The sequence below is a fragment of the Scyliorhinus canicula genome, chromosome 6 (assembly GCF_902713615.1).
Source record: "Scyliorhinus canicula chromosome 6, sScyCan1.1, whole genome shotgun sequence".
Taxonomy (NCBI): Eukaryota; Metazoa; Chordata; class Chondrichthyes; order Carcharhiniformes; family Scyliorhinidae; genus Scyliorhinus; species Scyliorhinus canicula.
Window position 1 is genome coordinate 59961207 of NC_052151.1, and position 72089 is coordinate 60033295.

The 72089-nt window shown below is 47.4% G+C and overlaps 1 protein-coding gene across 1 annotated transcript; it reads right to left on the minus strand.

Moving 5' to 3' along the window:
- Window positions 1-3961: 3961 nt before the first annotated feature.
- On the minus strand, window positions 3962-45675 carry cnr1 (cannabinoid receptor 1). Its single transcript, XM_038799335.1, is given in 8 exon segments — window positions 3962-8008; window positions 8010-8119; window positions 8122-8373; window positions 8376-8747; window positions 8750-8803; window positions 8806-8925; window positions 8928-9379; window positions 45446-45675. Coding segments are annotated over 7 exon segments (1404 nt in total). The 5' UTR covers window positions 9319-9379; window positions 45446-45675; the 3' UTR covers window positions 3962-7903.
- Between the last annotated feature and the right edge of the window lie 26414 nt (window positions 45676-72089).

The following is a 72089-nucleotide window of genomic DNA, read 5'->3' on the forward strand; positions in this document are numbered from 1 at the left end:
TATCTCTCTAGACACCTCACATCCTCATCTGAACAGCCAACACTCACACTCACTCTTCATGCGCCCATGAAGTGAGCTGCTGTGAGCCCCCAGAGGTACTTGTGTTCAGATATATCTTGTTCAGCTATGTGAAGGGAATTGAATCCTTTGCCTGTTTACACTGTGTTGGGACTCTCGTGTCCTTTCACTGAATTCTATGGCGTCCAGCCCCCCTGTCCTGTGGAATGCCATACGGTTGAAGAAAAGGCTGTTGGGTCGCTCCTGCACCTGCTCCTGCCCATGCACTTGCTGTTCCACATGTCCCCCAGCGGAGAATTGAAGCGGCTGCTGTGCTGATGTTAAATTAGCAGCTCGGAAGCTCAGTCGAATGTGAGAGAAGTGCCAGCCAGGTGGCAACCACCTGTCAAGCAGCAAAAGCTCCTCTCTTTGAGAGGAGCACGGTGAGCAGCAGCCCTTCACCCGTAAGAAACCCACGCAGACACGGGGAGAAAGGGCAGACTCCGCACAGAGAGTGACCCAAGCCGAAAATCGAACCTGGGATCCTGGAGCTGTGAAGCCACATGTGATGCCATGCTGCCCAAGGCATGCGACGTTGATGAGCTATTTCAGCATTGTGCCGGGGGAGACCAGGATTGAAGACAGTTCTGGAAAGATGGACATGGATTTGGACTGGTACTCTTCAGTTTCACAGGTCAAAGCCTTACAAATCTGTCAGTTTCATTGGTTGACTCTGGTGAGTTGTTGACAGCTTGCTGCATTGGTGCTTGTGCTGTTAAAGCCAGAATGCAAGGTAACACAGGAACTTAATTGCCTGTTTGCATCATCTCATTCATTTCCCAACAACTAAAAGAGACTTCCTCGCTCACCTTCAGATCCTGACCCAATGTCACTTTAGGGGATTTAACTCCCTACATGCAACCAAACCCTCTCCCATTCACCTGGGAAAACTCCCCCCATGGGCTGAATGGCCTTTTTCTGTTCTGTAAGCTCTTATCTTGTGACCATATGCTCCTTCTGAGCTTCTGCTTTAGTCATTCACTACCAGATCTGGCTGGACCACCTTTCAGCTCCTGCTCTTGCCTACTAAAACCGTTCACTATTCCAGGTTCATTCTGGAATCCAAAGATAACCCTTGGCTGTTTTTCTCTACTGCAACCATCTTCTGAAACTTAAATAATTCACCCCTATCTTTATTCTCACTTGCAACAATATGTGTAAGGAACTCATGGATCTTTTGTCATAAAGAGTAAGACTATGTAAAGCAGCTGCCTCTGTCACTTCCCTTCATTCTACTAAGACCTACCTGGAGACTCCAGTTCCTTTCCAAATGTCCTTAAATGTGCTGTTGCCTCCCAAATCCATGCGCATCTTTCCAGAACTGTTTTCAATCCGGTCTACCCCAGCACAATACTGAATAGCTCTTATCAACACATCAAAGTCACAAATGACCCGGGCAGCATGGTAGCACATGGTCGCTTCACAGCTCCAGGATCCCAAGTTTGATTCCCGGCTTGGGTCACTGTCTGTGCGGAGTCTGTACATTCTCCCTGTGTCTGTGTGGGTTTCTTCCCACAGTCCAAGATGTCGAAGTTAGGTGCATTGGCCATGCTAAATTTCCCTTAGTGTCCAAAAAAAGGTTAGGTGGGGTTGCTGGGTAACGGGGATAGGGTGGAGGTGTGAGCTTAAGTAGGGTACTCTTTTCTAAGGGCCGGTGCAGACTCGATGGGCCGAATGGCCTCCTTCTGCACTGTAAATTCAATGATTCTATGATATCCTGTGAGACAGTGCCAAAGGGAACCTAGCCCTTCTCTGCCTCCTTGACAATCTTCAGACTTTACCACAGCTGGCCATACCATTTTCCTCCAGCACCTCTTCACTCTTGTCCAGCTAAGTGGGGCTGCTTTCACCTGTTTCTGTTCATCTCTATCTAACCATAGCCAAAGAGTCACCTGAAATATCTCTAGCCCTTCAACATTAGGTCCGGTGTCCCCCTCGGATCTATCCTTGACCTCCTCTTGTTTCTCACCTGCATGCCTCTCCTCAGAAATGTCCGAAATCCGAAGCAATCCGAAAGTACAGCAGTAGTTTTCACATATAAGTCACACTGACGTCACCCACCTCACCACCATCTCTTTCCGCCCCCTGCACTATGACAAGATTATCAGACTGCTTGCCCCACATCCAATGCTGGATGACTCAAAATTTCCTTCAATTAAATACTGGAAAGGCTGAAGTCAATGATGTCTTTTGTCCCCAGCCCCAACTCAACTCAATGGCTACTGACTCCACTCATCTCCCTGGCAACTGTCGAAGACGAAACCAGATAGTTCACCACCTTGGTCTCATAAGTGATCAGAGATGATCTTGTGACTACAAACCACATCATCACTAAGAGTGTTTATTTAATTGCCGAAATGACTTTAGCTGCTGTGGCAACCTCATCCACCCCTTTGCTATCTCTGACTTTGACTATTCCAATGCATTCCTTTGGAAACTCACATTCCACCCTTTGTAAACTTGAGGCCAAACAAATTTGATTGCCCATGTTCTAACTTACACCAAGTCCCATTCACCTATTAATCCTCTGCTCACTTGCTTCTGATATTTTTACTTGTGACTTAAGCATGCTGCACAATTGGGAATTACAAGCACACAATTCATCCAACTTGTCAATAATATCTACATATCACAGTCATAAGTTCCTTCCTGTCCCTCTCAGCTGGGAATTAAGTAGACTACTTTCCTTTTATCATAAAATTTACAGTACAGAAGGAGGCCATTCGGCCCATCGAGTTTGCACCGGCTCCTGGAAAGAGCACCCTACCCAAGCCTACATCTCCACCCTATCCCCATAACCAGTAACCCCACCCAACACTAAGGGCAATGTTGGACACTGAGGACAATTAGCATGGCCAATCCACCTATCCTGCACATCTCCTCTGCACCCTTTTCAATGCTTCCACATCCTTCCTATACTGCGGCGACCAGAACTGCATGCAATACTCCAATTGCGGCCGCACCAGAGTTTTGTACAGCTGCAACATGACCTCATGGCTCCGAAACTCAATCCCTCTACCAATAAAAGCTAAGACACCGTACACCTTCTTCACAACCCTATCAACCTGGTGGCAACTTTCAGGGATCTATATACATGGACACTGAGATCTCTCTGCTCATCCACACTACCAAGAATCTTACCATTAGCCTAGTACTCTGTATTCTTGTTACTCCTTCCAAAATGAATCACCTCACATTTTTCTGCATTAAACTCCATTTGTCACTTCTCAGCCCAGCTCTGCAGCTTATCTCTGTCCCTCTGTAACCTGCAACATCCTTCCGCACTGTCCACAACTCCACCGACTTTAGTGTCATCTGCAAATTTACTCACATCCATCTATACCCTCCCCCAGGTCATTTATAAAAATGACAAACAGCAATGGCCCCATTGGTGTAGTACACCACTAGTAATTGAACTCCAGGCTGAACATTTCCCATCAACCACCACCCTCTGTCTTCTTACAGCTAGCCAATTTCTGATCCAAGCGCTACATCACTCTCAATCCTATGCATCTGTGTTTCTGCAATAGCCTACCATGGGGAACCTTATCAAACGCTTTACAGAAATCCATATACACCACATCAACTGCTTTACCCTCGTCCACCTGTTTGGTCACCTTCTCAAAGAACTCAATAAGGTTTGTGAGGCACGACCTATCCTTCACAAAACCATGTGACTATCTCTAATCAAATTATTCCTTTCCAGATGATTATAAATCCTATCTCTTAAAATCCTTTCCAAGACTTTGCCCACAACAGAAGTAAGGCTCACTGGTCTATAGATACCAACGTTGTCTCTACTCCCCTTCTTGAACAAGGGAACAACATTTGCTATCCTCCAGTTTTCTGGCACTATTCCTGTAGACAATGACAACATAAAGATCAAAGCCAAAGGCTCGGCAATCATAGAATCATAGAATTTACTCCTCCCTAGCTTCCAGAGAATCCTAGGATAAATCCCATCCGGCCCAGGGGACGTATCTATTTTCACACTTTCCAGAATTGCTAATTGGCACCATGAACTAATTGTGTTATAGTTTGCAGTTGTGAGGGACCTTCCAAAGTCAAAACAAAGGCTGATCTTGATCTTTGTAAAGCAACAGCTGTTGGGATCCAACACTAAAGTTTCAGATGAATATGTAGCCTACCTTAATAAAACACTAAAGTTTCAGATGAGTATGGAGCCTACCTTAATAAAGTCCCCCTTTGGCTTGTGTAAACCAATTCACATGGCAACATCATTCCATGAGTATCAACATCATTTTTCAGCTATGAGTTCCTTGAGATCCTGTGTATGGTGTCAAAAAGACACATTAGCCTGGAACTTATTTTGTATATTAACATATGAATTTTTGACGCATTTGTATGCATTCATCATTAACAGAAGCAATGAGCCATGTGAGATAAATTTACTAATGCTGGAGTAAAGATATTGGGCAGAAAAGTATCATACAAACGAGGCAAATTATAATCTGTTAATATGTCCAAATGATAATCTCCAGTGTACTTACTATTATGAAACTGGTCGATGTGTCCCATTCATCCTTCAACAGAATGGAACAATTCAATAAGCCCAATAATCATTTGTGTGTCATCATTAGGAATGAGAGTGGAGAATGGAAAGAATCAACTTTGTTGGCCACTTGTGTGTACCAAGTCACAGTGTAGCAACCGCTGACACATTGGGGCTAAATTGAATAGCACTGAAAATGGGTGCGTGGATTCCATTGTGTGATTAACACCCACCCATTGAGTGCAATGCAGGCTGAACCTCAACTGCGCACTGCCCGATCTTTTAACACAATCTCTGCTTCAGCCAGGCTAACTGCTCTGTTCATTAGTTAAATATGTCAGCAAGGGGGCCAATACTGTGAGTGACCTCACATCGTTTAAAAGTTAGCTTAAAGCTATCCTGCGATTCTGAAGGGAGAGGTACATTTGGTAGGAACAGGTGCTGAGAGTCACGATTGACCAGAATCTGACCTGGAAAGAAATGGATAATGGAGGAGAAATGGACATAGTGAGCTCCAAGGGTTTTCAGAAGCTGCACTGGAAGTCACATGCTCTGAAGTCGATGGGAGAACATAGTCAGGGAGGTCACCAACCTACAATATTATCAATCAAAACACATACCCAACAATTCTATGTTCTTGCTCATTCTCACACACTTAGCACTGGCGCAAACCACACACCACAGCTTGCACACTGTCAGCTATTCAACCATAGCAGCCCGCATCAGGCAAACCACTCACTGACAGAGCTATCCAGGCAGCAGAAACATAGCTGAAGCACCCAGTGACCTGCTCAATCACACTGCATATGGCAGCGGGGCTTTCTTTAGATGCAATGCTGCAAATATGTGCATGGGTCATTCACCAGAGTCATCAGACATCAAGTCAGTGGATCGCTCTTCTCTGTTTAGTAGCCACTGTTTGATTTGCTATTATGGTTCAAACGCAGCTGGCACAGCAGATTTCTGCAAAATGATAGCATCATGACTGCTACCAGGGTATGGACATCGATCTACATGATTTATTGTCTATTGTCACACACAAGGGTGTGGAATCCCTTCTCAGTACCAGTATAGGGCAAGAGTTTTCCTTGCGATGCTGACAAGTGATGTGTCTGCAGTCAATGGCATACTGCACCATGGGGAACCCTGAAATCATATGAAGATATGTTCTCACCTTGTCAGTTTCTCTTGGGAAAGATAGAATAAATAGTAGTTTAACTCTCATTGCGCAGAGTCTCAGGGACTCCTTTGTGTAATAGTGAATTACAAACTGGGAGGGTGTTCAAATGTTTACAATCCCAGCCTGGAAGGAGGCAGGCATTTAAAAGTTCATTACCATAGTTAAATTCACAGACACTCGACAATTGTCCCTGCTAACAAAGATTGCAACATGCGGTTAGATTTCAATAAGGACATTCTTACTGAAGCACAGATATCACACACCCTGTTCCTTGCTAAGCTTAATGAGAATTGCTCATTTCTTCTCCTCCTCCTTCTTCCAGCAGCTTGCCTTGCTCTGTATGGCTTCCCCTCATTCTCCAAGTCATGCTGTATTCCAAGGGAATGTCTATGAGTGCACACAGTTGGTTTGTGCAGAAGCCTTGAAGTCAGCAACGTCATGCTGCACCTGTCACACTACTCCCCAGAGACTGTTCCAAAATGAAACAATCTATAGAAAGCACCAAATACTTATAGAATCATAGCAACAACCAAAGAGATTAACCAGCATCTAACCTGTAAGTAGTTGACAAATCCATTTAAATAGTGCTGGTGGTTGTGGTGGGGATGGGATGGGTCTTTCCTGCTGTTGAACATATGTTTAGATGTTGTAGGGTTTTGACCTGACAGCTAGCTGGGTCAAAATTTCATAATACCTTTGCTGGCATCAAGTCAGCATTGCACGATGTTTAGCTCTGATATCTTCCTGCTCTCCATACTTCTGTGATGTTTGGCTGCTTGCATCATGTAGCTTAATTCGTCCCACAGGTGTGCACAGGTGTGTGGACATCGTTTTGGAGCGTAAGAGCACTCAGGTTACCCAAAAAACAAGCACCAAAAGAGCCCAATTTCTCAGCCCATCTGTCCAATATTATTTTGAAAACTACAGCTTTAGGGAGTTTTGAAAAATGATCTGTGCTTCTGAATTCAAAACCACCCGAGTAATTATTCCAACAATCAGGGTTGGATAGAAAAGTCAAATTTAACCATCAGTAGGATATTTTGGTGTTATTAAAATATTCCATAATTGCACCTTTATTTACTTTCAAATTGCTCTTGCTGATTGTTGCCAGACAGAAATCTTTATCCCCAGTGCCAAGGCATCTAAATGCAGATTACAAATCAACCTGCACAACCAGCAAGAAGTGAACTGGTTTACTAAATGGCCCAATGACACTGCTAGTTCACAGATCATTTTTTTTTTTAATGAGTAGCTTAATCCAATATTTAAAAGCTAACGGAGCTGGCAATTAAGGTTATGTCAAGTTTAGTGTAAAGCTTATATACACCCACAACAAGCACCGTTACGTATTAAAAGGAATCGATCAGGTCGATATCTGCCACATGACGAAGAAAGAATAAAAAGTTAAGCTTAGCTGCTGGTAGACAATCAATAAGTTATTTCATTATAATAGCAGATCATTAATTTGTAAGTTCAAATATAATCCAACAGGGGATGCACCATTGATCATATCAATGATGAGTCAATTAATCAGTTGGCTCTTATGATCAGCATGCACAATAGCCCACTATGTGGTTATGTGTTCTCATATGTTGCTTTGTTCTGACCAGTTGCAATTAGGAAGCTATAGCCGTGGCCAAAATTTGGTCCAGTCCTATCTAAATATGAGCAAACCAGCCAAATACATCACCAGGACTAGGGCGGACAAACAGCAACACAGAGGTGGCATCAATCATGAAGTATAAAGTGGGTTCCCTTGAACGTCCTAGAAGTACCTGCATCATTATTGTACATGTGACAGACATTAACTTCTTGGACATTCTTAAAAGGGCATCCTCATTTCCAGATGGCTTACGGATGGTCCTTGAGAATGTTATTTTAGTGATATCTGTGGTATTCCCATACATATTCTGTTTCACTCTTACAGTGCAAACCAAGTTATTAATCAAAAGCTTGGTTCTAGTTTGACGTGCATGAGCCAGTTGGATGGGTGCAGTTTCTAAGTTGGCTTTGCTGTATATCCAAAGCTAGTGCGAGTGATGTCATGGCAAAATGTTAGAAGTGCTGCCTAAGTTCTTTTGAAATGATCTTTAGAGGAATGCGATTTAACCATTAAAGAATTATTGTCAGTGCGAATCATCAGATTCTTATACTCAGACTGCCTCAGCTGATGTCTCTGTGGAGACTGAGATGGCCACTTGAGCTACTTTTACAGTGCTTTTGATGCAGGTCCTGGCAGCTGTTTGCATGGTGCCAGGGGTGGTTCCCCTGTTTCTGTTGGCAGTCCGACTCCAGGCTGTTTTCCAGCGGCTGAGCTGATGCCCCCTTGCAGGAGCAGAACATGCTACGGAAAGCATGCCTCAGATCTTGCTCCTCAAAGCGTAGATAATAGGATTAACTGTTGAATTGAGTAAGCACAGCATACTGCAAAAGGCAAAGATCGTCTTTACGAGCTTGTTCATTTTCCCAAAGACGTCGCACACCATGATGGCTAGGAGAGGTCCCCAGCAGATGATGAGGACCACAAGAATAAGGACAAGCGTCTTGGCCAGCCGGATGTCCATGCGTGTTTGATCGAGACGCACGGTTTGCACTTTGCCGCCCTCAGTCACCTGTACAATATACTCTTCTGGGTGCCGCGTTGGATCATGCGGACAGCGTGAACATGTGCTTTCCATAAAATGTACACATAGGCATAAATGATGAAAAGCAGCAAAATGCTTGTCACACCAATCCAGAACATTAGATAAGTCTCGTCAATGAGAGGAAAGATGTCCGAGCAGACAGAGTTCAGTTTTTTACAGTTCCAGCCCAACAGAGGCAGCACGGCAATTATAAATTGATATGGTCCACATAACCGTGAAAGCGACCATGCTTTTGGCCGTGTGACAATCCTCTTATAGGCAAGGGGTTTGTGTATAGAGATGTATCTATCAATGGCTGTGAGGAAGAGGCTGCCCCTGAAGCTGTGAAGGAGGCGTGTAACACCACCTAATTGAACAGGAAGACATTGGGGCTGTCTTTCCTCTGGAATACGTGGAAGTCCACAAACTATACACAAAGATCACACTGCCCAGGAGGTCGGCCACTGCCAGGCTGCCTATAAAGTGGTAAGATGGTTTGTATCTGAGACTGCGAGATCGAATTATAACACATAGAATCAATACATTCTCTGTACTGTGAATGTCCCCAAAGTCAAAGCCAATACAGCGACAGCCATCTGTTGACTTGGAGTTAAAATCATAAGCATTCCATGTCCATGAAATTTTCTCCAACGTATTGTCGACTCATCATTCATAATTGATTGGTTGTACAGGTAATTAGTAGCATTCATTGAATCATAAAGGTTAGCATTGGATAAAAGCTCCTCCCCCGCTGTCATTTTTTCCAGATAAGCATTGCCTTTTCCCAGGGACGAGTGCAGATTCTGAGTGACATAACCAAGTTTTGTCATGTTGAGATCTACTTTAGTGTCATCATACTGCACTTCATTGGATGCAATATAAAGGAGATCAGTCGTGATTGTTCGGAAAGTCGTATCCGAAAGAGCTTCTAGTAGAGACTTCATAGCTTTCAACGTGGGAAACGTGTGGGCCGTTTCTTTCCAACAGGCTATAGGTGGGAAAAATCTAGGACAAAGAAAAATAGAAATTACTGAACAAATATGTAAACATATTAGCATAACCTTTTAAATGATTGACATTGATTGCTATTGGACTTTGTAAAATAATACATTCTTTTACTTGGCTCTATTAAGTTTTTTTTTAGATCTGCTGTACATGTCTGTTAAAACAACAGAGAGGTGCTTCATTTGAAAATATCAAGCATTTGTTTGCCACTATGGCAGCATATAATGCACACCACTATGCCTGGCCTGAATGGAAATGATTGAGTAATTCTCCTGTCAATCACACCAGGGGCTGGTGCTGCTGTAAGTGACTAGAATTGATATGATGCATACCATTTATATGTAACGATCTTTCTTCCACTTATGTAATTATTTTCCACTCACTTGCTGGAGAAATCACCCTGTTTTTATGAGATATAATCCCCCTAATTCAGTTATGAGTTCTGTTTGCTGTAGTTTGTAGCTACTGTAAATAGCCACTGTAAACTTTTTGCTGTGGTGTGCACCAAATAGACTATGCTTTGTAAGTAGACTTTGCTCTAAAATAGACTCTTTGTTGTAAATTCCAACCCATCTCAAACTCATTGACGGACACAATGGGTTCAATCGACACTCTGCACCAACAGACAGTATGTGGTCATTTAAAGTCCAAACTAAGTAAGCATATCTAACCTTAGTGCATAAAATTGAAGTGATACCCATTAATGTAGAGGCATGGGTGTATATGTATTCGACTGCTTGCAATAGGCAGACCGTATCTGAAAAACTCTCTAACATAATGTCTAATGTTAGATGTGATTCCATGATTGGGCAACACTTCCTGAACAGCCCTGGGTGTGCTAAGAAGTACACTAACAACCAATTTAGAAATATTAGCCCAAGTTTGCAATGTGCCTCACTTACACTTGCTAGAATGTACATATGTTCATACACATGGACCTATCTCTTCGGCAAAAAAGGGAACATGCCGAGGCATGGAGACCTTTTCAAGAGAAATGGAGGCATGGGGTGGGCAAAAGTGTTCTGGCGTATTCTCCGTGATAACAATTGGGGCAAGGAAGGATTTCTTCGTCTGAGGCCCTTCCCACCCCAGTGTAAAATGCTACCTGGTGAAGGTGGGCGGGAATCCAGATGAAAGACGACCATTCAATTGCAACCCCCCCCCCCCACACCTGCCCCCCCCCCCCCCCCCGCCCCTTGCCAAAGCACCCACCAGATTCCTTTTTTAGCAATGTGTATTATTATCATTGTTCAGTTGGTAGCATTCTTGTCTCAGCAGCAACAGGTTGTGGATTAAAGTTCCACTCCAGGATCTGAGTGCTGCAATCTAGGCTGGCACTCCATGCAGTACTGAGGGAGTGCTGCATTGTAAGAGAGACCTTCTTTGGATGAAGACATTAAACCAATGAGCCATTTGTACTCTCAGGTGGATCTAAAAGATCCTATGCAATTAGTTTGAAGAGCAGCAGCAGGTTATCCCCATGTCCTGACCAATATTTGTCTCTTAGCATCACAAAAACACATCATTTGTTCATTATCACATTGTTCTTTGTGTTACTTTGCTGCATGCAAATGTTGCTGCATTGCCTACATTACAGCTGAGAATACATTCCAGGCTCATTTCATTGGTTGTAAAGCACTTTGGGATGTCCTGACGTTGTAAAAGCCACTGGGATCCACAAGCTCACTTAGAAATCGTGGCACCCTTTCAAAACGGCAGCCCGAGCTCTGAATTCAGCTCCTCAGTGCTAAAACTATTTCTGAGCGGGATTCTCAGTCGGCGGGATCCTCCGCTTCGTGGCAGCGCACTCATGCCCACGGATTTCCCGACAGAGTGAGGGTTCTCACAATGTGAAGCCCATTGGTCGGCTGCCAGGAAGGAGGATACCGTTGTCGGCGGGGGTGTGCTGCACCGGAAAACGGCTGTGGCAGGACGGAGAATCCCGCCCTCTACGTGTGGGCTAAATAAGTGAGAAACTCACCAGGGCCCAAAAAAGTGCCATTGAATGGAGGTGGGGAACTTGCCGACAGAGCCGGCGGGAAACTCCCTGAAAAACCCGCCACAAATTAACTTCACAATATTTTGGGAGAATCGCGCCCTGGTCAGTTCACCATTCAGAAGGTTTTTGAGAATATGGCTGTCATCTATCATGTGAATGTGGCAGAGCCAGTGTAGACATCATTGGCTTAGCAATGTGTGTATGCTGAAGGAATTAGCACACTCTAGGACCTCTGAGTTGGTGACTTTGTCTTGCCAAGAGACGCCAAGGATATTCCTGAGAAGTGAAGGTGGAAACTGTTCAGCCTCTTCGCCAGCCTAGCATCTGTTGTTCAGGTGTCTCCACTGTTGAGGAGTGTGTTGGTAATATAAGCTTGGCAGGCCCATAGACTGATGTTCTCAGTCATTTTCTGCTTTTCCCCAATCTCTTACTCAACTTGGACATAACAGCTGCAGCTTTTGCGATGTGTTTGTTGATTTCAGCATCAAGTGACAGATTGCTGGCGATGGTGAAGCAATCAACAACCTCCAGCATCACATTGTCAATGCCGATAGATGATGGTATGGAAACATCCTGGACTGTGGCATTTGGCTTCCTGGTGCTAATGGTCAAACCAAATTCTTTACAGGCATGAGAAAGTCTGTCTATTTGCCATTACATATGTTCTTGAGTATGGAATGTTCGTGTGGCATTGTCAGCAGAGAGTAACTCCCTGATAAGCACTTGTGCACCTTTGCCTTTCATCTCAGATGAGCAAGCTAGAACTGCTGTCAGTTCTAGTATGCATGTACCTTCTGTAGATGACCTGGAGGCAAATGACAGCAGCAGAGAGAATATGTCAAAGGGTGTCAGTTTGCTCCAATTTCAGATCTCAAGGAGTTCCAATGTTGTCCTCATCATGGTACACCTTACCCAGTGTGCTAACATGGAAAGAGGAGATCACACTGAGCAGCTTTGGCAAGCAACTATTTTTTTCCCCAGCTGCTTAAAGTGACCACATCCTCTCACATGGTGAATGTCTTGATGAGATTATGGCAATATATAGGCCAGGACTTTCTTGAGATGGTGGCACAGTGATATTGTAATCCAGAGATCCGAGGTAATGCTCTGGGGACCTGGGTTTGAATCCCACCACAACAGATGGTGAAATTGAATTCAATTACAAAATCTAGAATTAAAAGTCTAATGATGACTGAAACCATTGTCGATTGTCGCAAAAACCCATCTGGTTCAATAATGTTCTTTAGGAAAGGAATGATGTGTTGGGTACTCTGGATCTGTGGAGACTGCGTTTTCCTCAGCAGTACCACAGACAGGCTACCAACATTTGAAATAGTACAACACTATTTTATTAAGCTAGGAACTGTTGAACATACTTTCACTGTGGGTCGACACTATGTTAGATTAACTGAAGACCTATGCCTACCCTGACCAGCCTAAACTGTTAGCACATGGTGAAGATCTGTGCTACAAGCTGCGAGCTCTGTCCTTCTCAGAGGCTACATCCCGAATGAGCGGGAAAACTAGTGTCCTCTGGCTTTATAGTGAGCGCGCCCTATCTGTTGATTGGCTGCTGTGCTGTGTGTGTTGATTGGTCTTGCAGTGCGTCAGTCAGTGTGTGTCTGCACCATTATATACTGATGTGTATATTACGACAAGGAAGTCTGCCATCTTTACCTGGCCTGGCCTACACATGACTCCAAACCCATACCATTGTGGTTGACTCAAATGTTCTCTGAAATAGCCGAGTAAGTCACGCAGCTCAAGAGCAGTCAGGGATAGGCACTAAATGCTGGCCCAGCCGGCGACGCCCATATCCCTGAACGAATAAAAGTCAGTGATGAAATTCCCTGCCTTTATTTTCAATTGAGCCATTTTCTTTGCTGATGTGTCTGTTGCCATTTTGATACCTTCATGCATGCCTCTCATACTCTCCGTGTCGAAGGACATCTAGTTATTCTGGCAAGTTGTAACCAAGTTGCTGCCTAACGGTATATTGGCGTTTACTTTGGCAGCTTAGATCATTCCACTTCTTCAGGCTCGGATCTCACTCGTAATTTATGAGGGCGGATCGCTTGGCTTTCATGTTAATTTCCATCACAGTGATGTTAGCTTTAAACCTGTCAGCATTTTCCTGCTCTTGCTTCCCAAGTGTTGAGTGTGGTATTGTAGATAGTTTCTTTTAGTGTGTTCCATTTGCTTCCGCACTCTATGTGGGAATGATGGAGCGAACACCGTTAATCAATGGGTTAATCAACTTAATCAAGTTGAGAAACTATTTTTTCATCTGGGCAGGCAGTACGGCTGACGTTGATAAGAGGACAGCTTTGAATGAGAAAGCTTTGAGGGTTGAACCCTAACACTGGTGAAAACATGGTCAGTGTCATAATATACACACAGTATATGATGGTGCATAGACAGACACTGACTGACACACTGAATGACCAATCAACACACAGAACACAGCAGCCAATCACCAGACAGGACACGGCCACTATAAAGCCAGAGGGCACTAGTTTTCCCGCTCTCTTGGGATGCAGCCTCTGAGACAGCCAGAGCCTGTGATCAGCAACACGAACATCTAGCATGTGCTAGCAGGATAGTCTGGTCAGGTTAGCCTCAGGTCTCCAGTCAACTTAATATAGTGTCAACTCACAGTGCAAGTATGTTTAACAGCTCATAGTTAAATAAAATAGAGTTGTACTTCTCCAAGTGTTGGAAGCCTGTCTCTCTCACTGCTATGGTAAACGCAGCCCTCGCAGACCCAGCATACCCAACACATCATGGTACCAGTGCGTGATGTTAGAGTTTGATGGAGCTATCATGAGATAGTCTGCCTTTGACGAGCGATCAGCCATCTGGTAGAATGGACAGCGTCCGCCCTCCCCCGCCGCTCCGCATCACCAGCAACCTCGGTGCCAACTGGATGATATTTAAGCAGAAGTTTCAGCTGTACCTCGAAGCCACCGACCTTGAAGCCGCCTCAGATGCCAGAAAGATTGCTCTCTTTCTCTCCACGGCCAAGGACCACGCCATCCACATTTTTAACTCCCTCACATTCGCTGAAGGTGAGGACAAGTCCAAGTTCAAAACAGTCCTTCTCAAATTCGACAATCACTGTGACATCGAAGTCAACAAAAGTTTTAAACGCTACGTCTTTCAACAGCGTCTGCAGGGTAAGGATGAACCTTTTCAATCCTTACAATGATTTGCGGTGCGGGGGGTGGGGCGGCTGATTTGCGGTGCGGGGGTGGGCGGCTGATTTGCAGTGAAGGGGTGGGCGGCTGATTTGCAGTGAAGGGGGTGGGCGGCTGATTTGCAGTGAGGGGGGTGGGCGGCTGATGTGCGGTGCGGGGGGTGGGCGGCTGATTTGCAGTGTGGGGGGTGGGTGGGCGGCTGATTTGCAGTGCGGGGGGTGGGCGGCTGATTTGCAGTGCGGGGGGTGGGCGGCTGATTTGCGGTGCAGGGGGTGGGCGGCTGATTTGCAGTGCGGGGGGTGGGCGGCTGATTTGCGGTGCGGGTGGTGGGCGCCTGATTTGCAGTGTGGGGGGTGGGCGGCTGATTTGCGGTGTGGGGGGGTGGGGCGGCTGATTTGCGGTGCGGGTGGTGGGCGGCTGATTTGCAGTGTGGGGGGGGCGGCTGATTTGCGGTGGTGGGGGGTGGGCGGCTGATTTGCGGTGCGGTGGGGTGGGCGGACTGATTTGCGGTGGCGGGGGGTAGGGCGGCTGATTTGCTGTGTGGGGGGTGGCGGCTGATATGCGTGCGGGGGGGTGGGCGGCTGATTTGCGTGCGGAGGGTGGGCGGCTGATTTGCGGTGTGGGGGGTGGGGCGGCTGATGTGCGGTGCGGGGGGGTGGGCGGCTGATTTTGCGGTGTGGGGGGTGGCGGCTGATTTGCGGTGCGGGTGGTGGGCGGCTGAGTTGCAGTGTGGGGTGGGTGGGCGGCTGATTTGCGTGTGGGGGTGGGCGGCTGATTTGCGGTGTGGGGGGGTGGGCGGCTGATTTGGCGGTGGCGGGGGGTAGCGGCTGATTTGCTGTGTGGGGGGGTGGGCGTCTGATATGCGGTGCGGGGGGTGGGGCCTCTGATTGCAGTGTGGGGGTGTGGGTGGGCGGCTGATTTGCAGTGGGGGGGGGTGGGTGGGCGGCTGATTTGCGGTGTGGGGGGTGGGCGGCTGATTTGCGGTGCGGGGGGTAGGCGGCTGATTTGCTGTGTGGGGGGTAGGAGGCTGATTTGCGGTGCGGGGGGGTGGGCGGCTGATATGCGGTGTGGGGGGTGGGCGGCTGATTATTGTGTGGGGGGGGTGGGCGGCTGATTTGCTGTGTGGGGGGGGGTGGGCGGCTGATATGCGGTGCGGGGGGTGGGCAGCTGATTTGCAGTGTGGGGGTGGGCGGCTGATTTGCTGTGTGGGGGGGGTGGGCGGCTGATTTGCAGTGCGGGGGTGGGCGGCTGATTTACGGTGAGGGGGTGGGGCGGCTGATTTAACGGTGAGGGGGGGGGGGCGCTGATTTGCGGTGATGGGGGGTGGGCGGCTGATTTGCGGTGCGGGGGGTGGGCGGCTGATTTGCGGTGCGGGGGGTGGGCGGCTGATTTGCGGTGCGGGGGTGGGCGGCTGATTTGCAGTGAAGGAGGCGGGCGGCTGATTTGCAGTGAGGGGGGTGGGCGGCTGATGTGCGGTGCGGGGGGTGGGCGGCTGATTTGCGGTGCGGGTGGTGGGCGCCTGATTTGCAGTGCGGGGGGTGGGTGGCTGATTTGCGGTGCGGGGGGTGGGCGGCTGATTTGCAGTGCGGGGGGCGGGCGGCTGATTTGCGGTGCGGGGGTGGGCGGCTGATTTGCGGTGAGGGGGGCGGGCGGCTGATTTGCGGTGCGGGGGGTGGGCGGCTGATTTGCGGTGAGGGGGGCGAGCGGCTGATTGCAGTGAGGGGGGTGGGCGGCTGATGTGCGGTGCGGGGGGGTGGGGCGGCTGATTTGCAGTGAGGGGGGGTGGGCGGCTGAGGTGCGGTGCGGGGGGTGGGCAGCTGATTTGCAGTGTGGGGGGTTGGTGGGCGGCTGATTTGCATTGCGGGGGGTGGGCGGCTGATTTGCGGTGCGGGTGGTGGGCGCCTGATTTGCAGTGTGGGGGGTGGGCGGCTGATTTGCGGTGTGGGGGGTGGGCGGCTGATTTGCTGTGTGGGGGGTGGGGGGCTGATGTGTATGGGTGGGGGGTGGGCCTTGATTTGCATGTGGGGGTGTGGGTGGGCGGCTGATTTGCAGTGTGGGGGGGGGTGGGTGGGCGGCTGATTTGCGGTGCGGGGGGTGGGCGGCTGATTTGCGGTGGGGGGGGTGGGCGGCTGATTTGCGGTGCGGGGGGTAGGCGGCTGATTTGCTGTGTGGGGGGTGGGCGGCTGATATGCGGTGTGGGGGGTGGGCGGCTGATTTGCTGTGGGGGGGTGGGCGGCTGTTTGGTGTGGGGGGTGGGCGGCTGATATGCGGTGACGGGGGGGTGGGGGCAGCTGATTTGCAGGTGGGGGTGGGCGGCGCTGATTTGCTGTGTGGGGGGTGGGCGGATGATTTGCAGTGCGGGGGTGGGCGGCTGCTGATTTACGGTGAGGGGGGGGGCGGCTGATTTGCGTGATGGGGGTGGGCGGCTGAATTCCTGAGAGAATCCTATCTATTCCTCGTATGTAAAAAGCTGCATTCCTGGGACACTGATTTGCGCTCCCAGAAGGAACATAAATCAGCAACAATCTCCTCCGATGGGAGAACAGACAGGTGAATTCTCTGCTGGCGGGTTCCCCATTCCGCCAGCAGCGCACCCTCGTCTGCGGAATTCCCGGCAGCATGGGGTCACCACAATGGGAAATCCCATTAGCCGGAGACAGGAACGGAACATCCTGGAACAGATGTTCTACCCTCGCCCGCAACCACATCCCCCCAAACCCCTAAAACTCCATCACCTGCACACCATCAATCCCCACCACCCTCACCCACTAACCATGTCTCTTGTCTTTTGTCTTCCAGGATCACCAGGCCATAAGGGGAGGGGGCCATCTGGCATCCCCCACCCACAGCCACATCACCAAGATTCATCTGATGAGTCGGGACCTGGAGGAAACACCCGGGGACAAGACAGACTTCTCGGCACTTCTGCCACTGGCACCGTCACCACCACAGAGACACACATCACGCCCACCACCACACAGACGTACACCTCGTCCACCACCGCTGACACACACCTCGCCCACCACCGCAGACACACCTCATCCACCACCGCACAGACATACACCTCATCCAACACCGCACAGACATGCACCTCGTCCACCACCGCAGACACACACCTCGTCCACCACCGCCGACACACACCTCATCCACCAACACACAGACATACACCTCATCCACCACCGCACAGACATACACCTCATCCACCACCGCAGACACACACCTCATCCACCACCGCACAGACACACACCTCATCCACCACCGCAGACACACACCTCGTCCACCACCGCACAGACACACACCTCGTCCACCACCGCAGACACACACCTCGTCCACCACCGCACAGACACACACCTCGTCCACCACCGCAGACACACACCTCGTCCACCACCGCACAGACATGCACCTCGTCCACCACCGCAGACACACACCTCATCCACCACCGCACAGACACACACCTCATCCACCACCGCACAGACACACATCTCTTCCACCACCGCACAGACATACACCTCATCCACCACCGCACAGACATACACCTCATCCACCACCGCACAGACATACACCTCGTCCACCACCGCACAGACACACACCTCATCCACCACCGCACAGACACACACCTCGTCCACCACCGCACAGACATACACCTCGTCCACCACCGCACAGACACACACCTCATCCACCACCGCACAGACATATACCTCATCCACCACCGCACAGACATACACCTCGTCCACCACCGCACAGACACACACCTCGTCCACCACCGCACAGACACACACCTCGTCCACCACCGCACAGACACACACCTCATCCACCACCGCAGACACACACCTCGTCCACCACCGCACAGACATACACCTCATCCACCACCGCACAGACACACACCTCATCCACCACCGCAGACACACACCTCGTCCACCACCGCACAGACACACACCTCATCCACCACCGCACAGACATACACCTCATCCACCACCGCACAGACATAAACCTCGTCCACCACCGCACAGACATACACCTCATCCACCACCGCACAGACACACACCTCATCCACCACCGCACAGACATACACCTCATCCACCACCGCACAGACACACACCTCATCCACCACCGCACAGACACACACCTCATCCACCACCGCACAGACATACACCTCGTCCACCACCGCACAGACATACACCTCATCCACCACCGCACAGACATACACCTCGTCCACCACCGCACAGACATACACCTCATCCACCACCGCACAGACACACACCTCATCCACCACCGCACAGACATACACCTCGTCCACCACCGCACAGACATACACCTCATCCACCACCGCACAGACACACACCTCATCCACCACCGCACAGACATACACCTCGTCCACCACCGCACAGACACACACCTCGTCCACCACCGCACAGACATACACCTCGTCCACCACCGCAGACACACACCTCAACCACCACCGCACAGACATACACCTCGCCCACCACCGCACAGACACACACCTCATCCACCACCGCACAGACACACACCTCATCCACCACCGCACAGACATACACCTCGTCCACCACCGCACAGACACACACCTCGTCCACCACCGCACAGACACACACCTCGTCCACCACCGCACAGACATACACCTCGTCCACCACCGCACAGACATACACCTCGCCCACCACCGCACAGACACACACCTCGTCCACCCACTGCAAAGACATACACCTCGTCCACCACGCACCAGACACACACCTCGTCCACCACCGCACAGACATACACCTCGTCCACCACCGCACAGACACACCACCTCGTCCACCACCGCACAGACACACACCTCGTCCACCACCGCACAGACATACACCTCGTCCACCACCGCACAGACACACACCTCGTCCACCACCGCACAGACACACACCTCGTCCACCACCGCACAGACATACACCTCGCCCACCACCGCACAGACATACACCTCGTCCACCACCGCAAAGACATACACCTCATCCACCACCGCACAGACACACACCTCGTCCACCACCGCACAGACATACACCTCGTCCACCACCGCACAGACATACACCTCGTCCACCACCGCACAGACATACACCTCGTCCACCACCGCACAGACATACACCTCGTCCACCACCGCACAGACATACACCTCGTCCACCACCGCACAGACATACACCTCGTCCACCACCGCACAGACATACACCTCGTCCACCACCGCACAGACATACACCTCGTCCACCACCGCACAGACATACACCTCGTCCACCACCGCACAGACACACACCTCGTCCACCACCGCACAGACACACACCTCGTCCACCACCGCACAGACATACACCTCGTCCACCACCGCACAGACACACACCTCATCCACCACCGCACAGACATACACCTCATCCACCACCGCACAGACACACACCTCGTCCACCACCGCACAGACACACACCTCTTCCACCACCGCACAGACACACACCTCGTCCACCACCGCACAGACACACACCTCGTCCACCACCGCACAGACATACACCTCGTCCACCACCGCACAGACATACACCTCGTCAACTGTCATGATATGCAAACATCCAACCAATGAACACTCAGAATAGGTCACAATCAATGGGCAGTCAGGACACTCAGAGGTGGCATCACCACAAGGGGGCATGACATAAACACTATAAAAGGGATGAGGCACTCACACCCTGCCTCTTTCCACAGACAGACATCTAGAAAGTTAGACAGGGTTGATCAGCAGCATCACACTCCAGCACGTGGCTTAGAGCAAGCTGGTACAGTTAGACTGAGTTACTACAGTTAGATTAGCAGAGAGTCGAACTCATTTGAGAACTGTGTTAATAGTTCAATAAACACGTTGAACTACTTTCAGAGTCTGGAGCATCCTTTAGTTAAAACTGCATCAAGTAGCAGCCTCTGTTATCCGAAGCAGCAGAACACAACATGATACCAGGAGTGACTGTTCAATCTGTTTAGTTCAACTCAGCAAGATCCGTGACAACCAGCTACTGAATACAGATACGATGGACAAGATTCAGGCTCCTCATCAGCTCAGCACCACCGTCATTCTTAGTGCCAACTGCCGATCATTCAAGCAGAAATTTCAACTATACGTGGAAGCATCCGACCTCAATGGCGCGACCGATGCTCGGAGGATAGCTCTTCTGCTCACCACTGCGGGTGGCCATGCGATAGAGATCTTCAACTCCTTTCATTTTTCTGAAGGGCAGGAAAAAACGAAGTACTAAACCATCTTGGACAAATTCGACAACCACTGTGAGGTAGACACCAACAAAATCTTTGAGCGCGACATCTTCAAGCAGAGGTTGCAAGGTAAAGACAAATCCTTCAACTCCTATCTAACTAAACTTAGACTGCTATCGCAATCCTGCAACTTTGGTGATATCACTGACTCCATGATCAGAGACCAAATCGTTTTTGGAGTCCACTCTGATCCTCTGTGAGAGCAATTGTTGAAAATCAAGCACATGACCCTGCCAGTCGCGATTGAAACATGTACAGTGCATGAAGACTCTAAAAATCGCTATTCACAGTACAAAACGGCAGAGTGTGAAAAACAAGCCTCCCATGAGGTGGAGAGTGTTCAGGCCATCTCCCGGATGCAGTGCCTCCACATTGACGAAAGCGGCCATTTCGCACGGTCTTCCTGGGGCCCGACACATGCGCAATGCGATCGGGAACATGAAGCGGCTGAAAATCGCACTGCGCAGCTGCAGACGTCAGAGAACCGCACCGCGCATGCGCAACGACGCACTGAGCGTCATGATGACATGTGCGAACTGCAGCACCACCCACTTTTTAAAAAACTGCCCTGCAAGAGGCAAACATTGTTTAAACTGGGAAACCAAACCACTATGCAGCCCTGTGCAGATCTGCACCACCAGTCAGTAGCCAGCCAATTCCGACAGCGGTGCATCAGAAGTGTGTAACACTGAATGCATGACTCTGATCCAGGCAGTGCGATGGATCCAGATGATGAATACCTGGACAACACTTACGAAGTGCGAATATGCCACGCCGGCCACATCACGAGTCCAATCAATCCTGGCCGCAGATTCCGAGGACGAATGGCATGCAGTGATGAAGGTCAACCACTGCCCCGTCCAGTTCAAACTGGACACAGGTGCCTCCGCCAACCTGATTTCGCAGGTGGACTTCAAGAGAATGAAGAAGCCCCTCACAATCCTTCCAGCTGCCTGCAAACTCCTGGACTACAATGGAAATGGAATCAAGGTACTGGGGTCCTGCCATCTGCAGGTGTCCAGCCGACACACACAAGCAAGCTTACGCTTCGAGATTGTTAAACCAGATAGGGCGTCCCTGCTAGGTGCGCACACCTGCAAGCAACTAAACCTCATTCAAACGGTCTACACCACGACGCCGTCCCATACGGATCTTCAGGCAAGCATCGACGGCATCCTAACCCAGTACCCAGATGTATTTAGCGGGATGGGCACGCTGCCGTATGAGTACAAGATTCTATTGCGGCCTGATGCCAAGCCAGTGGTCCACGCACCACGACATGTCCCTGCTCCACTGAGAGAGCGCCTGAAGGCAGAGCTCACGCGTCTACAACAAAAAGGCATCATCTCCAATGTCACTGAACCAACCGACTAGGTCAGCTCGATGTGTGCGTAAAGAAGCCTTCGGGGGACCTACGCATCTGCATTGACCCCAAGTATCTAAACAAAAGCATTATACGGGAACATTAACCCATCCCGAAGAGGGAAGACATCACGAGTGAGATGGCACACGCGCGCTTCTTCACAAAATTGGACACATCCCAAGGATTTTGGCAAATCCAACTTGAAGAATCCAGCAGAAGGCTCTGCACCTGCAACACGCCTTATGGCAGGTTCTGCTACAACCGAATGCCATTTGGCATCATCTCAGCATCAGACATTTTCCATCGCATCATGGAACAGATGATGGAGGGAATAGAAGGGGTTCGTGCCTACGTTGACGATATCATAATCTGGTCCACAACCCCAGAGGAACATGTATCGTGACTCAAGAAGGTATTCCGACGCATACATGAACATGGCCTCAAGCTAAACAGGTCCAAGTGCTGTTCTGGGACATCCACGCTGAAGTTCCTGGGCGATCAGCTTTTGCAACACGGTGTGCGCTCGGACACAGACAAAATTAAAGCCATCGAAGCAATGGGCGTCCCCGAGGACAAGAAGGCAGTACTGCGCTTCCTGGGAATGGTCAATTTCCTTGGCAAGCTCATCCCAAATTTGGCCACACACACCACGGCCCTACGCAACCTGGTGATAAAATCAACCGCCTTTGAGTGGAAAGCGAGCACCGAACAGGCTGGAGCTGACAGCCAAGCTCACCACTGCACCCGTCCTTGCATTCTTTGACCCAGACCGAGAGACCAAGATAGCCACAGATGCGAGTCAGGATGGCATTGGGGCGGTGTTGCTTCAAAGAGACGACACGTCATCCTGGGTACCTGTAGCATACGCGTCACGGGCAATGACACCCACTGAGATCAGATATGCGCAGATTGAGAAGGAGTGTTTAGGTCTTCTCACCGGCATCCTCAAATTCCAAAGTTATGTCTACGGCTTGCCAACATTTACTGTTGAGATGGATCATAGGCCTCTGGTCCACATCACCAAAAAGGACCTGAATGACAGGACGCCTCGTTTACAGAGAATTCTGCTCAAACTCCGGAGGTATGATTTTAATTTGGTGTACACACCTGGCAAGTAGCTCATCTTTGCCGATGCATTGTCCCACTCCGTCAACTCACCCAGTAAACCACTGGAGATCATCCAGTACATTGAATTGCAGGTACAACTGTGTGCAAGCGCTCTCCCGGCAACAGATGAGAAGATCGTTCTCATCGGAGAAGAGACGGCCAAAGACCCCCTGTTGCAGCGAGTCATCCACAACCTCAGCAATGGCTGGCAGAAAGGGCAATGCCCTCAATTCTACAACGTCAAGGACGACCTGACGCTGATCGACGGCATCCTGCTCAAGCTGGACAGGATAGTCACCCCGCTACGCCTCCAGAGCATGTTGCTGTGGCAGATTCATGAGGGACACCTGGGCGTAGAAAAAGTGTAAGATGCAGGAAAGAGCAGATGCAGGGCCCGGCAAGCTGACTACTGGCCCGGCAAGCATCAACCAGGACATCACGGATATGGTCCTAAACTGCAAAACCTATCAGAGGTTCCAACCAGTGCAGAGCAAGGAGACACTCCAAACACATGACCGAGAGACGTCTCCGTGGTCCAAAATTGGCATTGACCTAATCCAAGCGAATGGTCGCGACTATATCTTAATCATCGATTACTTTTCGAACTATCCTGAGGTGCTGAAGCTGCCAGACCTCACCTCACGGACCGTCATCAAAGCCTGTAAAGAGACATTCTCACGGCATGGCATCCCAAACACCGTCATCAGCGACAATGGCCCGTGCTTCCACAGTCGGGAAACATCCACCATCACAGAGACACACACCTCATCCACCATCACGGAGACACACACCTCATCCACCATCACGGAGACACACACACCTCGTCCACCATCGCACAGACACACACCTCATCTACCACTGCACAGACACACACATCGTCCACCATCGCACAGACACACACCTCGACCCCCACCGCACAGACACATACCTAGCCCACCATCGCACAGACACTCACCTTGTCCACCATCATACAGTCACTCAACTGGTCCACCACCACACAGGCACACACATCGTCCACCATCCCACAGACATACACCTTGTTCACCACCGCACAGACACACACCTCGTCCACCATTGCACAGACACACACCTCGTCCACCACCGCACAGACACACATCTCTTCCACCACCGCACAGACATACACCTCGCCCACCACCGCACAGACACACACCTCTTCCACCATCACACAGACACACACCTCGCCCACCATCCCACAGACATACACCTCGTCCACCACCGCACAGACACACATCTCTTCCACCACCGCACAGACACACATCTCTTCCACCACCGCACAGACACACACCTCTTCCACCACCGCACAGACACACACCTCTTCCACCATCATACAGACACACACCTCGTCCGCCACCGCACAGACACACATCTCTTCCACCACCGCACAGACACATACCTCGTCCACCATCGCAGAGACACACACCTCATCCACCATCGCACAGACACACACTCGTCCACCATTGCACAGGCACACACTGATGTGTTGGGTAAGCTGGGTCTATGTGGACTGCATTTGATGCAGTGTAGAGAGAGACAGGCTTCCAAAACTTGAAGAGATGCAACACAATTTTATTGAACAACTAACTATAATACATGCTTAACTGTGGATTGACACTATGCTGACTTAACTGGAGACCTGAGGCTAACCTGACCAGACTATCTTACTACCACACGGTGCTTGTTCTAGCTGCTGCTCACGAGCTCTGTCTGTCTCAAAGGCTGTATCCCGAGAGGGTGGGAAAACTGGTGCCCTCTGGCTTTATAGTGGTTGTGTCCTGCCTGGTGATTGGCTGCTGTGTTCTGTGTGCTCACTGGTCATCCTGTGCGTCAATCACTGCCTGTCTGCACTCCATCATATACATGGATGTATATTATGACACACACCTCGTCCACCATCACAGTGACATGCACCTCGTCCACCACCGCAGCGATACGGATCTCATCCACCACCCCACAGACACACACCTTGTTTTGAGCCGTTTTAAAATAATAACATTTTAAATTCATTTACGGTACGTTGGCATCGCTGGTTAGGCCAGCATTTATTGCCCATCCCTAATTGCCCTTCAGACGGTGGTGGTGAGTTGCCTTCTTGAAGCACTGCAGTCCCTGATGTATAGGTACACCCACTGTGCTGTTAGTGATAGAGTTCCAGGATGTTGCCCCAGCAACAGTGAAGGAATGGCGATATACATTTCCAACTCAGGGTGGTGAGTGACTTGGAGGGGAACCTCAAGGTGGTGGGGTTCCCAGTTATCTGCTGCTCTTGTTCTTCTCGATGATAGTTGTCGTGGGTTTGGAAGGTGTTGTCCAGGCAACCTTGGTGAGTTACTGCAATGCATCTTGTGGATGGTACAAACGGCTGCCACTGTTCGTCTACTGTTCATCAGTGGTGGACGGTTTCAATGTTTGCGGAAACGGTAACAATCAAGTTGGTTGCTTTGGCCTGGATGGTGCTGAGCTTCTTGAATGTTGTTGGAGCTGCACTCATCCAGGCAAGTGGAGAGTATACCATTACATTTTTGACTTGTGCCTTGTCGATGGTGGACAGGCTTTGGGGAGTCAGGAGATGAATTACTCACCGTATGATTCCTAGCCTTTGACCTGCCCTGGTAACCACAGTATTAATATGGCTAGTCCAGTTCAGTTTCTGATCAATGGTAACCCCCAATGGTGATTGTGGGGGAGTCAGCGATGGTAACGCCATTGAATTGTTAGATCCTCTCTTGTAGGAGATGATCATCGTCTGGCACTTGCGTGGCAGGAATGTTACTTGCCACTTGTCAGCCCAAGCCTGGATATTGTCCAGGTCTTGCTGCATTTATTCGAGGAGTCGTGAATGGTGCTGAACATTGTGCTGTCATCTGCAAACATCCCCACTTCTAACCTTATAATGGAAGGGAGGTCATTGACGGAGCAGCTGATGATGGCTGGGCCTAGGACATGACCCTGAAGAACTCCAGCAGTGATGTCCTGGAGTTGAGATGATTGACCTCCAACCACCACAACCATTTTCCTTTCTGCGAGACATGACTCCAACCAGCGGACAGTTTCCCCCCTGATTACCATTGACTCCAAATTAGCTATGGCTCCTTGATGCCATACTTGGTCAAATGCTGCCTTGATGTCAAAGGCAGTCACTCTCACCTCACCTCTGGCAATCAGCTCTTTTGTCCATGTTTGAACCAAGGCTGAGTGGAGCTGAGTGACCCTGGCAGAACCCAAACTGAGCATCGTTGAGCAGATTATTGCTGAGTAAGCGCCGCTTGATAGCACTGTTGATTCCTTCCATCACTTTGCTGATGATGGAGAGTAGACCGATAGGGTGGTAATTGACTGTGTTGAATTTGTCCGATTTCTTGTGTACGGGACCCTGGGCAACTTTCCACATTGCTGGGTAAATGCCAGTGTTGTAACTGTACTGGAACAGCTTGGCTAGGGGTGTGGCAAGTTCTGGAGTAAGTCTTCAGTACTATGGCTGGAATACTGTCAGGGCCCATAGCCTTTGTGGTCCCAAGCGATCGGGAACCCGGCGTGCTGGCTGCGGGCCGTGTCCAGCACCGCCACACCAGGCTGGGATCCGTGCTGCTGGCCGGGGGGGGGGGCTTCTGCTAGGGCTGGGGGGACTGGTGGGGCGTAGCCAGTGGTGGGCTGTGGGATCGCGGTTGGCGGGTTAGGGTTCGCACACGGCCAGTGCAGGTCATCAGCCGTGTGCATGCATGGCCAGGGGTTCCATTCTCAGTCCATTTTCGGTGTGATGCACGGGAATTTCACGCGGCACCAGTGCTAACCCCTCACCGGTACTGGAATCGGTGAGGGCTTCGCACCGATTTTTCTGTCGTGAAAGTCCACACATGCTCTGCTGGAGTCAAGTCTCAGAAATGGATAATCCAGCCCCTCATTTTTCGGCATATCTGGTGTTGCTCCTGGCCATGCTCTCCTGCATTCTTCATTGAAATTGATCCCCTGGCTTGATGATAATGGTGGAGTGGGGGATATGCAAGATGATGAGGTTGCAGATTATGGTTCAATACAATTCTGCTGCTGCTGATGGCCCACAGCACCTCATGGATGCCCAGTCTTGAGTTTCTAGACCTGATTGAAGTCTATCCCATTTAGCACGGTGGTAATGCCATACAACATTATGGAGAGTATCCTCAATGTGAAGACAGGACTTTGTCTCCACAAGGACTTTGCGGTGGTCACTTCTACTGATATTGTCATGGACAGATGCATCAGCAGCAGGCAGGTTGGTGAGGATGAGGTCATGTATTTCTTATAAGAACATAAAAACTAGGAGCAGGAGTAGACCATCTGGCCCCTCGAGCCTGCTTCCCCATTCAATGAGATTATGGCTGATCTTTTGTGGACTCAGCTCCACTTTCCGGCCTGAACACCATAACCCTTAATCCCTTTATTCTTCAAAAAACTATCTATCTTTATCTTTAAAACATTCAATGAAGGAGCCTCAACTGCTTCACTGGGCAAGGAATTCCATAGATTCACAACCCTTTGGGTGAAGAAGTTCCTCCTAAACTCAGTCCTAAATCTACTTCCCCTTATTTTGAGGCTGTGCCCCCTAGTTCTGCTTTCACCCGCCAGTGGAAACAACCTGCCTGCATCTATCCTATCTATTCCCTTCATAATTTTAAATGTTTCTATAAGATCCCCCCTCATCCTTCTAAATTCCAACGAGTACAGTCCCAGTCTACTCAACCTCTCCTCGTAATTGTGCGCCCGTGGGTGCCGCCATCTTGGACCGTGCTTCAGGGCCCCTGCTCGCCTGGCCGTTCGTGGCCCGCTGATGCCTCCGCCACCGCTGATCAGCCCGGGACCTCCCAACATCTTCCGCAGCTTGTCTCCATCACCCTGGATCAGTCTCGGCCCCGCAACCTTGCGATCGCTACGACAACGGTAAAGATCAACGGGCACGAGACGTCCTGCCTCTTTGACTCCGGGAGCACAGAGAGTTTCATCCACCCGGCTACGGTAAGGCGCTGCTCCCTCCCAGTACTCCACGTCACCCAGAAAATCTCCCTGGCCTCCGGATCCCATTCCGTGCAAATCCGGGGGTACTGCGTCGCGATCCTCACCGTTCAGGGCATAGAGTACAGCGACTTCCAGCTCTACATCCTTCCCCACTCTGCGCTGCCCTGTTACTAGGTCTCGATTTTCAATGTCACCTCCAAAGCCTTACTCTGAAAATCGGCGGACCCCTGCCCCTCCTCACCGTTTGTGGCCTCACGACCCTTAAGGTCGAGCCGCCTTCACTGTTTGCAAACCTCACCCCGGACTGTAAGCCCATCGCCACTAGGAGCAGACGGTACAGTGCCCAGGACAGGACCTTCATCAAGTCGGAAGTCCAATGGCTTCTGCGGGAGGGGATCATTGAGGCCAGTAACAGCCCCTGGAGAGCTCAAGTGGTGGTAGTCAAGACTGGGGAGAAGCACAGGATGGTCATCGACTACAGTCAGACCATCAATCGGTACACACAGCTCAATGCGTACCCTCTCCAACGCATATCTGACATGGTCAATCAGATTGCACAGTATCAAGTCTTCTCCACAGTTGACTTGAAGTCCGCGTACCACCAGCTCCCTATCCGCCCAGAGGACCGCCAATACACTGCATTCGAAGCAGATGGCCGCCTCTATCACTTCCTTAGAGTTCCCTTCGGCGTCAATGGGGTCTCGGTCTTCGTGCGAGAGATTGACCAGTACGGGCTGCAGGCCACCTTCCCGTACCGAGATAATGTCACCATCTGCGGCCACGATCAGCAGGACCACGACGCAAACCTCCAAAAATTCCTCCATACCGCCAAACTCCTTAACCTCACTTAAATGCGTTTTCCGCACAAACCGCTTAGCCATCCTTGGCTACGTTGTGGAAAATGGCGTCCTAGGGCCCGACCTCGACCACCTGCCCCCTGTCATGGAATTCCCCCTCCCCCACTGCCCCAAGGCCCTGAAACGATGCCTGGGGTTTCTCTCATATTACGCCCAGTGGGTCCCCAATTATGTGGACAAGGCCCGCCCACTCATCAAGTCCACAGTTTTTCCCCTGACGGCTGAGGCCTGTCTTCAACCACATCAAGGCAGACATCGCCAAAGCCACGATGCGCGCGGTCAACGAGTCCCTCCCCTTCCGGGGGAGAGCGATGCAACGGACATGGCTCTGGCTGCCAGATGGGCAGACCCGTGGCTTTCATTTCCCGCACCCTTTATGCCTTCGAAATTCAGCACTCCTCTGTCGAAAAGTAGGCCCGAGCCATTGTGGAAGCTGTGCGACATTGGAGGCATTACCTGTCCGGCAGGACATTCACTCTCCTCACTGACCAACAGTCGGTTGCCTTTCATGTTTAGCAATACACAGCGGGGCAAGATCAAGAATGACAAAATCATAAGGTGGAGGATCGAGCTCTCCACCTACAACCATGAGATCTTGAATCACCCAGGGAAGCTCAATGAGCCCCAGATGCCCTATCCTGTGGTACATGTGCCAGCGCACAAGTGGACCGACTCCGGGCTCTCCATAATGACCTCTGCCATCCGAGAGTCACCCGGTTCTTCCATTTTATCTAGGCCCGCAACCTGCCCTACTCCATCGAGGAGGTCAGAACGGTGACCAGGGACTGCCCAGTCTGCGCGGAGTGCAAACCGCACTTCTACCGGCCAGATAGAGCACACCTGGTGAAGGCCTCCCGCCCCTTTGAGCGCCTCAGCATGGACTTCAAAGGGCCCCTCCCCTCCACCGACCGCAATGTGTACTTTCTCAATGTTATTGATGAGTACTCCCGGTTCCCTTTCACCATCCCATGCCCCGACATGACTTCTGCCACGGTCATCAAGGCCCTGCACAGCATCTTCACCTTGTTCGGTTTCCCCACCTACATCCACAGCGATCGGGGATCCTCCTTTATGAATGACGAGCTGCGTCAGTTCCTGCTCAGCAAGGGCATCGTCTCGAGCAGGACGACCAGCTACAACCCCCTGGGAAAGGGGCAAGTGGAGAGGGAGAACGGGATGGTCTGGAAGGCCGTCCTGCTGGCCCTTCGGTCTAGGAATCTCCCAGTCTCCCGCTGGCAGGAGGTCCTCCCCGACGCGCTCCACTCCATCCGGTCGCTCCTGTGCACCGCTACTAATGAGACCTCTCACGAACGTGTGTTTGCGTTCCCTCGGACGTCTGCCTCCAGGGTCTCGCTCCCAACATGACCAACAGTTCCTGGGCCCGTCCTCCTCCAAAAGCATGTACATAGCCATAAATCAGATCCCTTGGTTGAGAAAGTCCACCTCCTTCATGCGAACCCACAGTACGCCTACGTGGCACACCCCGACGGGCGTCAGGGCACAGTCTCCCTCTGGGACCTGGCACCCGCTGGGTTCCCACCCACAACCCCCGACCTTGTACTGTTTCTCCCCCTTCCGGTTGCCTCCCTCACCCCTGCACCACCCACCATCCCGCCAGCGAACCTCACCGCAGCCCCCACCCCAGCAGTATCCGTCCCCACTACGGGGTGACGATGGAGAGGACTAGTCGCACACGTTTTGCGGATTCCAGTGGCTGCCCAGGCCCCTTCCCTGCACATCCTGGCTTTCCTCTACATTGGACTAGGCCTGGCGTTCTTCCTCCTCCTCCAGCACATTGCCCCTCTGCTGCCCAATGTTGTGGAGGAAGCAGCAGGCCGCCAAGATGTGGAAGACCCTCCTAGAGTGATATGGGAGGTTGTCACCAGAGCAGACCTGGCACCTGGGCCACATCTTCAAGATGCAGATGCACCACTCGATCACAATCCTGGTCGCGACATGGGCATCGTTGTAGCAGGTCTCCGTGTCGGTCTGAGGCCTCCAGATAGGTGTCATCAGCCATGACCACAGTGGCTAACCCTTGTCGCCCAGGTGCCAACCCTTCACCCGAGGGTGCGCCTCGAATGTATCAGGAACCATCGACTGTGCCAGGATGCCTGGGTATCAGGCGCAGATGTGAATGATGAGCAGCTGGTGGTCACTCACCAGCTGCACGTTCATCGAGTGGACCCCCTTTTGGTTTGTGACGGCCACCCCCTCATGCGGCAGCAATTGTAGTGGGGACATGATTAATAAGGGATTATTGTGATTAATAACAGGATCAAGGGTTATGAGGAGAAAGCAGGAGATTGTAGTTAGAAACATATCAGCCATGATTGAATGGTGGAGCAGACTCAATGGATCGAGTGGCCTAATCCAGCTCCCATATCTTATGGCTTTATGTGTCCCATTGATCATCCCCTGGACCTGGGGCATTCCGCCAAAGGTGCCGATTCCCACTGCCCAGGCAACCTGGTGGGCTCGGTCCATATCCAGGTGGATGTATTGTGACACCTGTGCACGGAGGTCTGTGAGATCCCAGACAGAACCCCACTTGGGGCCTGCAAGTATCCCACCACGTAGAAGTTGAGGCGACAGTCACCTTGACGGTCTCCATTCCAGGTGCGCCATGATGTGGCAGAAATATTGCACGGTCCCCCTGCTCAACCGGAGTCTTCGACGACACGCTCTGTCTGGCAGTTCCTCGAATGACAGGCGTGCCGATACACATGAGGCCGAATGTGGCGCCGCCTCCCCACCACCTCCTCGACCTGTTGGATGGCCAGCTGTCCATCCTCGCCAGCTCCTCTGGGGCAGGCTCCTTTCTGTAGGGTCGACCCCGAATAGTTGCTGCTCGTACAGCTGCAGTGTATCTGCCAGCGCTGCAGCGGACAGGTGGATGCCAACCATTCCTGGTTAGATACTGAAATCCATTCTTTGGGGGGGGGGTGAAAAGCAGACAAGTTAGCATAGCGGTTAACCCCGTGCCCAACAGGTCCAAAGGGCTACACAGTGGCACTCTCCTCCATTGCAGCCCCTGCCCCCGTATGTCCCCCTCCCCTCCCACTCCCACCCTGGCCAGTCTCCCGGACATCGCCCTACGCATCTCTGGGCCCGGCACTTGCCCATGCCTGCAGTACACTCTGTGCCCTTCCGTGGAATCTACTGAGGGCGTCCCCCTTGGGTTGTGGGGCGGGCAGGACCTGTGAGGACCTCAGGAGGCTGCCTTGGGGAGGGGGGGGGGGGTGCCACATATATGGTGAGTGGCGCTCTGCGTATCTACGGGTCCCGTTCGGCGGTCAGTGGAATGCGCTGCAAGATGGCTGCCTTGCAGGCTGCGGCAATGGTAGTCCGTATCTGTCCATCCTTTGAAACGAGCTGAGATTGTGAAAGGCATAATTTAAATATAAGCCTATCTCCCGACATGAACAAAGCATTTATGAGATAATAATGAAGCCAATAAATCATTTCTGATAACTTTACAGATTTCATATGTATCCTTATTCTACTACAGTCCAAAAACCATGCTGGTGCTAATGATAACAAGGCTCATATTTTGAAAGTAATTTGGTTCTCCAAGGTTAATCAGCTAGTAATTATTGAAATAAGTCATAAACCAAAGGCAATAATCTTCTGTCATTTTGAACTTCTATCTCAAATAGTTTAAAAAATAATATTCAACCCATTATACCAGAAAAGCAAAAAAAGCTGAGAGAGACCAGTATTCAATTAAATGTCACTTTAATATATTTCATGTGGTGTCTAGAGATAACATCTGCCAGCTCTGTATCAAGATGCTAAATACTTTGTTTGCTCATATTACTTTCTGGGAAGTATCATTCTTTGTTTTTTTTTTAATTGCTCATCAAAGTGAAGGATGTCACTGTTGAGGAATATACCATGTTTCCATTTTGCACCAGCAGCACAAATCACTCCTGGATCACTAAGGTCGTGGACAACTACAGAGTTTCACACCAGCACATTCTTGTGACCCCGCCAGTGCTACGGTTCTTTGCACGACTGGTTTCAGCTTTGGCTTAAGTGAGCCAAGTAGGTTATCTTACCACAACAGGTGTGACTATACAGGCTCTGACTTGCAAAGGAACCCAAGGCTGAGGTTAACCTCGTGTCAGTAATATTGAGAGTCGAAGGAGTCACACTCAAAATCGTAAGACTGATGCACGCCATGATCCTGTAGTGTAGGGACATCACAATGCTCAATGGCTTCTCACACATTTAATTGGTGCTGCCTATTTTGTTGTGAGGTCACCTGTAGACAGCTCACAAGTATTGGAGCTGTAGAACATAGTTCTATTCATAATCATATAATTATATGAATGTGACTTAGAGATCTAACTGTTATTAGAGGTGGCTGATTGTCAATGTAGTGACAAGTTAGAGTAGTTTTGTTCTGTGTAATTTCACACACTAGAAAAAGGGCGAAGATAATCTAATCTCATTGCGTGGAGAATGAGAAACAGCCAACAAAACAATGTAAACCAATCTTAGTCCCATAAATGCACAGTCAGTGGCTGAGGTAGAAAGGGAAAAAACATAGTTTGTGAGACAATTAGCCAGAAATAATGAAACCGATTGACGCAGTTTTTTTTATCAGTATATGAAAAGGAAGAAAGTAGCTAAAATGTATGCCAGTCCCTTATGAAATGAAATGAAAATCGCTTATTGTCACGAGTAGGCTTCAATGAAGTTACTGTGAAAAGCCCCTAGTCGCCACATTCCGGCGCCTGTCCGGGGAGGCTGGTACGGGAATCGAACCGTGCTGCTGGCCTGCTTGGTCTGCTTTATAAGCCAGTGATTTAGCCGTGTGAGCTAAACCAGCCCCTTAGAAGCAGAGACAGGTGAAAGTTTCTTGGGGAATGAGGAAATGGGAGAGACATTGAACAGATAGCTTGTGTCTGTCTTCACAGGAGAAGAGATGGGTTCTACAGCAGAAACCAATGACAACCTAGGGGCTAAAACGAGTGAGGAAATTAAAGAAATTAGTATCAGCAGCGATTTAAGTATTGGAGAAATTTAAGGGACTAAAATCCGACAGTTCCCCAGGACCTGATGGTTTACATCTCAGGCTTCTAAAAGAGATAGCTGCAGAGATAGTGGGCAGGAATTCTCTCATATTGTCATGGTGGAATCCATTGTGAGTGAGAACAGAGAATTTGGCATTCCGGGCAAAACGCCATTCACTTTCAACGGCATTGGAAAATCCCAGCCACAAACAAGGATGGAAGATTTCGGCCATCGGATGTGCTGGCTGTGATTTTCCAAAATTCATTAGATTCGGGAACAGTCCCATTAGATTGGAAGTTGGCAAATGTTATACTGCTTTTCAAGATGGGAGGGAGAGAGAAAACAGTGAACTATGGGCCAGTTAGCCTAACATCAATTGTTGGGAAAATGCTTAAATCTGTTATTAAGCAATGTACTTAGAAAAGCACATTATGATTAGGACAGGTCAACGGGATTTTACTAAAGGGAAATTCTGTTTGACAATTTCTTTTGAGGATGTAACTCGTAGAGGGGAACTAGTAGATACAGTACACCTGAATTTCCAAAAATCATTCAATAAGGTGCCATACAAGATGTTAATAGGCAAGAGGGCTCATGGTGTTGGTGGTAATACATGAGCATGGAGAGAGGATTGATTAATGGATAGAAAAGAGAGAGTGGAGCAGTTTCAAGTTGGCAAGAAGGGAATAATGGAATGCCATAAGGATCGGTGCTGGGGTCTCAGCTATTTACAATTTATATTAATGACTGAGATGATGACACAGAGAGTAATGTATCTATTTTGCTGATGATACCAAGCCAGGTGGAAAGACACAGAGAGGCTGCAAAGATAGGTTAAGTGAGTGAGCAGAGAATACAGTGTACTAAATCAAACTATTACACTGGCAAAATATGGGTATTAGCAATGTATCAGTGAAGGATTAGGAAAACATGTTGGTGGATTAGCAGAATATTAATGGGCGATATATTTATTTGCAGCATTTATAATATTTATATTGCTTTCTGATTTGTTTTGTATTCTCCCTTTCTTGAAGATCTTCCTCACCAGCACAACATCCCATGATTTTAGATGGTCTCCTGATGATTAGAAAATGAAGAACATAATACCATTATTTAAAAATTGTCAGAGGGCATAAACAGAAATTATACCAGTTGGTTGCATTTCCCTTGTGGCGAAAAATCTTTGAAATGGGTTTTAAGGGATTAAATGTGAAGAACAATGAGAATGAGTATAGAAGAGGATATCATAGTTAAATACGGAATTTATTTGAAGATGATATTATAGCCCCAATATTAGTCTTAGGGTATTGCAGTAATTGTTGTATAGTTATGTTTTCAATAAGTGTTTGACGTGGCTCCAGGTCATAAATTACCATTCAAGGTAAATAGCCGTAGAAAAAAAGGATGCAATAACTAATAAGAAATTGACTCAAGTCCAAGAAATAAAGAACCGTAGTAAATGGAAATTTACAGGTTGGGAAAGGAATACAAATACTAGGATAAAAGCAAATTACTGCGGATGCTGGAATCTGAAACGAAAGGGAAAATGCTGGAAAATCTCAGCAGGTCTGGCAGCATCTGTAGGGAGAGAAAAGAGCTAACATTTCGAGTCTGATGACTCTTTGTCAAAGCTCAACTAGGATACTAGGAATACTTCAGGCATCACTTCTTTGGTAAATTGGAGACAGAGCAATCCATGCAGTTAGATTTAGAAGATTTAGGATCATTTAGCAATCAGGGATTTGATCAGCTTGGCTCAGTTGGTCACATTGTTGCCACTGGATCAGCAGGTTGTGAATTCAAGCCCCAAATTGCGTTTAACCCATAATCACGCCAGATCTTGCAGGATGACATTGAGGAAGTGCTGCATTACAAGTGATGAAATACATTGAAAAGCTTTGAAGAGAGCAAGGAAAATACATTTAATATGACTTAATAAGAATAGTCTCTGCCTCAGGATGAGGGGTCAGCCATTTAAGCTAGAGATATCGGAGGGCTGTGAGTCTTTGAAATTCTCTATTCTGTAGAGCTGCGTGTGGATGGTCCATCATCGAGAATGTTCAAGTCAAAAATCGCTAGGTGTTCGCATTGTCAGGGAATCGGGGAGATGGATGTAGAAGATCAACTGTATCTTATTGAGCTGTCTTGGGTGAATATTCCTGCTCCAAATTCTGATGTTTTTATGAGCTCCTCAATCCCATTCATGTGATAGGCAAAAGAACAGAGGGCAGATACATTCCCTTGGTGGGGGAGGAAGAAACAGCTGGGTCAGTCAGCTTAGGCAACTATCTTGCACCAAGCATTCAATGACAGGGTGATGCTGATGCAGTGTTGGGAGAGAACAACTCCCCTTCTCAACCGCCGTGATATGGAGAGCATGAGCGTGAAAAGAGAAAGATAAAAGCTCCAAAAGACCTCGAATGTCCAAATGACCTAACAGCACGTGGACTTGTGGGAGATGATAAACCCCCAAAATACTTGGAAAACAGTAGAATATGTAAAAGCTCATACACATTTCCTCAATGTTACTGAAGGGTTAAGATGCTAAGCTGCTGTAATAACATCAATAATATAAAAATTAGTGCAATACTACTTATGTGCCTTTGGGAAACTAGCTGCTATAACTGTGTAATCCGCAAAATAATTAGGAAACAGTAACAGCTGCATCCTGCGGAAGCTCAAAATACTAATTGGTGTTCTGGAATATTGTTTTTGTCGCAGTCACTAGAGGTCGCCCTTCATGGGGGGGGCATGGGAACTACTGATTTGACTGCGCAACAAACACAGTATAAGATTATACTGCATTATAGAAAACAAATGCACGCAGCTTTTGCCTGCTATGTGTTTAATTGTCTCTCAGATGTCGTATGGTGTGCAATTGACAATTAGTGGGATGCAATTATCAAAGTACACTCACACCCAGATCCGGAGAGCTGCAGACACTCAAATGTATAATGGTGCTCTTATGATCTGCACATTGCTGGCTGTATAGTTTGATGTTATCATGTAATTGCTGAGAAGATGCTTTCAGCACATTGATATGTGGTTGTTTTTAACTATACATTGCTGGTTGTGTAGCCAAACATTACAGCGTGATTATCTGGAACTAGTTCCATATATGTTATGGCAATCATATAATGCTCGGTTACAATGAGCATAGAATTGGAATCTGATACTATGCGATTACTAAATGGCACCCACAGAGGGAGTTGCAGACACTTAGCTATAATCTCCTCCTGCATTCAATGAAATATCTATGGAAGGTTGTTAAAACTTACATTTGTCTTGGGAGTTTCAACCTAGAAATAAAATCACAGAAGTAAATTTCAAATTGCTTTTAAGGACTAATAGTAAACTGAGACTGAATTACACCTTTAAACTCCCTTTGGTGCCAATGCACCATGCTAATTTGTAACAAAAGCTGCAGTTGTTGAAAAATTGAAATAAAACTGGAAAAAAGCTGTAAATACTTAGCAGGTCACGCAGCATCTGTGCAGTGAGAAAGAGTTAACATTTCAGGTTGATGACCCTTCATCAGCATTAGAGATGCAAAAGGTCTTAAGCAAGTAAAGAGGCAGGAAAAGAGAGGACACGACAACAAGAGAAGGGCTTTAAAATGGTGAAAGACAGGAGTAATTGAATGACAAATAAGGCACCTAAGGAGAGAGTTTCAGACACTTGGGGAGAGCCGCCTCCTGAATTCAAAGATAGAATTATAGAAGTGATTATAAAAGAAATGCTACTTTTTAAACTGCTTTTCAGTTTCCTTCAAATGTGAGTAGAACAGCTACTTATTTCTTATGTAAGCTGAGTAGCATAGATGTACTGAGAATAGTGATGAGTGTTCAGAAGTGTTTAAGTTTACCGTTAGATATTATTTCTAACAATTTTCTGCTGACAAGATACTCAATTGCAAATCTAATAACCGAGCATTCATCATTTTTTTCAGTTGCTCTGCCAAAGTTGAAAATCATATCAAGCTGGGAATGGACATTTACGACGTAGAACGTACACCACAGAAACTGGCCATTTGGCATATACGACTATATATGATCGACATGAGGCTCCTCCCACCCCTCTTCATCTAATGCTATCAACATAACCCTCCATTTCTTTCTTATTTGAAATTATTGAGTATTTCACCTCAACAATGGCCAAAGCTAAAGTATGCACTGTATCTAAAACTGTATCCATGTTATCACCATGATGGAAACTCGCATTTATATAGTATTAACCCTCTGTAATCCACTGGTGATCTTGGCTAGTGTTTAGGTCCAATTCTACGCACCAAACTACGAGAATGTAAACACCTTGTAGAAGATGTAAAGGAGGTTTAGCAGAATTATACCAGGGGTGAGCGACGATAGTTATGTAGAGAGATTAGAGTGGCTGAGATTGTTCTCCTTACAGCAGAGAAGCAAGGAGCTTTCATAAATTTGGTTAGAGTAAATAAGGATAAACTGTTTCCAAGGTCAAGTATTGGTAACCAAAGGTTACAGATGTTTTAGATAATTAACAAAAGAATCAGGGATGAGGTGAGGAGAATTGTTTTAATACACTGAGTTGATAGCGGGAAGAGGTTACTGAGTTGGATGATCAGCTATGATCACACTGAATGGCGGAACAGGCTCAAAGGGCCAAATGGCCTCCTCCTGCTCCTATTTTCTATGTTTCTATGTTATGTTTCTATGATCAGCAATGCACTGCCTGTGGAAGCATAAGCAATAGTAACATGCAAAAGGGAATTGGATATATATATGTGACATTAAAAAAACATGGCTATGGAAAAAGAATAGGGGATGGAACTAATTGGATGGATCCTTTAGAGAGCTGGCAGAAGCTCATTGGGCCAAATGGCCTCCTTCTGTGCTGTACGATTCTATGCTTTTCACATGAAGAGGATATCCTAAAAATCTTTACAGCAAGAAGGAAAGGGACTTCGCAGAGAACAAATATTGGGAAAAGAAAGACTAGTGGCGAGATCAGGATGAGGAACTAAAGGCAAATTCAAAGAGTAGAGTTTTGTGAAGGTTTTTCAAAGCAAACAAGTATCTGGAAAGTAGATGGATCTGAATAGATAAGTGAAGAGGGGAGGAAGTTAATAACTGAAGAAACATTTTCTAACAGTGGAACATGGTCCAGGCAAAGTTCAGGTTAGCAGAACAGAGGCTGCATGGAGGAAGGTAGGGCAGGAGGGATCAAGAAGTAAGGATGGAACAAGGCTATGAAGAATTTTGAATTTGGAGGTCTACACCATAGGCATATGGTGGAGCCTGGAGTGGTCTTGAATGGAGTGTGGCATTATTGGGGGTGAGGACATGGGTTACACATTTTGGAAGAAATTAAGTTTGTGAAGCCAGATGGGAGGATATTGGAAAATCATACCTTTGAGTTGATTGAGACATGGATTGCAGCTTCAAATTTACAAGTATTAGGGGCAAAGTTGCCCCTGTTATGGAGATTGTTTTCAAAACATAGGTTGACCAAGCTTTTGGTCATCTGTCTTTTATCTCCTTATATGATTCAGTGTCAAATGTTATTTGATAATGCTTATGTGATAAGTTGTGGAATGATTTACTATATTAAAGACTTTATAGAGGTGCAGGTTGCTGTTGTGACTATTATGTGATAACAGGATTGGGAAAGTTTTTTAAAAAATAATTTTTATTCAAATTTTTCAACTACAAAACTACAAACAGGTAAGCGGTACATACTCATGCGACTCGGCCAACGTTGTCTACCTCATACGCTGCAGGAAAGGATGTCCCGAAGCGTGGTACATTGGCGAGACCATGCAGACGCTGTGACAACGGGTGATCGGACATCGCGCGACAATCACCAGGCAGGAATGTTCCCTTCCAGTCAGGGAACAGCAGTCAAGGGTATTCAGCCTCTGATCTCCGGGTAAGCGTTCTCCAAGGCAGCCTTCAGGACACGCGACAACGCAGAATCACTGAGCAGAAATTATAGCCAAGTTCCACGCACATGAGTGCGGCCTCAACCGGGATCTTGGATTCATGTCTCATTACATTCATCCCCCACCATCTGGCCTGGGCTTGCGAAATCCTACCAACTGTCCTGGCTTGAGGCAATTCACACCTCTTTAACCTGGGGTTACCCCTATCTCTGGATCTGTAAAGACGTGATTACCTGCAAATGCTCGCATTCAAAGCATTGTCTTGCATCTTTGAATTTGTCTATATATATGTTTCTGGAACATACCTCTTCATTCACCTGAGGAAGGAGCAGTGCTCCGAAAGCTAGTGTTTGAAACAAACCTGTTGGACTTTAAACTGGTGTTGTAAAACTTCTTATTGTGCTCACCCCAGTTCAACGCTGGCATCTCCACTCCATTTAATAAGATCTTGGTCTGTACACCATATTTGTGCCTTGGCTCCCTTATAGTTCACTGTTTCCACCTCCACAGCTCGTTGGAATAGAAAATTGCAAAGATTGATGAATCTTTGCGAGAGGAAATCCTTCCTTTTCTCTGTCTGATGTGAAGTCTTATTCTGAAACAATGCAGCTAGCCTGTCACGCCCCCTCAGAGTTCTGCATGTTTCAATAAGGTTGCCTCTCATTCTTCAAACCTCCAATGAGTATCGGCCCAATCTGCTCATAAGACTACCCAAGAATCAACTTAGTGAATGTTCGTTGCTAGTACACCCCTTTTTAAATAAGGAGACCATAAAATGAACACTGGAACCATACCTACATGTACTACAATGAAAAAGAGAGAGGAATCAAATGCAAGAACGGCTGAGAGTGGGGCAATGCGTTAAAGAGGATATGGGACCATTTATTTCGAAGAATTGGACGTGTGCAGAAAGAGAAGTTGCCGAAGCTGAGGAGGAGGAAGAAAGTGGAGCTGGAAGAAGTAAACACAGAGCTAGGAGTGCTTGATCTCACAGTGGCAGCCATTATCTACCTTAATGGAGCAGGCACTGCCTAGGATTGAATATTATAATACTAAACCGAAAACTAATATGAGCATAATACAGAATCAGAGCATTAGAAATCAAATGAACACTCACTAAATCAACAAGAGCTTATTCTCCACTCTAAATTTTTTAATGGTCACATGTCCTACTCTTCACTGGAAATATGCATGCTAGTTGGATTATTGAGAATACATGCCCTGCACCCAATCCTTCAAAGGTAAAGCAACAAGAAAGCATTCATTTCATGTCAGAACAATCAAAGTACATACATCCTACTACAATATTGAATTTCACCATATCTGCTTATAGGGAAACATGAAATGAAAAAACAAACTTGAATGTATATAGTGAATCCGTAACGCATCCTGTAGTGCATCAAAGGCAATTGCGTACTTTTGGGGTGTCACGGTTCTTGTAATGTAGGCAAATATGCACAGCATGGTCCCATAATGTAAATAACCAAATGTTCTATTTTAATTGGCGGAAGGATAAATGTTGTCCAGGACATTGGGAAAATCGCTTACCTTCCTTCAAAAATTGGCATGAGATCTTATATTTCCATCAGAGGGAAAAGAAAGAACTTCAGTACTGCGCTGAAGTGTCAGCCGAGGGTATATACTCAAGTTTCTGCAATGAGGCTTTGAACCCACAACCTTTTGATTCAAAGGCAAGCATGCTACCAATGAACCAAGACTGACAGCTACTTCAGGAGTCATGTAACTACCCATAAGTGATAACCAGGAGCATTGCTGAAAAAAGAGGCATGTTGTCAAAGCTTTTCATCTTGCACTCATCAGGACAGAACACAAAATCCAAATTTCAAAGGGAGCAACATTTTATACTACATAAGAAAAGTGTAATGATGGGCTGTCAAGTCAATTCTATTTGGGATTGCTCAGCAGGTCATGTCCAATTGTGGAATCACATCTAACATCAGACATCATAATCTGAGCTTGGTGAGGACAGGCTGGTTGAGGAGATGGTGGCATATTGACATATCGCTGGTAATCCAGAAACCCAGGCTAATCCTCTGGGTCACAGGTTCACATTCCACCATCAGCAGTGGAATTGAAAGCTACACTCAGTAATGGCGACCACGAAACTATCATTGCTGTCATTAATAAAATTTGGTTCGCTAATGCCTTTTAGGGAAGGCATCTGCTTGCTAGTCTGGCTGACATCTGACTCCAGGCACACAGCATAGTAGTTGACTCTTATCTGCCCTCTGAAAAGGCCTCGGAAGCCATCAGTTCAAGAGCAATTAGGGATGGGCAACATATGGTGGGCTTTCCAGCAATGTCCATATTCCATGAAAGAATAAAGAGTTCAGTCAGTACCTTGTTCACAATAAGGAGAATACTGACCCCACTCAACCAGCACATGCTTGAAAAACTCAGAATAATGATGTCTTACATTAGATGTTACTCTGTGATTTGGCAACACTTGTTCAACAACTCAAGTGTGTAAAGAATTACACTAACAACCAATTTAAGAATACCAGTGGAGCTCGCAAGCAGGTTCATTTGTAACTTCACTAGATGCTACATTTTTCAGACACAGGGTCCTGCCCTCTGCATTTAAAAGGAATATGTCCAGATTTTGTATCTTTTTTGAATTAACAATAGCATAGAGGGAAGTAGCTCCCTGGTGCATTCTCCATGGCAATGCCTCAATCCATCAGAATCAATATGCCAACCAATCAGCTCCCTTTTCTCACACAGCACAAATTGTTGCTCCCTTTGAAATTTGGCATTCTTGCATCTGTCCTATCCATGCAAGAGAAAAAGCTTTGACAGCACGTCTCTTTGTTTCCAGCAATACACAATGCCTGTACTATCAAGTAGCTATTTGATAACTAGGAATCGCATGCATGAAATCGTCAACTGGATACCATAGGAATAAAACCACTTCCTTCCCAGTTGAGAACCAAAAATCATAATAGCGTTCATCTCCCACCTAACGAGCGAAAAGCATGAACTTTCTCCCTTTTACACTACCAGAAATTATACACTCCTCTCCTGAATTACTGGGTATACAATGTGTCTATGCTACCTTTCAATCATTGTCTGTGCCTCCAAGCATCAGATGATGCATCTAAACTGCCAGTGACCCTTAATAGGTAAAAAAAAATTGATTGTCATGAATAGTACGAAATTGCTATATGTTGGACTGGTGAGATTTCCTTTGTGCACTGTTTCCTGATGCCAACTGATTTAAGAGGAAAGGTAATTTGTTTAATGAATGGATGGGAAGAATTACAGTCTGTTGGAAAGGCAAATTGTTTTTCAGCTGATTACAGCCATATGTGGAAATTAGGATTATTACTCTGCACTAATATATCGTGAGGAATATGTTGCAAACGATGATGTGAAACTTTGATCTTCTGGTGACATTTAATAACGGATTAAATTACCCTTTTGTGAATCCTATTGTTCTAACATAATTCAGTCTTTACCAGAGCACCAATGACCGGCAGCCACACAACTGACGCCAAGTGCAATTTCTGAAGCCAATGATTTTTTTTTTATCTCTTTCAGCCTTCACTCGCCTTCATCTGTCAACTTAGACTGACTGTCTTGCAGCTACTCGCGAGGTGTTTATCGGTATTAGTTGTGAATAACAAGTGTTACAGTGAGCTGCAGATTTAAATGGGCACTGGACTAGGTCTTTACAGGCAGCTCCTCCCCCAGAGTTTTCAGGGGCATTGATATATGATGTAAATCTGGCTCTCCTTAAAATATTAAGAATGATGTTTTCCCATTGAACACATTAAGTACAAAGTCTATTTAAATATATATATATGTGTGCACATGTGTATAAACTGCTAACCAGGTCTGAGTGTTTGTGTGAGTTGTCTTCCAAATTGTTCCTGAAGGATGCCACGATTCTCACTGATGATAAATAGACGATGTAGTGTCTGTGGCAACTCCCAAACTTGCATGCCATGCCAGGGGATAGTCGATACTGCTTAAAATTAATCAGTGATGATCTAGGGCCAGTCCATCAGAGCTCAGTCAGACATGCGACCAGCGGCAAACTGCCCGTCGGCTTTTAAGAGAAGTACAATTAAGTTATTTTTCTTCGAAACACTATTTTATTCATTTTACTTGCCTGGTGTAGATTTTTTTTAAAAGTTGAAATGTCATCCAATCCCTTTTGGTTTTAAGCCTGTTGGGCGGCTCGCCCACTCACTTCAGCGGCTGACTGATCAGTGCCAAAATCAGATCATGTGATGATTGATTGTTTTGCTAACATTAAACATTTGGCTCCAAGGAACCGACATGGAGTGGCGGAGTGCATTAAGTGAAGAACAGTTGCATCCATGCACGGCTATAGCACCTTGCATTTTCGATATTTAACATTTGCATACTATGACTTAAAAAAAAAGAAAACTGAGATATTGCTTGCTACAAAACACACTCTTCCAATGCAGGGAGAGAGTCAGTGAGCTTCTTGATCCCAAATGTAACCTCAGTCCGGGCTGATAGTTCTAAAACGAAATACCCAGAGCACAAAGACACCCTTCCAAAAAAAGTTAACACATTTTGATCATATACGTATTACGGTATTTTCTTCTTTGGCACCCTGAAGTCCCTTCAAACATTTTTAGATTATTCCGACACGGTATGGGGTGCACCCAGGTTTGTATTCTGTATATTTGTTGGCATTAAAGGTCGAATGGTTCTTTTTAGCAAAGGTGCCTATGTCACCTTAATTTTAATCACACACATTGTTTATTCAACCATAGTTATCCATTAAATCGGCCAGTGGGATATGGTGCAAAAAAATACAATGGTTTAATATTGGAGACATGAAAGAGGTGGATGAATTCTTCGCACCTGGCCCCTACGAGGGGAGTCTTCAGACAGGGGGTTGGGGGGGGGGGGGGGGGGGGGAGCGTTCAGTCACAAAGAGAAGTAAGAACGCCGGGGATCCAGGGCAGAAGGTGATGAGCTTCGATATTACAGAGCTTCCCCATTCCTGACTCCTTCTCGGATCGGCTGGGATACTTGGCAAAGTTGAATGGGGCATTAGCATCAGAAATGTCTCTTTATTTTTAAAAAAAGGAAAGAACTCTGGTCCAAGTCTAATCAAGTTGGTCTTCAATTTAATTTTCGATTCCGATCATTAGCAAACATCATGCAACTACAATGCACTCAACTGTACCACGAGAGTGACATTGGTTGAAATACCTTCCTCCTCAGTAAAATACAATTCACAGCGTTTGAAAGCGATATCATTTTGATATATATACACATCTATACGTATAAGTACTCACACCAAATGAACTTACCTTTAATTTTCGAATTGCATTTACAGCTTCGGGATCTCTTTTGTCAAACTGGATTGATTCGTTCTCAGGCACTTTATGCGCTGTCCTTTACCCCCTCCTCTTCAAGGGATTTCTCTAGTGAAAGGAATTGGAGATTGGATTAAAACACTGCTGCCTCCCATACTGTGCCCGGTCGATGTGATTTCCATAGTTTATTCGCTGTGAGCTGGTGTCAGTGTTGGATGATCTCTCTCTCTCTCTCTCTCTGACACACAGACACACACACACTCACTTCTCGTTCCTGTCTCTCCTGAGGACTCACACCGCTCTCCCCACCCCATCCCCCTCTCCCCCCGCCCGACCTGTGCTTTCTTTGGGATTCTCTCTTTCCCTCTCATTCCGCCTCTTTTTCTCTCTCCAAGCACATTTATGAAGCCCTTGTCACCTTATCACGTGTTGACACCCTTGTCAAGGAGACTCTCACAGGCTCCATACGCGCCGGGAGCTATCCGCAGAACTGTGAAACTGGCATGTAAATCAATGTTGCTTTTAGAAATGGGGGGTGGGGAGAGGGGGGGGGGGGGGGGGGGGTTGGTGAAGAGAGTACGAAATACACACACACGTACAAAAAAAACTTAATCTGAAATGTATCCGTCACGTTGGCGCAGGAATGGACCCAGTTGCCCTGTTTGGATAGATCCCCTTTCACAAAGACATCTCCATGACATCCTGGGAACAGCCTATTTTAATTTGGAATGATCTACATCTGTAAAGCGAAAAATGATATGGCCACATGTTTCCAAAATGTTGCTGTCAGTTGGTTTTGGGTTGGGATGTGCTGTCACACACACACACACCCACACGACAGACGGGTGACCTTTCAATGAAGACGTCCCGTAGGAGCCCCGGGAGGAGAGCAATAGAGAGGGGCTCAGGTCCGGAATGTCAGAGGTTACCATTCCACCCCCCACCCCCACACCCCCTCAGGGTGGTCACCAAGTCCCCATGACAGAGTCCTGCAGGGTGCCAGCAATAAATTCCCCCTCACCCCGACTGCTGTTTAACCGTGGCAACAGCGGTATATGTTGTTGGTGTAATAAATGCCCCGTGGGGATGTTGCTGGGTGTTCAAGGGGATGCTAAAGTGTGGGGGAAATCAGACAGCAGCCGAGTCCTGAAAGTGTGACTGAGAGAACTACACGGCTGTCGGGGAGGGGGGGGGGGGGTGCGTGTTATTTATCGTCTGACCCTCTCGGGCCACTACTTCACCCGTTGTTATCTGAGCGCAAAAGCAGCGGCTTTGAAAACAAAACAAACAAGAATGGGAAATCTCACGCTGGCCCCAGCCACGAAGCTCCGGTTATCAATAACATTGTGAGCCCTTGGGTTTGGCCAGACACAACATCTGGAGGCTGTTGCCCTATGTTTGTGAAAGCAGCCCCCACCTCAGCGCCATTGGGGGGGGGGGGGGGAAACAAGAGCCTGCCAATTCCGACCTGGGGGGGGGGGGGGCACAGTCACCTCCCCGCCCCCCCCCCCCTCCTCCTCCCTCCCCTGTGAATTCCGCCTCAAACAGAGTTACACCTGTCAGGTTGTCCATGTGAAAACGGTGTCTCCCTCCACAGCTGCCGTCTGGCTTGTTATGGGGCGGGGGTTCCAGAATTTTCTAGACTTTAATCCCATCCAGGTGGAACCTGGCAAACTTCCCTTTTGGGATAATGGAGGGAATTGTTCATTTTCCCTCACAGATTGTTTTGTATACGGGCACATGTCAATAAGAAGTTTGGTGTTTTGTCTGACGGTTCACCGTGGCTGCCAGGTCGGGCTCCCTCAATAGGTAACTTCCCCGGTGTGGAGAGCGAATGGGACTGAGGGGGGATGCGCCTGGCAGCAAACCTTCCTCATTGATCACAACTCCCCCAAGACCCCCCCCCCCCCCCGATTCTCAACGATGCCTCCTTACAGGCTTGGTGGACATAATGGACGGTAAATTTGCTCATCTGGAAATGAAAGAAAAGACAAGAGAGCAAGCAAGCATCCCCTGAGCGAGTGTTGCACCGGATCCGGCTGTCAGTTCAGCCTCGTCTCATTGTCTCCTGTCAAACATTATCCGCCTGGAGCTGCCTGTTCATGTCGCATTAATGTCACTGCAAAAGTGCGAGTGGCCATGAGAACCAGCCCCGGATAAACGGCAGGCTTTCACAATACCGCTTTTACTCAAATCGCCAAAACAAAAAATAAAATGCGTTAATCCCGCGGAAACCTCTGGTCGATTTCAATCTCAGGAGGCGGATTAGGCACACAAACAGGCAGCGCACGAACTAAAACGTGTTTTCAAAAGAAACAACGGTGTGTGTGGGGGGGGGGGGGGGGGGGGGGTTGGGAGGGGGGGGGGGGATGTCCATTCCCCCTTCAAATCTAAAACACCGAACCTGAAAACACCCGACGCTCAAGGATAACTACTGAATGCACCGGAATGAATTGACTCGGGCATTTGCAGAATTGATCCAACCTGCGATGGGATTGATGTTCTCATTGATTCAGGTTTATGATAGGATAAAAAGAACAGGAACAATCTTATATCTAATGCTCAGATCAAAGTTTAAACTTTGGCTCTGATTAGACTGAAGATTCCTTCCCCCCCCCCCCCCCCCCCCCAAAGTTTTAAAGTTCCCGATGTTTAGGCAGCGAAATCTGACTGGGTGCTTTTGATAACTGATCGATCAGTCCTTCACCAGCAAACTGGGTAGCCAGAGAACAACCTGCCCCGAGAATGTAAGTTGAGCACTTTCTCCGAATGTATTGCAGCTGTTTTAGCAAGTGTCCAATATTTTTACAATACGTTTCTCCAAATTAGAGCTAAATTTAAGGACTATGATATAAAATGTGCAAAACAAATATATAACACCCGAACTCAAAGAGAAAATGCTGGAAAATCTCAGCCAGCAGGTATGGCAGCATCTGTAGGGAAAGAAAAGAGCTAACGTTTCGAGTCCAATGACTCTTTGTCAAAGCTTTGTCATAACACACGGTCAGTGAGACTTCATTGCAGCGTTAATGTAAGCCTACTTGTGACACTAATAAATATTAGTATTATTATTAAGAAACTCCGAAATAGATAAATCAATAAATTAAATTGGAAGTTTACGGATTTTAAAAACATCCTTGCAACACCTATGGTGGGAAAGCAAGGGTAGAATTCTGGAAGGAATCTAGAAGATGCCCCATATAAATGGGCACGATGGCACAGTCACGGCCCACAAGAGGAATGTGGCAAAATAAGTAAAGCGCGTAAAACATTCTTTTCCTGTCCCGCCACAGTCGAAAAGCTCACCGAGGGGCGTTGAAAACCTTAAAGTCGGAGCGGCAGAGAATTTGGAGATGAAGGAAAAATGATTGAGTTGACTTCAAAACTATTCACAGAAATTGAAGCGCTGACACGCTATTGTGCACGAACTCTCTTGGAAATGTTGAAGTTATGTGTTAGGCATGCTTGCTCAAGATTAACACATCTTTTGAGCCAGGTGACATCTCTCCCAGGGTGTTTCACGAATACAGAACAGACATGTGTGGGGCATTCACTAGAGTCACGAAATACATGTTGGGCTCGGATGAAATGTTGTAGGATTGGCAGCAAATATAATCGCTGGCAATCGTCCAGAGTGAAACTCCATACTAGGTAAGAAGGTGGCAGGTGGGGAGGGATTGGGGTGGGGGGGGGGGGGGGGAAAGAGGGGAATAACACGGGGAGCACTTACAATTTTGATGGAGGGGGGGCTGGTGAGATGGGGGGGGGGGGGGGTGTGAAATGGAACACTTCAGTGATCGTATTTGAACACCAACTTGTCAGTAACTCTAATTGTAAGTTTGTTGAATTTGTAGATTGTACTAAAACAGGGAATGCAATGAAGGCAGGGAACATTATATATTAATTTGCAAGGAAATTTAGACTGGTTATTGAACTGAGAAAAGCAAATTAGTTCTAAAGGATTGTATATTTCATGGAAAATGAGCAGGGTAATGATGATAAAATAAAGGGGTTCTGTATTATGGTTTTAACTAGCTTACAGATATAGGGCAGATATGATTTAAAAACTGAGAACAGCCAACTGCAAGATAAAGAGGTCAACACTTGCAATTGGCTACACAATTACGTATGGCAAAGGAGATGTCTGTTTTGGATGGATTCTCTGTAACTGCATCAATATCTGTGCCCAGAAATGAATTAAGTCGTGTTCAATGACTAACACTAGCTGTTTTGGAAAGTATACACATCAACAGACCAGGGGCAGTGGATCTCAGTTATGCTAATGATTGAAATATTAATGAGAGAAGTTTTGAGGCATCAGTAACACTCTGACTTTATCTTCCCCACAATTTAAAGTTCTGTGTTCTTTGATTGAGGATCTCAAAAAGTTTAACATCTTCTGCTGGGAAATTGAAAGAATCAATTATCAAGAAAGTAATATCAGGACATTTGGAAAGTCAAAGCAATATCCATCAGAGTCGGCATGGTTTTATGAAGGGCAAATCATGCTTGACTAATTTGCGAGAGTTCTTCGAAGATGTAACAAGCAAAGTGAATAATGGGGGTCCTGTAGATGTAGTGTATCTGGACTTCTGGAAAATGTTTGATAAGGTGCCACACAAAAGGTTAATATGCAAGGTAAGATCATGTGGGATTAGGGATTATTTATTAGCTTGGCTAAAGACTGGCTGACAGGCAGAAGACAAAGAGTCATGATAAATAGGTCTTTCTCTGGATGGCAAGATGTAACTAGTGGGGTGCCACAGGGTTCGGTCCTTGGGCCCCAGCTGTTTACAATCTATATAAACAACATGGAGACAGAGATAGAAGGTTCTATAGCCAAATATGCAGACAATACAAATATAGGTGGGGCAGTAAATTGTAATGAGGAAATAAGAACCTTATGAATGGATATAGATGGGTTAGGAGAATGGGCCAAAAAAGTGGCATATGGAGTGTAACATGGATAAGTGTGAGGTCATGCATTTTGGCCAGAAAAATGGGAAGGCTAAATGAGACTTTGGGGTGCTCCATTGGAGAGGGATCTGGGGGTCCTTGTTCATGGGTCCTGTCACAGAAAACTAGAATGCAGGTTTAGCAGATAATAAAGAAAGTGAATGGATGTTGGCATTTAGAGCTAAAAGAATAGAGTATAAAGGTAAGGAAGTGTTGTAACTATACAACGCATTGGTGAGACCACACATGGAGTATCGTGCACAGTTTTGGTCCCCTTATTTGAGGAAAGATGTAGTGGCAGTGGAGGAAGTTCAGAGGAGGTTCACTAGGTTGAGGGGTTTGTCGTATGAAGAGAGATTGAAAAATTTAGGCCTATACTTTCTAGAGTTTAGAAGAATGAGGGGAGATCAAATTGAGATAAACAAGTTGATAAAGGTATGGATAAAGTAGACGTGGAGTGGATGCTTCCTCTTGTGGGGCATTCTAGAATGAAAGGCCACAGTCTTAGAATAAGAGGTAGCAAATTTAAAACGGAGTCGGGGAGAAACTACTTCTCCCAAAGGGTTGCAAATCTGTGGAATTGGCTACCCCAGAGTGTGGTGGATGCGGGGACAGTGAGTAAATTTGAGAAGGGGTTAGACAGATGTCTAATTGGTAATGGGTTGAAGGGTTATGGAGAATGGGCAACGTGGTGAAGTTAAGGCCAGGATGAGATCAGCCATGATCAAATGGCGGAGCAGACTCGATGGGTCAAATGGCCTAATTCTGCTCCTATATCTTATGAATTTATGAATGACGTGTTTGGAATTCGATAAAGGTCTCATGGTAATAAATCACAGCTCAGGCTATTCAGCTTCGATTCTGCCTGGAGACGTAGGCTGCAAAATTCAGTGTCTGCATTTTTGGAGCTAGGTGAACCATTCAGGTTCAAACTGCCACCCGGTGGCGCACCTTGCATTTTTGTAAGGGCATTAGTGCAGTTGCAGAGAGCATGTACCAGATATGCAGAGTGGGCAGCTTGTGACATCAGTCAATGCGTAATACGGACTTGATGCCAATGGAATTCTTTTTTTTTTATAAATTTAGATTACCCAATTATTTTTTCCAATTAAGGGGCAATTTAGCGTGGCCAATCCACCTACTCTGCACATTTTTGGGTTGTGGGGGCGAAACCCATGCAGACACGGGGAGAATGTGCAAACTCCACACGGACAGTGACCCAGAGCCGGGATCAAACCTGGGACCTCAGCGCCGTGAGGCGGTTGTGCTAACCACTAGGCCACCGTGCTGCCCTCCAATGGAATTCTTTTCGACTTAAATACTGCAACTAATTTCCTCTCTTAATATCACAGCTAAATGTGCAATTAGCAACATTGGAACCCTCACACCTATGCTATTTAAAGGAATCATCAACTACTTAGTTGCTAATTTTTTTTTACAGGCTGTTGCTGAGTTTGTAGAAGTGCTTTGCGGTTTGTATTGTTGCTTAAAGTTGGTGAAGTCTACAATGAGTGGTGTGCCATGCCCCAGATAAGGGTGCAGTTCACAGAAGGTTTACTAGAGCAGGCATTGTCAAACTCGGGGGCGCGACCCACAGGTGGGTTGCGGGCGGGTGTCGGGAGGGTCGCGGAGCCGACCGTTGCTGCGCTCCCGATCGCGCAAATCCGCGCGCAACAGCCGCAGCAGCCGGCTTTAAGTGCGCAGTGCGCCCGTTTTTTAAAAAACGGTCGCATCTTTTTTTTACAAGTTTGGGGGGGGTTTTATTCATTTTATTTTATTCATTTTGGTTTTTTTTTCATTTATTTTATTCATATTATTTTATTTTTTTACAAGTTGGGGGGGGGGGGGGGTTATTTGATAGAACTTTACAGGAAAAAAATGCAGAATTTTGGACAGATGGAGACGCCATACTTTCTGACACCGGAAGGCTTCATCCCAACAGGTTCCATTGGAGGAGCGTGTACGAGGGCCAAAGGGACCCAAAACCATTTCCTCCATTTTTGTCAGCAGCAAACAAAGTAAGAGAAAATGCTGGGTCGCGCAGGTCGGCTGGCGTGGGTCCCGATTGTTGGCCGGTTGGTAAAAATGGGTCCCTGGAAAAGAAGTTTGAAAAACACTGTACTAGACTAATACAGAAATGAGTAGATTGCCTTATGAGGATAGGTTGGAAAGGCTAGGTTTCCATCCACTAATGGTTAGAAGAGTAAGAGGCGACTTGATTGAAATTTTTAAGATCCTGAGGGATATTAACAGGGTGGATGTGGAGAATGTTTCCTCTTGTTGGAGAATCTAGAACCAGGAGCGGGATTCTCCGATCGCTGACGGAGAAATCGTGGTTGGCGATCGGCTGGAGAATCCACGTTTACACTGGAATCGGGGGGGGGGGGGTGGGGGGGGGGGGGGGGGGTGGTGGTGGTGCCATTTTTGCGATGTTACACCCATTCAAAACCGGTGTGCTCGGGGAGTACGGCGCACGCTGTATGGATGGCCTCAGGATGTCACCCGAGGTCCTCCCCCAATGCTCCACCCCCGATATGCCGAGTCCTCAACAGTGTGGGGCACGTGTCCTCACAACTTTCAAGGACCTCGCGTAGCGGTTGCGGACAGTGTCCAGCACGACCACGGTCGAGGAGGGAGCCATTCCACTGACAGGGGGGCTTTGGCAGGGGCTGGTGATGGGTGGTGGGGGGGGGGGGGGGGGGGGGAGAGGGGTTACAGAGGAGCAGTTTTTGGCAGGCCGGGTCTGCGCGCTGCCGGTGCCATGTTGCACGGCGCGGCCGCCTCAGGACACCACGGTGCACTTGCGTTGCCACAGACCAGACCATTCTCTGGGGGCTTTACACTGCGGGGAAGCTAGCCCCCCCACTGGGCGGAGGATCGGTGCAGGAGCAGCATTGACTTTATGTTGTAAGACCAGATGGATCCTGCAGACATAGCCGCAGAATCAGAGAGCCCAGTCCCAGGTGTCACTGTTTAAAAATAAGGGGTCACTCGTTTAAGATGGAAAGGACGAGAAATTATTACTCTCAGTGGGTCATGTATCTCTGGAACTCTTCCACAAAAGGCAGTGAAGCAGAACCTTTGAAGATTTTTAATTTGGAGGTAGATAGATTTGTGATTAACGAGGGTGAAAGGTTGTCGGGGTAGGCAGGAATGTTGGGTAAAGGTCACAATCACATCTGCCATGATCTTATTGAATGGCAGATCTGGCTCGAGGGGCCGAGTGGCCCACTCTTGCTCCTATTTCAGATATTTTATGTTTGTGAGGGAGAGCAGGCAAGGTGAGTACAGGCAGAGACCTGTACGTGGGGAAGCACAGGCTCAGTTGGTGCAGGGCCAGCAGGGAGGCCAAGGCAGGAGGGGACACTGAAGACACCGCTACACATCAGCTAGAGCATATAGGCAGTGCAACAACTACTTGCAAATGCCTGGGGTCCAGTGCTGCAGGAGGATGCACCTTTCAAGGGTCACAGTGAAATCTCTTTGCAGCATGATAGGTCCTGAAATTAGCTCCAACTGTGTGGGCGGGTCACCCCATGACAGTGGCATTGAAGGTCACAGTGATCCTCAGGTTCTATGTCTTAGCTTTATTTTAGGGCCCAACGGGGCTCACTTTGCAATCAGCTGCATACAGTTGTGTCAAGCTAGTGATAATGCCATCTTCCAGACATGCCCACCCGTTCATCAACTACTAGACAAATGAGGGAAGCCAAGGGGATAAAGCATGAGGGTTTGTGTGTTCCCGTGCAACTAGGGTTCCACAAACTGCACATTTATCACCATCAGGGCACCAGCAGGAGGGCAGGGTGTTTTCATCAACAGGAAGGGGTGCCACTCAATGAATGTGCAAATTGTTTGTGATCATAGGACACTGTTTTACAGGTTGGTCCCCATTACCCAGGGAGCTCACACAATTCATAAAGCTTGCAGCACTGCAAGGTCCCAAGACGTTCAAGCCTTCTGCAAATTTGGATGGCTATCAGGGCAGGTTTCAGTGTCAGTTGGCATGCACACTTAGACCATTGAGCGCACAGGTACCTGCCATCTCTCCACTTACCCTTTCCGACTGCAGCATTGCAGTCAGGTGTGGTGCACAACATTGTGCCCATTGACCTTGGTAGCCACCTCAGTGCAGGCTTTCTTAACCAGGTGGGAGAGCCTTCCCTTCCCATCCCTGGGCATCAGGATGCTGCATCTGGCACTAACCTGCACCAGCAAGGACAGGTGCTCATTGGTGAAGCGGGCGCACTTAGCCCACCTGACGTGCCCTCCTGCCTTCCATGGCCACCTGGTGCTGATGACATTCCTGGAGAGCAGTAAAGTTCTTAGCTTTCAGATGCATAGTGCCCTCAACCTCCCTCAAAACGCGCCTTTTCTCACCTTATACATCCCGCCCCGGGCTAGTCTATAAGGACCAGCCACTGCCTGTACAGAGACCCAAATGGCAGGCATGTTACATGGAGGGCGGGCCTTAATTGGTCACCCAGCGCAATATTGCATTAACAATATAATCTTGGGTGGAAGCAGGTTTCACATCCATTGTTGTCCACACCAACTTTGGGTGCACCCTGAAGGTAAAATTCAGGCCAATGTGTCAGCACCTTATGTAACTGAATAAAATGGCACTAAAGACATTTGGGGTCAATGGGGGAATTAAACCCTAACAAATGTAGACTGGTATAATTGTGGATGAAAGTTCCACATTTGGCTCAAGGTGACTAAAATAGGAGATGAGGATAAAATAAATGTCTTGCTCACCATGATGGAGTCATTTGCTGTTGAGCTAGTGTCTAACCAATGTTCTCGATGAGTCCTCAGTACTATGGAGTATTCTGAAATTAATGAGATTCTAGACTCCTATTCTGGTATGACCAGGAATGAAATGGCACTGAGAGTTACATTCTGTGGGGGGGGAAAAGAGTTGCCAAGTGAAACTGTTGCTGATTACATTCTCAAATGAATTACATTTCTCCAAGAAACTCTCATTATTGTGAGTATGGCACAGACTGAGAAATCAACCTGAGAGACATAATCCCAGGACACCTAAAGGACGCTAAAATCGAGGCTAAGCCTTTGAGCAAAAGGAACAAGGTGATGAGGAAGAAGGCCTACGATAAGGCCACAGCCAAGAAAATGGCTGAAAGAGATTGCAGGAGATTTGTTTTTCTAAGCTGTCAGGAGAGGGCCACCAGGTTTCTGCAAGATGCAGGCAATTCCAGCCAAGTTCACAATCTCAGGGTCAGAAATTTAGATGAGGCCATTGCCATGATAGCCACCAACAATTTGAATGGCCCCATTTCTAGTTAAAGTGCCAAGCCTGTGAGAAAGTCATTCATCTCCAGAAAGGGGACCGGTGAAGAGCAATGACCCAGGTCTTTGTGAAGCTCCAAGTCTCAGCAATGCACCATAGTAGATCTAAAGCTAGTTCTGAAAACCCTTGAGTGTGCACATGAAATGAAAATGAAATTAAAATCACTTATTGTCACGAGTAGGCTTCAATGAAGTTACTGTGAAAAGCCCCTAGTCGCCACATTCTGGCGCATCAAACCGTGCTGCTGGCCTGCTTGGGCTGCTTTAAAAGCCAGCGATTTAGCCGAGTGAGCTAAACCAGCCCCTGATAGATATGGAAACAGAATTTTATATTATCGAGAAAGAGAATCAAGAAATGTACTCAGGCAGTGAGCAATCATCCAACCAAGATTCCTTTAATTCCATGCTCAAACAAAAGGGAAACTGTGGGAAGGAGTACATGTTGAATTATTTTAAGCAGAAGGGAAACAGTACTTTGTTTTGGTTGATAGCCATGACATGTGGACATTATTGATTTAATGCTCAATATCACAAGTGCCGAAATTATTAAGGTTTTGAGAAATTGATTTGCATTTATGGATTGCAATACGTGCTGACATCAGATAAAGGTTCACAGTTTAAGCAGAAGAGTTTGAATTATTTCTGAATAAGAATAGTGTCAAACACACTCTAATCCCAACCCATCACCCAAAATCAAATGGTGCTGCAGACAGAGATGTGGTTATTGCGAAGAGATCTTTGCGGTAGTATTTGCTGGGTGACCAGTAAGGCAGTAATTCACCTGCTTCTCTTTGGCACAGGCTAGATTATTTTCTGTTCGCTTACAGAATATCCCCACAGCTCACCTTACAAGTTAGTGTTAAAACTGCTCCTAGGACAAGGTTTCATTTACTTAAGGCTGACACAATGGCAAAGTGAGAGAAAAGCAAGACAAAGTAAAAATGAGCCATGATACATGAGAAATGAAGCTTAGACTGTTCAGTGCTGGTTAGAATGACATGTTGAAAAACCATCAAGGTGATAAGGAAAACTCTGTGTTGCCATGAAAACATGCTTTATGTCAAAGAATGATTTTTAATTTATTGGCTAGAAACCTGAGCTAAACATTTTAGTAGGGAGTCTTTTTAAAATAGAGGGTGGGATTGTTTCTGTGCAACTCGTTGTGTGCTTCATGGCAGTGGAGGCAGCCTGCCATTGTCTGGCGGCGGGATCATCTGGTCACTGCACTGTCAATGAGGTTTCCCTTTGAATGCACCCCTCGTCGCCGGGAAGCCTATGGCAGGGTGCACCATCGGTGGGACTGGAAGATCCCACTGATGTGAATGGCCGGTAAATTCTATCCAGAGACTTTTTACGACAGACACTAAGTGCGACTTGAGTTTACAGCCAAAGCTGGCTACACAATTTGCATTACTATACTCTCCACATTCCAATCCGCTGAGATGGAGATACTATATCTACAAAGACTCATCAAGGAATTACCTCAGGAGAATATGAATGAGCCACATATCCTATCCCCATTAGCAAAGCATCAAGGCCATCATCTGGGATATTCAATAGGGGATTCCTAGACATGAACTGATTAAGTGACAAGGGGGAATGTTAGGAAAACAAAGGTAGTTTTTAGAGATTTATATTTGTATTGGTAAACATTACAAATAAGGTATAGTTTAAGTGGGTTTAATTTAATGTTGCTGAAGGGTAAAATCTATAGTTAAATTCATGCTGGACAAAGGTGTTTGTATGTGTGTGGGTTGGTTAAGTTTCTATTGTGTTTGGAGTGGATTACTGCATGAAGGGTAAATAAAATACATAAGCATGTGAATATTGCTTAGCAACTGGGGCCTTGCAAACTAGAGAGGCATTTAGGTTTACTGTTTTAGCTGAATTTGTGGGCAGTTGGATATAGGACACTGGGGAGTAAACAGCTCTCAGGAGAAGCTGGACAGGACAAGGGAGTTGCAAAGATGCAAGTTTCCTAAGGAACAAGATATAATCCAGATAACCAGGGAATTAGGACTAAAAGAACATTTAAGACACCTGAAGTCAAGAGAACAGAGACCAAAGGGCAGCACGGTGGCACAGTAGGTTAGCACTGCTGCCTCACGGCGCCGAGGTCCCAGGTTCGATCCCGGCTCTGGGTCACTGCACTTGTGGAATTTGCACATTCTCCGTGGGTTTCGCCCCCACAACCCAAAGATTGGCAGGCTAAGTGGATTAGCCACACTAAATTGCCCCTTTTTAGGCAATATTGGAAAAAATGAATTGAAATAAATTTATTTTTTAAAAAAAGAACAGAGACCAAGGTATTGTTCAGAAGAATTCAAGGGAGTGTAAACAAAGTGTTCTGGGTTAAAGAAACAATTACAGTAGTTATATTAGTGGGACAGCAGATTTCACAGGTAGATCACATGTGTGGTGCCAAACAGTCCGGGAATAAAGAGTTAAAACAATTGTGAACAGCTTGTGTAGCCATCAAGACAAGGACATTCTAAAAGGGGTTGGTGTAAATTCCTCTGGACTGGATTTGCTGTTAAAGTGGAGCAGAAGCTTGGGTTAAAAGAGTCATTTGAAAAACCTGGAAACTGTTAAATTGACGCAGGGCATTAGAAGTCATGGATGTAGGTGGGAAGAGACTGGACAAAAGCAGGAAAAAATAGAGCTGACATGGGAAGAAATCTATCTAGTGGGGCAGGAATCGGCTGAAATTATAGACTTACCAAGACAGTCCTATTTGTGAATTTTGGAAAAGGGATAGAGACAGGCTGTTCGGGAGTGGGATCCAAGAGGATATGAAGGGTAGATCTCCCAAGGACATGAGGTCAGTAACAGCAGTAACAGTCCTGGATATGAACATATGAAAGTACAAATAAGGAGCAGGAGTAGGCCATTCAGCCCCTCGAGTCTGAACTGCCATTTCATAGGATCTAATTGACCTCAACTCTGCTTTCCTGTCAACATTGATTTGGTGTTCAGTGGTGGGACCATAATCCAGGGGAGGTGAAAAGAGGTGGCAAAGTTGGCATTCCGTCTCTGCTTGGCAGAGGTTGGTACACCTGGCAACAACAGAACCACCCTTGTCAGCAGTTTGATGATAAAGTTAGGATTAAGCCTGAGAGAATGGATTGCTGCTGGTTCGGAAGGAAACAGGAAGTTGAAGCGAGTGAGGGGAGCAGGGAAATTGAGATGGCTGATGGCACGTTGACATTCTCAATGAAGAGTTATTGAGAGGATAAGAGGCAAGAGGAAGGGATCCAGGTGTCGGGAGAGCACTTGAGATGGTTCTGCTCTGGGCCAAAGCAGTGAGCACAGAGGCAAAGGCAACAGAAGAAGATTCTTTGAGGCCTCCCATGTAGCTGAGGACTCTGCTCAGGATAGATCATCCAACGCCAGAGAGGGGAAGGTCAAGGGGTATAGGGAATACATGGCAAGAGATGAGATTAGAATAAGGGAAGGGATCAGAGGGAAATCCAGTGTTGGTACCGATGAGTTGTTGATGCTTGTGATCCTTCACACCTGAAAGGCAGAAAATATTTTATTTTGTTCTAGAGATGAAGGATGGAATGGAAACTGTGGACCAAGATTTCCAGCATTTTCTCTTTTTATTATTCCTGTTACCATAGTCCTTTATTATGTCCTTTGAATTGTAGCTGTACTGAGGTTTATTTCACTGGGAAGTTGCAAATGCATAGCAAAATGTATTTACATTCTATCATTTGCCTCTCATTTAATATTTCATTGCACAATTGTTGACAGCAAGTAATCAAGAATTTATCTATTCTCCACCCCTGTGCTCAGTGATGGAACTGGGACCAGTACAGAATTCTAATTTTGCTCCATGAATTGTTCGAATGAAGATTCCATTGCAATATTTAACAATGTTGGTACTAAAATATTCAACTCAGATCTGACGTTGCAAATGTTTGCTGCTGAAGCGTGTGGAGGTGGGTGGAAGGAGTTTTGTGCTCACAGTAAACACAAACGCTGAGATAATAAACTTCTGTGTTGTTTTATTTTTCTGTTCCATCGGGTACTGAGATTGTGGAAAACCGTTCACATCATCCAAAAAAAAAACCTGCTGAATACCTTGTTGGCATTGTGCTTTTCCATATCCTCCTTGCCCAGAATGAAAATAATCCAATTCATACTCTGGAGAGTTTTCAAAACCTTCCAGTTGTCCTTGACCTCGATGGTAGCTTTTGTAAGTCACAGTGGGGAAGTTCTGTTAGAATAGCACCTTTTGGCATTAAGTTTGTTGCAACCTTTGTTTTTCTAAATGTGTTTACCTTTCCTGCTACTTTAAATAGTTCTGTGTGCATATGGATTGTTACATTGTACCTGTAATCTTTATCTGTCGCATTTCTATTGCTTTTACTGAGTAAGTGCATATTTATTAACTCTTTTATTTACTGCTGCTGTAGCTTTAATGCGTCCCTTGAATATATGATTTATCCACGTTGACCTATGTCTGTATGAGGTTACCTTGCCTATTTGAGGTTTTACTGTATTGTCCATTTCCCTGAATTACGTGTAAAAGATTTTTCCCCATTTCCATTCAGCAGTGGTGCGCGGGGTTATTGGTTTATCATGTCCAAAATCAATTGAATGCCTGGTGTCAAGTTTCTCAACATCCTGAATCCTTACAATGAATCAGGGACCAGTCGCAATTTTCTGGTCATTGTCCCTAAGAAAGATTTTCCACAGAATTAAACTGGGAATGCACAGCAAGAATCCTTTTTCTGAAACACCGTGCTTGCGCATTTTGCAATGCCAGATGTGGTAATAGGTTGCCTGATACCATAATTGAGTCCAAAAGCTACAGTGTACATAATTCTAGACAGACATCACAATGCTGTTTGCAGAATGCTGAAATGCACTGAAATAAATCACTCCATAATTTGCAAAGTAGATGCTGCTGAATATCATTTTCAGCGCATCTAAGCAGAAGGATGTAAGATAATTAATCTGCTCCAACATGAGTAGAGATCTACAGAGGATCTGCATCTCATTAATTTGTAGAATTTGTAGAAAGATTATAAGTTATTAAACGACAGATTAGTGGAATAGATTGTCTAGTGAACACTAATTCTTAATCAAATCCTGCTCAATTTTCTTTTCAAGTTTAGATGACTTTCACTTCATCAGAGAGTCAGGTCTGAGATAGAAAATCATTTATTTGGTCAGCCAGGGTCTGGATGAAGTGTTGAAGGAGTTAATGATTGAACCATTGTCTCATCGTGCTATGGTCTGTGTTCTACTATGCTGCATTGTTGGTTGAATGTTTTGATTTAAAAAAAAATTTAGAGTACCCAATTCATTTTCTCCAATTGAGGGGCAATTTAACGTGGCCAATCCACTTACCCTGCACATCTTTTGGGTTGTGGGGGTGAAACCCATGCAAACTCCACACGGACAGTGACCCAGAGCTGGGATCGAACCGGGGACCTTGGCTCCCTGAGACAGCAGTGCTAACCACTGCGCCACTGTGCTGCCCTATGTTCTGATTTTTAATCATTGTAACAACATCAACTTGCATTTAATAACACATTTAATATAGTTTTGTGGACAAGGGAGGAGTGATAAGCAGACACCTCAATGTTCCTCTCCTTATTATTGTAGTGCGGTTTATTTTCGAGAAGATAGATGGGTGTGTTTCTAAACCCTGATTAGTGTGTAGTCAAGTTACAACGCCAGCAGCAGGCTTTTGTGGGTTTCAACAAAGGGGAGTATTTATTCACACACTCACCCCGAAAAACCTAAATGCTACATTTGTCATACACCACACACCCAAGAAAGAAACACTGGAAGAAGATAGTGCACTTCTACAAGTATTAAACCAAAAGAACAATTAACAGTTTATGTGTTTTTGTGGGTTCAGTTAAGAACAAAGTGTTCTCCCACTCTGAAATTGTGGTTTAGGTAAGTTCAGATAGCTGGGTTGATTGTTGTTATAACCACCACGAGGACCATGGGGAAACCATTGTTGATCTCCCCATAGGACCCATGGAGTACAGGCTTCCCAGATAGGGGATAGAGGATACCCCACTGGAGCTTGTTACAAACAAACATAAAACGCCGGCCAAGCAGGGCCTGCTGTGGTTAGCTCTCTCAGCAAGGACTGTACTGGGAGTGCGTTGCTGCCTTGAGCAGAATATTGTATATAGTTCTCTTACTGCTGGTTTCCTCAAGTTACTAAACTGGTTACAAGGAACAAAGGGCACTCTGGATGCACTCGGGACGCACTCAGGAAGCTATCCCGGGACGTAGGGTCGTAACAGTTAAAAATGCCGATGTTCGATAAGTTGATGCAGGCCTAGAAGAATGGAACGCATGAGGTATTATTTCCAGGTGAATGGGATTTTGTGAGAAGAGCGTCAGAAAATCCTTTTCCTGACTGCCTGCGGGGCCCAGACTTTTGGGATCATAAAAAGACTGACTTATCCAGTTGCATGAGACTTCAACGGTGGAATTTTCTGTTTCAGAAATTAAGGGCGGGACCTTTCGTTCCTGAGATTGATGCCGAGGCAAAATTTGTGGACTTTCACGACAGCAAAATTGGCGCCGACTTGGATCAATTCAGCAACTGTGGAAGGGCTAACACTGGCACCACGTGGAACACAATCGATTCCAATGCAAACCGATATGGGATTTCCCGGATCCGTGATTGACACTCGGGGGGCTGACAAGTTGCAGCTGCATATACACATTACACTCCCCACACACACTCATGCCAGCCAACAAGATGGCACAGGTGTTCTGGAGCACACCTATGCAGCTAATGGGTCAGCTGGGGCCAGGGGGTACCTCACTGGGTGCCCTGTGGAACACGTATACGACCCATGGCCCTAGGTTCACAGTGGGCTGTTAACGGTGTACACAGCTAAATGGCTACCTTTCCGGCTGGGCCAAGGATGCATCGTGCCCATCCACCCCAACCTCACAGCCCACCTTCTGGCCACCCCCTGACCCTGGCAGAAGCCCACGACCAGTGACACAACTGCCAGCAAATCATGGCGATGTTAGACCCTTTCCATATGCCCCCTCTCTCTCCTTCAGCGGCCACGACGCTGGTTTCACAACTTTTAAAAGCACAAATGAACCACGCCGTCGGGAACTCAGCCCATTGGAGGTGGAGAATCGCGGAGGCCCCGGAGAATACCGGGTGGGCCCGCTAATGATATGGAAACAGTTGCTTACTGTACGTTCGTTCCGGACCACATTGACGCTGCTGTTGAGGTGACGGAGAATTGTGATTCGGTGTCAATTCGGCGCCCGCTGCAATTTGGCGTCGGAACCTATTCTCCACCCAATCGCATTTCACGATTTTGGCGTCAGCCAACGGACAATCCCGCCCTAAGTGTGCCGCCGGGGCTGAATCAGTAGAGATCTCCGACAGGAAAATTGGTGCCGTTCCCAGAGTAATTCACCACCAGTTATTGGGCTAGCACCAGCGGCATGTGGAACATGACCGATTCCAATGAAGAACGGTGTGTGATTTGCTGGAGTCAGGATTGACACTCGAGAGGGTGACAAGCTGCAGCCGCTAATAAGCACTCCGTCCCCCACACACACTCATCCCAACCAACAAGACGGCAGCAAGAGAGCGGCACCCGGTTTCACTGACGCGGAACAGGAGACACTGCTGGACGCTGTGGAGGAGAGATGGGCCACCATGTACACTGGGTTTGGGGGGGAGGGGTTGCCATATGCCGCTGTGCAACAGATCTGGGTCCAGTTGGAGAGGTCGTGAGCGCCGTGTACAACATAGCCAGGACTGGCCAGTATGAAACTGCATGATCTCCTTAGGGCAGCCAGGTGAGTAGACAGTGCTGTGCCCCTGGCACTAACCCCCGACCCTTAACACTCATAACCCCACCCTTTCCTTCCCTCCACCCGGAGGGCAACTGAACCCCCACCCTGCACCACCAGCCAGCACCCAATCCGGCCGCTATGGCCAGGTATCCTGGCCACAAAGGTCACCAGCTACCCCCCACCTGTGCTTTGTCTGTCTCCACCCCCCCCCCCCTCCCCCCCTGTGAGAGGGAATAGGCTGGAGGGCAACCTCCGAGCCTGTAGCCCCTCCCCACAGCAGAGTTGGTTGGCGGGCCCGGGGGAAGGACAGTCACGGAATCGGAGGTTTGCATCGGGTGAGCAAGTGAGAGCCCGCTGAGTTGCAGTTCCCCCGGCACATCCTCCTCCACACCCCCCCCCCCCCACACCACCCCCACTGCCTCCTCCACCACCACCCCTACATCCCCCCGCCCACACAGTGCTCTCTCCACCCCCCCCCCCCTTCCACCACTACCACACATCATCCCAAACCGCGGTCCAATCATGCGTCATGTCTTGTATCTTGCAAGATCTTCTAGTGATGAGGTGGGCCCTTCTTCCCTGCCCCCGACCCAAGCTCAACCCCAGGAGGAGAGCAGTGAGTAAGACACCAGTGACGGGAGACATCCGGTGATGACACTGACTTTTGACACATCTGTCTCCAATACCCTCCACCATCCCACAGACTCTCACTTCAGTTGGGCATGTTAGTTAAGAGACTCCTGGGGCTCTCTCTGGTGGGTGAACCTGGAGATGATCAGAGCGCTGGCCCATAAGCGGCTTCCCGTGCCTGCCCGGGCCCCATGTCCTGCCCAGACTTACCCTCCCCCACAACCTCCTCACTGGATGAAGCCTGGCATGGGCCGGTACTCGTGGGGTGACGTGCATCCCATCAAACACCGTCTAGACCTGGGGCACCTATTTTTTCAAATTAAAAGTACCCAATTCATTTTTTTCAATTTAGGGGCAATTTCGCGTGGCAATTTACTCACCCATCCTTCTACACCCTCCTCCAGGTCATTTATAAAAGTGACAAACAGCAACGGCCCCAAAACAGATCCTTGTGGATCCTTGTCTCCATCGTGGACCATCGCACATTTCGGCAACTCCGCGCAGGGTTCCTGCCACTGACATTGCACAACACCAACACCAAAGTGAGGTTCGCGACCTATACCAGTGAGTCTTTGAATATCATGGGGACCACTGTGACTCTGGTAACTCACGGGGAGCAGTCAGTCCGTCTTCCCTTAGTTGTGTTGCAGCATCTGTTGTCCAAGTAGCTCCTCACTCACTATGATCCGGCTTGGGCTCTAATCCTGACTTGCGATACATCCACGTATGGCATTGGGGCGATGCTGGCCCATGGATGGGACAACGGCATAAAACGCCCTATTGCTTTGCTTCAAGGACTCTGGCGGATGCAGAGCGACATTATGCTCAAAACAAGAAAGAGGGCTTCGATGTCAAATAGTTCCACCGGTACCTTTATGGGCAGCATTTCTCCATAGTGACAGACCGCAAGCCACTGCTCAGCTTTTTTGGGGAGGATAAGGGAGTCCCGTCCATTGGATTAGCTAGAATTCAGCATTGGGTGTTTCTGCTGACCGCACATGAATATTCATTCCGACATCGCCTGGATACGCACATTGCCCATGCCAATGCCCTCAGCCGTCTACCACTGCCCGTGACTGTTTGGTGGCCCAGCATCGATGGAAACAGGGATACATGGAGATACCACAGTGGTTTCCCCTCATCCCTGGGGATGGCCAGGACGCCCACAGGTCTACATGTGGATTTTGTGAGACCATTCATGCAGTCCATGTTCCTTGGTATTGTGGATGCCCGGTCGAAGTGGCTGGAGGTGTACAGGATGGCCCCAACAACATCCAGGGCCCCAAACTGGGGCTCATTTCCCAACAATAGGATCCCTGAGATTCTGGGAACGGATAGTGGGACGCTGTTCACTAGCGAAGAATTTGCTATGTTTATGCAGTGAAATTGCATTCGCCATATTCAAACTTCCCTGTATCATCCCTCCTCCAACAGCCTAGCAGAAAGGGCGGTCCAGGCCTTCACAAGGGGCATAATGAACATTTTCGGATTCCATGGACACGTGGCTGGCTCAGTTCCTTTTTAATTACCGCACAACGCCACATGCAATGACGGTAATCGCCCATGCAGAACTGTTGTTGTGGCCAGCGACTTAGAACCAGGTTGAGTCTCACGTTTCCGAGCCTCAGCAGGAAAGTGGAGGTGCAGCAGGAGATGCAGAAGGTGCACCACGACTTGAGGATGCCAGGGTGCAAATTTCACACAGAGGTTACAGTCTATGCCCGCAATTGTGGCACTTTGGCTCCCAGGCGTAGTGCTGGCGAGAACAGGTACAGTCTTGTAGAAAATCCAGGTTCAGCGACGAGTTCAGCGAAAGCACTTGGACCACCTGAAGAAGTGAGAACCTTCACTTCACGATGCCTACGTGGCAGCATTAGCAACTCCTCCATGCGAGGAACTGCCTGGGGGCTCAGCCATCTGGGTCAGAGTGCCCGGTCCAGCAGGAGGAGGATGACTCCGGATCAGAGATGGACGCCGAAGTGTCTGTAGAAGCAGATGCGTTGGTACCGGCAATAACTCTTCGGAGGTCAGCCAGGAAACAATGGTCGCCAAACGGTACACTCTGCCCCACCCGGAGCCCCACAGGCAGAATCACAGCTGTGGGCAAAGTGGCGCAGAAGGCCCCACTGTTGGTGCCTGAAGGGGGACTTTTGGACTTTGGGAGAGAGGGGTGTTATAATCCCCACAAGGACATGGGGAAATAGTTGTTGATCTCCCCGTAGGACTCGTGGTATGAGTTTCCCAGGTAGGGGGCGGAGTCCACTCAGCTGGAACTTGTTACAAATGAACATAAAAGTAGGCCTGGATGGTTAGGCCTTTATTTGTATCTTATTAGCTCGATTAAATAAGTTTCTCACGAGCCTCCAGCAGTTTCCTGATATGCCATGTGCAGAAAATTTGGTGTCAAACCAAATTTTGGGCCTTCCACCAAATTCTCTGCATCCCCCTCACCCTACCGACCCACCATTGAACTTACCAATTTGGAGAATTCCGCCCATAAAGTCTAGAAGTCCATTGACTCTGTGTCTTAGAGTAAGAACATAAGAACATAAGAACTAGGAGCAGGAGTAGGCCATCTGGCCTCTCGAGCCTGCTCCACCATTCAATGAGATCATGGCTGATCTTTTGTGAACTCAGCTCCACTTTCCGGCCCGAAAACCATAACACTTATTCCCTTTATTCTTCAAAAAAACTATCTATCTTTACCTTAAAACCATTTAATGAAGGAGCCTCAACTGCTTCACTGGGCAAGGAATTCCATAGATTCACAACCCTTTGGGTGAAGAAGTTCCTCCTAAACTCAGTCCTAAATCTACTTCCCCTTATTTTGAGGCTATGCCCCCTAGTTCTGCTTTCACCCGCCAGTGGAAACAACCGGCCCGCATCTATCCTATCTATTCCCTTCATAATTTTATATGTTTCTATAAGATTCCCCTCATCCTTCTAAATTCCAACGAGTACAGTCCCAGCCTACTCAACCTCTCCTCGTAATCCAACCCCTTCAGCTCTGGGATTAACCTAGTGTAATCTGCGAACAATCTGTGAATTCCACTTAGCATGTACAATCAAAGGGGAGACCCCCACCCATTATAGTTCAATTTGGAACTTCCTAGTCTGAAGTGTGGCACGGTAGCACAATGTTTACCACTGTTTCTCCACAGCACCAGGGACCCGGGTTCGATTCCTGGCTTGAGTCACTGTTTGTGCAGAGTCTGCACGTTCTCCCCATGTGTGCTTATGTTTCCTGGTTTGAAGTAAAAAAAACTCACCACTATTCTTAGAATTCCCCCTAAACCAAAAAGGGTCAATAAGCCATTCTAAATGGTGAACAGGGATTCTCACTTCCTGACTCTATGCAGACTTAGGTGGGTGCTATCCGTGTCAAACAGTATAAGTTATCCCCCGGTATAACCCATATCTTCATAGAAGAATTTGATCTACTTACCACTTAGTAGCATTGCTAAGTAAGTAAAGTAGACTTTGTAATAACCACTGTTTCAGGTTAAACTTTAAGTTATTTTATTATTATATTTTTTGTTTTAAAGGATGCAATCACTGTCTTTACAGAAAAGTGAAAAAAATCTTGCTTCTGGATTCCCCTGGTTGGTTGAAAAGACTTTCAGGTCCACCTTGGCAATCTCTCTTCTTTAGCTTTTGTCTTTCTCAGATGGATTTGCTGTTTCCGCTCGGTTGCTATGCTCTATCTTTCCCATGACCGAGGGCAGCTATGAGAGCTGACTCTCTCTTCTTTAGCTTTTGGTCTTCCTCAGATGGATTCGCTGTTCTGCTCGGTTGCTATGTTCTATTCTTCCCATGACCGAGCTATGAGAGCTGACTCGGCTGGCTGTCCCCTTTTTTAGGGTTTATATACCCCTTCGAGCAGTTATTAAGTTTATATGACATTATCATAAAGTAACTTTATTTACTCTTGATTGTACAAGATACCTTTAATCTGAATTATTTCTAACACGACTATGTATTCATATTGAGCATGACTTCAGCTCATCGATCTTTGATTACATTGTTTCCTTTGTGATGTTCAAAAGTGCTATGATCCCAGAGGGGTGTTACATCTGGTTTCTGTCATTTCTAAAGTTGCTTTATTATCAAATAGTGCCCCCAACTCAGAACTCTGACTCCGATTTGGGTTTAACGTGCGTTCCCTTGGACACGTTGTCTCCAGCTTCCCATATTCACCTGGTGTCAGCAGAATTTCACACCTGAACATTTGTCACTCAATTCAACTGAAATTCCTAGCCATTCTTTTCTAGCTGCTTCCTAAAATAATTAACTCCAAAGAAGGTATGAAATATAGCTTTTTTCCATATAACTAAAAGTTCAACCTGCTGTGACTTAAAACACGTACATCAGTTTTACAGCTTGAATAGTCACAAGCTGTTTTCTTAACGCCTGTTTGATAAAGGCTATCTGCATTTCAAAACCTTCTTTTGCAGCTGCTGTTAACCCTTCGGGGACTTTTCCCTACATTCTCTCATGTAGCCTTTGGTTAGGTATTGCCAGACTTCCATGTTTCAAATTACATATTTTCCCATTTTTTTCTTTTACAGGTTTCCTCCCACAAGTCCCGAAAGACGTGCTTGTTCAGTGAATTGGTCATTCTGAATTCTTCCTCAGTGTGCCTGAACAGGTGCCGGTGTATGGCGACTAGAGGATTTTCACAGTAACTTCATTGCAGGGGCTAGGGGATGGTTTAGCTCACTGGGCTAAATCGCTGGCTTTTAAAGCAGACCAAGCAGGCCAGCAGCACGGTTCGATTCCCGTACCAGCCTCCCCGGACAGGTGCCGGAATGTGGAGACTAGGGGCTTTTCACAGTAACTTCATTGAAGCCTACTTGTCACAATAAGCAATTTTCATTTCAGTGTTAATGTAAGCCGACTTACGACACTAATAAAGATTATTATTATGGGTTAAAATTGCAAGGTCACCTGATCACCTTGACAGCCAGCTTAACAGCTCATCGGTATCCATTTTAAAATACATAACGAAAGTTCCACAACATAGAACATACAGTGCAGAAGGAGGCCATTCGGCCCATCAAATCTGCACCGACCCACTTAAGTCCTCACTTCCACCCTATCCCTGTAACCCAATAACCCCTCCTAACTTTTTTGGTCACTAAGGGCAATTTATCATGGCCAATCCACCTAACCTGCACGTCTTTGGACTGTGGGAGGAAACCGGAGCACCCGGAGGAAACCCACGGAGACACGGGGAGAATGTGCAGACTCCGCGCAGACAGTGACCCAGCAGGAAATTGAACATGAGACCCTGGCGCTGTGAAGCCACAGTGCTATCCACTTGTGCGACCGTGCTGCCCACTTCCATACAAGCACAGTCCTTGTTTAAAGTGATGAATATTTTACTTGGCTTGACAATAGTAATACATCCTAAAGCACTTGAGAGGAGTGTTATCAAGCAAAATTTGAACCAAGTCACATCATGAAATATTAGGGCAGATGAGCAAAAGCTTGATCAAAGCGGTAAGTATTAAGAAATGTTTCAATGGAAGAAATGTAAATAGAGAGATTTTAAGATGTTTACAAGCAGTACCAGTTTTTGGCAATAGTTAACATATTCTAAGAATCTGTAGGCAGAAGGATTTTTGTAAGGAAAACAAGAAAGTCACAGTGATAAAAGTCTAATGGGGGTAAAGGAACAGAGGATCTGTAGGTACAGATACACAAATCACTAAAAGTAGCAACATAGCTCAATAAGGCCGCATAGTAAAGGCAAACCAAGAACTGGGGTTCACCACTCGAGGGATAGAATTGAAAAAAAAGATAAATCATGTTAAACTAGAATCAAACTTTGGGTAGACCTCACTTGGAATGCTGTGCACATTTCTAGTCTCGGCTCCATATTATAAAAAAGGCAATGGAGGACAGGGAAAAAAAGATTTACAAAGATAATACCAGGGTTGTAAGGCTATGCTGATCTAATGGCTGAACAGGCTGGGGATCTTTTTCTTGAAAAAAAAAAACAGAAAGCTGAATGGCAATATAACAGAAGACTTTAGAATTATGATTATCATAATCTTTATTATTATCACAAGTAGGCTTACATTAACACTGCAATGAAGTTACTGTGAAAATTCCCGAGTTGCCACACTCCGGCGCCTGTTCGGGTACACGGAGGGAGAATTCAGAATGTCCACATGACCTAACAGCACGTCTTTCAGGATTTGTGGTGGGAAACCGGAGCACCCGGAGGAAACCCACGCAGACACAGGGAGAACGTGCAGACTTTGCTCAGACAGTGACCCAAGCCAGGAATCGAACCTGGGACCCTGGAAGCAACAGGGCTAGCCACTGTGCTACCGTGCAACCCCTACCGGTTTGGTAAGGTAGTCAAAGAGAAAATTTGTGCCGGGGAGGGGGAGACCAAACCCACAAGCCGCTAATATAAGAGAGTCCCCAATAAATGCAATGGCGAATTTAAATGAAACTCCTTACCCAATGAGTGGCAGGCATGTGGTAACACAAGGAGGAGAATAGTGTTGGTCTATTAAAGGGAAGCTGAGTAAGGATGTGAGGGAGAACAGAATGGAAGGGTATGCCTTAGGGTTAGATGAGGAAGGATGGGTGGAGGTTTGTGTACAGCGATCAAAGATCAAGTGGGTTGAATGCCTGTATCTGGGCTGTATACTTAATGCAGCGTAAAACACAATAGCCCTGAATTTAACATTTCAAAGCAAGGATAGCAAATTAATCGGCCCTTGATCCTAACCTGGCTTACTGCCATGTCTCATTTTTAACCTGCTCTTTCGAGCGAGCAAGCTGGACCCCTGCAGGAAGGCAGACTCTTTCTTTAAATATTCGGATTTGGAATTTGAATTCAGGGAGCAGTGGCAGCTTTCCTGTCTGTCCTGGCCTGCTGCAAAGCGGATCTTGGGCCAGGAGAGCTCCAGCTAGTATGTTTTTAATTTTAAATTGATATTTCCTTATGGGCCAGGAGGAGAAAGGGAAATTGCTGCACTTTACTTACTTTGGGTTCACCCAGAGCCTTCCTCACCACTTACCTCAATGCTGGGGAGTCATTCCGTGGGTCTCTGATTGTAGCCTCCTCCAGCTGAATTTCTGCTCCCACTTGCATGACAGGTAATGGATCTGGCTGGGTTTTGTTAGGTTATTAAGAAAATTTACGAAAATGATGGCCCAATCTTTAAGGTCAACCAAGTCTCCAAATCCACGGGCATTCTATATAGGGCAGGATGGTAATACAGTGGTTAGCACTGTGGCTTCACAGCACCAGCGTCCCAGGTTCGATTCCTGGCTGGGTCACTGTTTGTGCGGAGTCTGCACGTTCTCTCCGTGACTGCGTGCGTTTCCTCCAGGTGCTCCAGTTTCCTCCCACTAGTCCCGAAAGACATAGGGCGCGATTCTCCGATGCTGCGCGGCATCGGGAAAGCAGTTGTGAACTCGGCCGAGTTTCACGACGGCGTCGGAGGCCACTCCTTGCACCCTATTCTCCCCCCCCCCAGGGGGCTAGGAGCGGCGTGGCGAGAAACTCAGCCACCGGGCCTTGACGCTTGCGTTAAAGCAGCGTGCCGAGAATGACCGACGGCGGCGCCTAAGTGATGTCAGCCGTGCATGCGCAGATTGGCCGGCTCCAACCCCCAAATGCGCGGTTGCCGTCTTCCCCTCCGCTGCCCCGCAAGACATGGCAGCTTAATCTTGCGGGGCGGCGGAGGGGAAAGAGTGCGTCTCTTAGAGATACCGGCCCGATCGCGGGCTAGTCACCTCCCGAGCACTCCTGTGGTGCTCGTTCTTCTCTCCGCACCCACAGGCCCCACACTTACCTGTCGCGCGATGTTCACGCCGGCAGCGACCAGGTGTGGTTGGCACCGGCGTGAACCGGTCGGGTTCGTCAGGCCGCTCGGTCCATCGGGGCTATGAATCGGCGGTCGCC